The sequence below is a fragment of the Equus asinus genome, chromosome 21, assembly GCF_041296235.1.
Source record: "Equus asinus isolate D_3611 breed Donkey chromosome 21, EquAss-T2T_v2, whole genome shotgun sequence".
NCBI lineage: Eukaryota > Metazoa > Chordata > Mammalia > Perissodactyla > Equidae > Equus > Equus asinus.
In genome coordinates, this window is record NC_091810.1 from 21,838,735 (window position 1) to 21,910,823 (window position 72,089).

The following is a 72,089-nucleotide window of genomic DNA, read 5'->3' on the forward strand; positions in this document are numbered from 1 at the left end:
AGACAATTTCAAAAATCACGAAGAGTGAGTCATCCATATTTGTTCTTCTTTTTCTAAATTGTTTAGGCTATTCTGGGTCCCTTGCATTTTCATACTATTTTAGAACCAATCTGTTAATTTCTACATAAAGCAGTTGAGATTTTGGTAGAAATTTCATTGAATCTGTAAATAAATTTGGAAAGGATTTCCATCTTAACAATATAAAATTTTTCAACCTATAAACATGAGATGTCTTTCTATTTATTTAGGTCTTCTTTAATTTATTTCAATGATGTATTTTTTTAGTGTGTGAATCTTGCAGTTCCTTCGTTAAATTTATTCTTGAGCATTTTATTCTTTTTAATGTAAATTATTTTACTATAATGTAAATGTAATTATTTTTTTAATTTCATTTTTAGATTGCTTATTGCTAGTAGCTAAAAATATAATTGATTTTAGTGTATTCATCTTGTATCTTGCAACCTTGTTGAAATTATTTATTGGCTCTAATAGTTTTTAGGTGATTACTTATGATTTTGTTTTTCTTTCCTTTTTTTTTTGAGGAAGATTAGCCCTGAGCTAACTACTGCCAGTCCTCCTCTTTTTGCTGAGGAAGCCTAGCCCAGAACTAACATCCATGCCCATCTTCTTCAACTTTATATGTGGGATGCCTACCACAGCATGGTGTGCCAAGCGGTGCCATGTCCGCACCCAGGATCCAAACCAGCGAACCCCAGGCTGCCGAGAAGCAGAACATGAGAACTTAACCACTGTGCCGCCAGGCTGGCCCCAATTACTTATGATTTTCTATGTGATATTATTTAGAAGTGTGTGTTTAATTTCCATGTATTTGTGAATTTTCCAAATTTCCTCCTGTTCAATTCAAATTTTATTCCACTGTGGTCAGAGAACACACTTTGTGTGATTTTAATTCTTTAAATTTATTTAGGCATTTTCCTGGCTAGCATATCATCTACCCTGGAGAATGTTCTGTATGCTCTTGAAAAAATGTATATGGTTTTGAGATGCATGTCCTATAGATGTTTATTTGGTCCACTAATCTTGTAGTGTTGTTCAAGTCTGCTATCTCCTTGTTGATCTTCTGTCTTCTTGCTCTATCCATTACTAAAAGGGAAATATTGAAGTTTCAAATTATTATTGCTGAGTTGCAAATTTACTCCTTCAATTCTGTCATTTTTGGCTCCAAGTATTTTGGGCCTCTCTTGTTAGGTGCATTTATGTTGATAGTTGTTACACCTTTCTGATGGTTTGATTCTTTTCTAACTAAAATGCCCTTTTTTGTCTCTAGCAATAATTTTTGACCTTTATTTTATTTTGTCTGATAATAATATAAATTATTAGAAATAATATTAGTTGTCAATTAATAATATAATTATCAATGATAATATTTTATGTTAACTCATTTAATATATTTAATATTAATTAAAGTATTAATATTTAATATAACAGTTCATTATTGTCACTTACTATTTTAACATAGTTTAATATCAGACAAAATAAATTAAAGGGCAAAACAGTTGCTAAAGACAAAGAAGGGTACTTTAGTGATAAAAGAGTTGTTGCTAGAACTCCAATTATCCTTTGGTTACCATTTGTTTGGTATATATTTTCCCAGTCTTTTACTTTCAACTTGCCTGTGTCTCTGAATCTAAAGTATGGCTCTTATAATCACTGTATATTTGGATCATTTTTAAAAAACCATTCTGTCTATCTTTGCCTTTTAATTAGTGTGTTTAATCAACTTCCATTTAATATAATCACTGATAATTAAAATTTGCACCTGCCATTTTGCTATTTGTTTTCTGTATAACTTGCGTCTTTTTTATTCTTCTCTTCCTCCATTACTGTTTTCTTTTGTGTTAAATAGATATTTCCTTGTGTACCTTTTTAACTTCATTATTGTTTCTTTTACTATTTTTTGTGTTATTTTCACAGTGGTTGCCTGGAGATTATAAATAACAATTTATAACAATCTAGTTTGGATTGATTTCAATAGTATACAAAAACTCTGCCCCTATATATCTCCATTACCTTCTTCTCATTTATGTTGTTATGTCATACAGGCTACATCTCTGTACATTGATGCCCATCAATACACACTTACAGTTATTGCTTTCTACAGCTGTCTTTTAAATCAGATAAGATAAAAAAAAGAGTAACAAACAAAAAGTACATTTATACTGTATGTTTATATTTAAATACATAGTTAGCTTCACTGATGGTCTTTATTTCTTGATACAGATTGAAGTTATTATTAGTGTCCTTTCATTTCAACCTGAGGGACTCCCTTTAATATTTCTTGTAGTACAGGTCTGTTAGTGACAAATTCTGCCATTTTTTGTTTATCTGGAAATGTCTTTCTTTCTACTTCATTTATGATGAATATAGAATTTTTGGCTGAATGTTTTTTCTTTTTCTTTCTCACGGGGAATACGTCATCCAACTGCATCCTAGCCTCCATGATTTCTAATGAGAAAATAAGTGTTGATCATTTTGAGGTATTTTGTCCATAATGAGTCACTTCCTCTTACTGCTTTCAAGTTCTTTTCTTTGGCTTTCAATAGTTTAATTGTGATGCGTCTTTGTGTGGATCTGTTTGAGCTTATCCTATTGAAATTAATTGGGCTTCTTGGATGATATACTAATGTCATTCATCATATTGGGGAGTTTTTAGACATTATTTCTTCAAAAATTATTTCTCTCCCTTTCTCCTTTCCTCTGGGTCACATACTATGCATATGTTGATATACTTGGTGGTGTCTCACAAGTCTCTGATACTCTTCATTTTCCTTCATTTTTGTTTTTCTTCTGTTCTCAAGCTGGATAATCTCAATTGACCTACATTCAAGTTCACCGATTCTTCTGCTTCTTCAAATATGAAGTTAAATCTTTTTCATGGACTTTTCACTTCAGTTTTTCTACTTTTCAATTCTAGAATTTCTATTTGGTTCTCTTTTTTTATAACTTGAATCTATTTATATTCTCTAGTGAGACATAATGCTCATATTTTGTTTGCTTCTTTACAAGTGGTTTCCTTTATTTCTTAAAAAATTTTGAAATTTGATTTAACATTTTGGTCCAGTAAGTAAAAGATCTAGGCTTCCTCTGGGACAGTTTCCTTGGACTCCTCTTTTCCTGTGCATGGTCATCTTTTCCTATTTATGTGCATGTCTCATAACTTTTTTTGGAAAAGGATCTTTTTAAATAACATAATCTTGTAGCTCTGGACTTAAGATTTTCTTCCTTCCTCAGGGTTTATTGGTGTTGCTATTTGTTGTTGTTGTTAGTGACTTTTTTGAACAAGTGCTGTAAAGTATGTATTCTTTTTTGTGTATATCCACTGAAGTTTCTGTTTGTTTAGCTTAGTGATCAGCTAATCATTGTGCAGATATTTTCTCAAACGTCTACAACCAGTAAGTCTCCCCATATTTGCCAATAACTCTGTGCATTTTGGGGTATGCCTTCAACTCTGAGTCAAAATTTTTACAACTCTGCCTTAGCCTGTACTTCCCACTTGAGCTGAGCTTCAACATTAGCCAGAGGTGAGAACTTAGGGCCATGTTATGTCTTCAGGATATGCACAGCCATAAGAATGTGTACAAGTCTATGTATGCACATAGCCTTCTATATTCACAGGGATGTCAGAAGTTTTCAAAGTCTCTTATGCATATCTCATTTCTCAACTTTTGTTTTTAAGCTTTTTGGTTAGCCTATTGCTTGGCTCAATTATTACCAACCATCTCAGCCACCCATGATGTTAAACAATTGCATCTTATTTTTCTTGATAAATGTCTCTGGCGAAAGGGCTTTTTGCACTGGTCAAACATTGAGTCAGGTCAAATAAAGATGACTTTGTGAATAGTGTCTTCCAGAGAACCATCAGAAAGAAAAGCGGTTGTGAAATAGCTCCAACCCAGTTCTACTCCCTCCAGTTGCTTCCAGGATGCTGTTTTCCACATGACTCTGGGTTGTTTTCCAAGGTTACTGCAGATCTGAGGAAGGAGAATGAGAATAGGGAACGTTAAAATGCCACAAAGCCTTCTGTTCTGACTGACATTATTCAAGAAAGCTGTTTTCTTGACTTAACACCACTTGGGTTGCTGAAAGCCTTTGGTTAATTTCCAGAATTCTGAAAACGTTGATTTTGATAATTTTCCCAGTGTCCTCATTGCCCTTATGCAGAGAATTTCAGAAGTGACTTCTCTGCCATTTTTGTTGCCATCAACCAACCATTTTTTTTTTTTGAAGAAACTTTTTTTTTTTAAAGATTTTATTTTTTCCTTTTTCTCCCCAAAGTCCCCCTGGTACATAGTTGTATATTCTTCGTTGTGGGTCCTTCTAGTTGTGGTATGTGGGACGCTGCCTCAGCATGGTTTGATGAGCAGTGCCATGTCCGCGCCCAGGATTCGAACCAACGAAACACTGGGCCTCCTGCAACAGAGAGTGCGAACTTAACCACTCGGCCACGGGGCCAGGCCCCCAACCATTTTTTAAAATGTCTCTGGTCCGTCAATTCAGTGACAATTATAAAAACTGACTTCTATATGGTAACATAGCCATATTTACCAGCTCTTAGGATGTTTCATTGCCTTCTCTGTACTCTGAGTGTTAACACTGGGCCTATACAAGTCCTGACTTCCAAGGTTACTTTTCAAAGAAAATAGACTTGTTTTGATTGGAAATACAGAAAAGAATCTTAGCCCAGGAGAATTTGTGTTTGTTTACCATGTATTTTATAGTCAGAAGAAGGCAAGAGAAAAAGAAGCTCAGAGTTGTATTTTACATATTAAGACTAACCTTTAAAAAAGTAAAAGTACAATGCAGAGAGTCTGACAAACAATCTGGATCACAAATCTGGATGATATCATTTGGAGGTAAAGCATATATTGTATTCTGAGGAATACTTAAACACTGCATTGTTGAGTTTTTGCATGTGTGTGGCCATGCATGTGCCTATTTTCCTAACGTGCAAAGTTTGAGAATCACTGTGTCTAAGATTTAACAGGATAACCCATGGTACCATACTAGACACTTTCCTGGCTTTACTCATTTAATCTTTGCCAGAACCGATAAAAAGTAATATTATTATGGATGAGTAAATTGAGGCTCCATATATTGAAGTAACTTGATCAAAGATATACAGCAAGTAATTGATGGAACTAATATTTGAATCTAAGTCTAAGCCAGTGCTCCTCATAGAGCTCTCAGTGTTTAAGAAGGAGTTGTAAATAGCAATCACAACTCTGTCTTTTGGATATGCTAGACTTCATTGATTTGAAAATAGTAAAGACTCTACTATTTTGCATTGTTCATCTTAGAACAATGAAGAATATTATTTACAGTACAGTTGGAGAGACAGATATTAAACAAGTAATTATGCAAATAATGTTAATAAGTGCTATCTAGGAAAAATGAGACATAAATGAAAAGCCATAACAGAAAGACTTGATTTAGATTGTGGGGTTAGTGAATGATGAGTTGATTATGTGACATTTATACTGAGATTTGAAGGGTGAGTAGGAGGACACAGAATTTGGGGAGGACATTAGGCTCAAAGGAGTTTCTGATAGGCAAGAAACATAGAGAAAATCAGAATAAAGGAAACTCCATGAGTGAGAGGGAGAGTAGATCAAAAGAAGTTGAAGAAACAGATGTAAGAGCAGAGATCGTGCTGGGATTTACAAGCTACAACAGCAATGTTTACTTTCCTAAAAAAAATTAGAAAAACTCAAAAGGACTTTACGGAAGATAGTGACATAGTGACGTAAAAAGATACGCACATTTAAAATATCACTTTGAATGAGATCTTTCTGGAATTGTTTTGCAATTTCTTGTGGTTCTGTAGTTATTTCAAAATAAAAGTTTTCTTCTTATTTTGTATTTTTAAATGACGCACAAAGGAACAGAAAGTACTCCTTTTACTGAACTTTGAAAAATGAATTGAAGGCAGCTGGGGCAGGCAGTGCACAATAAAGTGGAATCAGAGGAAGCAATTAAGAGGCTATTACAGTGGCCCAGGCCATAGATAATGTTGGCCTACTGAAGGTGTTAGAAGTAGAGGTGGAGAGAAGGGAGTGTATTGAGATATGTGCTGGAAGTAGACCCTTTGTGAGGAGGATAAATGAGAAGGATCTATTGAAAGGGACTCCCATGTCTCCCACATGAATATTTGAATAGTGTTTCCTGAGATGGAGAAAAGAGAAGATAAAAAATACTACTGGAGAACAACTAGAAATCATATTTAGGAGATACAATATTTGAAATGCTTCTAAAACAGCCAAATGATGATGTCAAGTAGACAGTTGAGTATATGAGTTTCAACCTCAGAAGATGTAAACATATTAGTCTTCAAAGTGTAGGGGTGGGGCTTGGGTGGTATAAAATCATCAAGGCTAAAACGGTAGAGCGGAAAAAGAGGCATGCAGCCAAGTTGTCAGGAAACGACAATATGTAAAGATCAGATAGATCAGGAAAGGTCATCAAAGGAAGCTGAAAAAGTTTGACTAGTGAAGGGTTTGTATTCTTGGACAAAAGATTCACTAGCCAAGGCCAAACAGCTATGTCTTAGAGTTAGTTACTATATTTTCCATAGGAACTGAAACACCTAAAATAGCTGTAAGCTTTACCACTGGACATGCAAGATCCATAACAAAGTGTTCTCAAAGTGGGCAAAGTGGAGAAGACTTCCATCAGCTTCTGGCTTTGGCACGTGTTCCTCAGAAGTCCTGAAGCATTGAAGAGCCAACTTCCCTTTAACAGCTAGAATCCCCTCCACTTGAACAGATCCAGAGATTGGAGATTGATAATTTACTATATCCTGAGGCGTATTTGGACAGCTGAAATCGTTAGAAAACTTTTCCATATACTCAACTAAAATCTGTCATTCTGTGGTTTCCATCTACCGTCCTAATTTTACTCCTTGGGGCCACATGAAACTGCATTATCTTTGTAACATGACAGTGATTCAAGAATCTGTACAAAACTCTTGTGTCCCCCAAGGCTTCTTTTTTCTAGGCAAAACGTCACTGGTACCTTGTAACATTCCTCGTAGGACTCAGTTATGAATCAAGTGCAGTATATTGTGTTCCAATTTTTAAAACAAATACTTGTTATGAGAGAGAGCTAACTCTATTAATAGGCTGAGTCATAGTGATTCAAACTATTTATGTTACAAGGACCAGACTTGTTTAGTAGTTACCAAAATCAGATAAAAACAACTTTTAAACTAATGAGATTCCACTTGACTTAAAATATGAAACTGGCTTGATATACTAGTATTTTGCTATGAGAGGGGCATAAATAGATGAGCATAAACAGAAAAGCATTTGAAAGATATATTATTCCACCCCTGAAATATACACAGATGCACACTCACATCCTTATTTAAAGCACAGCTAAAAATATTATTATGTATATGTATATATCATTAAGTCACTTCACATTTTTTATGAAGCAATCCTTCTCAAACATCCATTGCATTTGGTGGGGTGGATTATCCTTGGTTCCTCTTCACATTCTTGATTTTTTGTTTCACTACATTCACTTCAGATTTGGCATAGATGTAAAAGCTCAAGTTGAGATCACCATGTCTGTAATTTTATTTCAACATCCCCTTGAAACTTGACAAAAAATGGTGTGAAATTGTTCCTCTATATCACGTTTGATTTAATAAATATTTGTAAGACATATGTTATTTTTTCAGGTCATATCAATGATACTGGTAAAAATGTATTTGTTCTTCCATTTACATTATTCCATTTTTATTCTCAAAACAGGCATTATTATCCACATTTTGCAGATGAGGAAACTTGGACTTAGGAGCACAGTGTTCAAAATCCAATCAGTCTTACTGATATAGAAGATGTTATCCTCAGCTCTGGAAATACACATTTCAGGGTACAATGCTGGCTAGTAGTTAAACACAATGGCTTAGAAATCTAAGTGCTCTGTTTTTGAATTAAAGATCTATTGTTTGGAGATTGTGTCAAGTCACTTAACCTCTCTGTGCCTCAGTTCCCTCGTGTTAAACAGAAATACTGATCTAAGTCTTCATTTACTTTTAGGATACAATGAGATGTATATAATGCACTTTCAGACATTAAATTCTGGGACATGGTAAGTACACAATAAACGGTAACTAAAAAGAATACATATGGAAATGAAAATTTTCCCTCTTCTATTGAGAAGCCAGTTGTGAGTGTCAATACACAGTAAAAGAACTTATTTTCTATTTCCTCTTTCAGAAACAATTATTTTGAACAAAACCTTATTTCCTCTCTAATCCCAAGTCAAATTTTCCACCTTTTCATGTTTCTTATTTTAAAATATTTACGGGCCCCACTAGGTTGAGAGACTTCATATAAATTCACACAAACTGCTAAGTTTTCCTTCAAATACTACATAACTCAATGAATGTAACTTGCTCTGAGACATAAAGCAGGTAGATTGTGTTGAGGTTATTTTAGACTCACTCCCTGATTCTTACAATAAAATGCTGAGACACCCAAGTGGTAAGTGAAAAATGCAATTTACCCATTTGTTTGCTGTTTCATCATGTTCCTTGTTTTATCTCAATTAAGTGACCAAATCTGTGGCTTCTTGATGCCCCATGCATTCATCCAAATTAAGTGAAGGGAAAAAAATATTTAAACTGAGTACCTGCAGTCTTTTACACAAAACAAGCTGGATTTTTCAAGTTTCAACCAATGTCTTTGACCTTATTTAAATATATCCCATCTAAACCTGTTGAGTTGTGGTCCTGTAAATGTAACAGGGCATTTTTGGCACAACTAGAGGCTGCTACTGCCAATCATGTCCATCATCTCTCCTTGCACTCCTCAGGAGATTTTTGTCTCTATTCATATCCATAAGAGATTTTCTTTGGTAACTAGAGAAAAAGAGTGAAGTTTTAGTCAGACTTATGGCAAAGAGGAGAAGACAGGAAAATAGACGAGTACGTTTAACATCTAATGAAATCAGGGTCTTGTCTCTTTCTCTCTGTCTCTTTTTTTAAATTGAATATATTTGACATTGTGTTCATTTATCTCCAGAACCTTGGACAGTGCCTGCTTGCCTCAGAGATGCTCAATTTGTTGAATGAAAGGTCCTGGGACAGTTAAGCCATAAGATAGGGGAGTTAGAGAGATAGAGGAGTTAAAGGAACTGCTTAGAAGAGACTCTGCTTTCCACAAGCAGAGCTACTCTGAAGCCCATATAGCAAAGTATGTCACATCGTTGGCAAAGAGGCCAATCTCTCTGCCTCTAAATAGAACCCATCACTTTTCTGATATCTGTGAACTTGGGAGTTTGGGGCCCTCTGGAGATGGTATTCCTGGTAGAAATGTTGGAATTCTCATAGTGGCCACTGCATGTGATGTGTTCTCTCCAAAATACTTGCCAACATAGAACATCGAGTAGAACATGAATCAAAACACAAAGAAGACTGGTGTTTGGGCACACACATAAACATTCTTTGAGGTCATCATCTCCCAAATTACAAGATACTCTTAAGGAGCTATTTTGGCAATCAAACTCGTAATAGTCAAGGTGATCCGTGGCTCATGCTATGAAATTGGAGAATGTGAAAAAATAATGACCAAGTTTGTAATCACATCTAGTAGTTTCTGTGATTTTCACTGTCTCATGATGTTCATTCTTGGATTTTCAATAATCTGGGAAAGTAAACTTGTGATTATTTTCAATTTTAATTTTGAAACTCTGTGAATTTCTCAAAATTTCTGGGAGATAACGTTCACTGAACTGTTCAACTCTCCCTTTGAAAATCTCATGTCAATTTATTGAAGAATCCATGCCTCAGCTCTATAATTCAAAGAATGTTGTTACAGAAATACTAACATTTCCTCAATGTCAAACACTTAAAGAAGAACTTGGTTAAAGTGTGAAGCCATCTTTGAATTTTCAACTATAACGTGGCTGATTTTAGAAATTTAATGTAACAAGCATGTTTCCTTTTCTAGAAAGTTTTCATGGCTCCTCACAACAAATATTGCTTTCTGAGATTCTTTAGTTATTGGAAGTGATGACTGTTACAGATTAGCTAGGCATTCAAGAAAACAGTTGCCATTGGGAATCACTGATAATAGACCAGGAACCTTCACTTCTCCATCCAAAAGTGTTGTATATTGCCAACAGCTAGTGATTCTTTGCAGTTCCTCCCATCAATAAGTGGATATTATTTCCCCACCACACATTCAATATGGGCTGGCCTTGTGACTTTCTTTGACTAACAGAATGAAACAGAAGTGGCTTTGTGTGAATTCTGAGACTAAGCCTCGAGATGCCTTGAAGTTTCTGCATTCGTTCTCTTAGAACACGGCCAAAATGTGAATAAGCCTAGGTTAGCTTCTTTGAAAATAAAAGACCATCTACAGAGAGGCACAGTTATGCCAGTTGAGGCCCCAAATACATGAATGTGCACATCCCAAATCACCTGTTTTCAGCTAAGCCATTCCAGATCAAAAGAACTACTCAGATAACACAAATAATTGTGAGACATAATGAATATTGCTTTAGCCCACCAAATTTTGGGTTAGTTTCTTGTGCAGCAAAAACTAACTCATACCAAAGGCAAAAAGAAACAAGGGCAAATAGATAAGTTAAAAACTTAAGACCCTATGTTTGGTGGCTGGATTCTATTTCCTTTCCTTCATTTCCTTTCCTTTCTGAGAGTCTTTAGTCAAAAAAAGAAGAAAGGAAGGAAGGAAGGGAGGGAGGGAGAGAGGGAGAGAGAGAGAGAGAAAAAAGAGAGACAGAGAGGGAGAGAGAGAAATAAAGAAAGAAAGAAAGAATTCTGTTAATAGACTTTCTCTTTTGTTTTTGGCACCTATTTGGCCCTTCCATCATCCTAGATGATCTTACGCCAATATCATGATTTGCAGTGCCTCTACCCACTGACCCCAACTGGGCTTCTCAAGAAACACTTCAATTCCAGCCCTCTTCATTTTTTTTTTTTTGAGGAAGTTTAGCCCTGAGCTAACTACTGCCAATCCTCCTCTTTTCGCCAAGGAAGACTGGCCTTGAGCTAACATCCATGCTCATCTTCCCCTACTTTATACATGGGATGCCTACCACAGCATGACTTTTTGCCAAGTGGTGCCATGTCTGCACCCGGGATCAAAACTGGCGAACCCCAGGCCGCGGAGAAGCAGAACGTGGGAACTTAACCGCTTCGCCACTGGGCCAGCCCCTTAATTTTATTTTTTATTGTTTGTCTAATTCCTAATGGGATCAGCGCTTCTGGAAGGATCTGATAAACTCATCTAGGACAAGATGTTAATTGTTGATAAATCTTTACTCTTTATCTTATCAGCTCTGTTTCAGCTGATTAGGTTGAGAAAATCCATGGCATGTATCATCAAATGGATTTTGATTCAAATCTTGTCTCCCCACCCCTACCCCTACTCCACTCCTGGCGGAATGGCTTTGGGCAAGATGTTTAAACTCCACTAATCTTAATGTTCTTATTCCTTAAAATGAGGTTATTATCTGAAGTTCAAGGTGTTTGTGAAAATTAAACATGTTGAAGTATCTCAAGGTTTCTATTTTCCTTAGTTAGACTGTGGGATCCTCCAGACACCAATCTTGTTCTCCGTCCTTGGTGCTGAATACAGTGTTGCACGGCTACAAAGTTCCCAATAAATGTTTGTTGACTGAAATAAAAAAAATAATGATAGAATTTTTCAGGTATATTCTGAAGATGCTTTAAGCCTGAATAGGTAGTTCTGTTTCCTCTTGAAATGGGTGACCAATATCACTGTCAACAAAAGTCATTGTCATCAGATCATAACTGACATTGTCCTAGCTAAAAGACAAAGATCATCTATGTCTGTGTTTACACATTCTGTTTACTATTCCATGTTTTTAGGGACCATAATAGTCTTTAATTTGATTAACATGGTCAGGACCAATTAATCATACTGCCTGGGTTTCAACCCCAGCTTTGCTGTAAATTGGTTGTGTGGCAGTGAACATATTTCTTACAAAATCGTTTTCTGCTTCTCTAAAATGAGAACAATAATGAAACCTGTTTTTATATGGTTAGAGATATTAATGGAGATAAATTAAATAAGCAACATTTACACATGGTCTGGCACACAGTAGGTTATCAGTAAAAACTATTTTTTCCAGAATAAGAATGTGGTTTTAGGAAAGACTTGGCTAATTCCTCAAATAAAAATCTCTCCAAATGTGCCGAAACTGGGGTTTGGTGAGAAGGATTGGAGAAACTAAAAATAAAAGCATTCTTTCCAGGTCATTGAAGTTAGAAGCAATATCAAACTCATAAAAAATGGTCGGCTATAGTGAGAAAAGACAGACAAGAAAAGGTTTTCCACGTGTGGAATTGGACAGACCTTTCTGTAAGATTTATGCAAATTCTTGTCATAAAGAAATGATGCTGAAGGAACTCTTAGTCCTGATTATTTTCAAATTTTAGGCAATTCATTCTATAATAAATGAAGTTTGTGATATAGCACATAGATGGAAGCCTAGTGTCAACTCAGGATCACACTCAAGCTTAAATGGGAGCATAACAGTTTCTAAATTCACGCTCAACAAATTGGGAGAATGTGTTAGTACAGACATCTGTTTTTAATCTAAAATGTTGTTCATAAGGGCCTTCTAGGTTCTATTAATTCATTAAAATTTTGGGTCCATAAAATGAATAATCTTAAAGGAATAAATACAAATACTAACAATTACTAACCTAAACAAATGCCATTTTAATGAGTTGGAAGCCCTAAATGAAGAAAGAATTACTATAGAAAGAATATATAGCCTTGCTCACAAGTGAGGGACATATCAGCCAGTGCTTGACCTTTGCAAAACAAAGCCACATACAGAAGTGCCAGCAGAAGCACAGTTTGAATTCTGGTCACTTTAGAAGTTTCTTGGCCCCCCTCTATCTTGCTGATTAGTAATGAGGCCCCTACTTATAATTATGTCTTCAGAGAGTGGATTCATTTTAACAAAGAGTTATATAAGAATAAAAGTAATTTGTGACTACTTACAGATATATTGACAATGAGATTCATTTAAATAGTGAAATGTTTGTGCAATTAAAGTATGATTTGATTTAACAAAATTGATGTATACACAACTTTTTCAGAAATACATTACCAAAGCATGTAGTATTTATAAAAGAAAGAAACATCAGACAAGGCCTTGGATACCCTCCCATCTGTTAGGGATCAATTTAGGGATGTCTGTCATACCTGTAGGAGCAGGAAGTGGTGATGTGCATGCTGTGTATTTGCTGATCTCTTAAATGTCCTTGAAAGATTGCTGTATGGTAAATCTCTGTCCTAATGGTTGACCTTTGATCTCTAGGTCCAATAGTGTTTTTAGAAGAACATCCAAACCTAATGATAAAGGAGAACATTATCATGTGACTGAGTGCTAGGGATGATGCTTCAGCTCCCATCTTTGATGTGGTTGGCAGTCATGGGCAGGTAGAGGCTTTGTTTCTCTGTTGCAGTGTATCTAAGTAGAGAGATCAACCATCCCAGTTTACCTAGAACTTATTGTCCTGGCATTTGTCCAGAATTATTAATTTTACAACAAAGTAGTGTGATTTTGAGTTGCATTTAAATAAGACTAGGTGGTTTGCTAGACCTCCACTTTGTATTCCAGCTTCTGCCAGGACTTGTCTAATAGTGTGTGAATAGAGTAGAGCAGAGTTCTCACTGTAACATGTGGCTAAATGTGAAAGATCAACAGCATAACCCATCTTATCCCTCCTGAACCTTTTCTGATGCAACATAGTTAATGTTTCCTTTTCAAGTGCAGCTTGCAGGGCGCTTGATAATAAGATATCAACCCAAGTAGCTACCTTTTTCTGGTTTGGGTGGTGCTGGAATAAGATTTGGCAGTGCTGCTCTGCTGACCACTAATCACCAGTCAGATATGCTGCGGTCCACGCCATGGCCTCAGAGATACAAGAAAACACAAAGTCACCAGTTGGTGGGAAAAGTGGGAAGCGTGGAAAATTACAGCTACACGATATATGTATAGGCAATAGCAAATCAGAAGTCCTGTTCCTGAGGATAAGAAAAGTAGTCTAACAACTGCCATTGTCAGATGAGCCTCAAAAACAGAAATGTTAATATCAGTGTAAACTTCCAAGACTCCTGTCTGCTGCTGTTCTCTCCTAATAAATCAAAATATAACAAAGTGTTTGCCAAAACACTTTGGCAAAGTGTTCATGAAGACAAAAGACACTAGACCATGGATGCAACAACGAGTTCTATGCCAAAGACACAGAGTACTCCTGCTATGAAAGATATTATTTTATTTAAATGAAGTCATAGCTTATAATTTGAATACATGAGGGGACAGAATCCAGAAATCCAAACACACTAAAATAATTGAAAAGTAGTCCATATAAAAAGTACAACAAAGCACAAGGCTAGACCCAACCGTCTGTTTCCAGAGTTTAAGTGTTCATAGGAATAAAAGCAGAAAGTTCCACATCCTAATCCACAGCTAATCTAATACAGAAGGACTGGTTTGGGGGAACCTGCTTTACATAGTTGTTGTCAAGGAAGGTCTTGCTGAAGAGGTGACATTTGGGTTGATACTTGAATGAGAAGACACAGCCTGATATGCAAGGATATGGATGTAAAGAATTTCAATCAGGCAACTCCAGCTAGTCCAAGAGTGCTGAGAAGGGTATGAGGTGGATAATTCAGAAAAAAATCTATCTGTGTAGGTAAAGTTTGGGTTCTTGGATATTAGTAAAGATGAACATAGACAGTAGAATTTTTTTTTTCTTCCATAGTGGAGTTTATGAGCTCCCAAAGATATCTAAGGAGACAGTGTGAAGCCTGTGCCTTCTGACTTTCACGGAAAACACAGTGAGTTGATATGCAAGAGGCTAGAGCTTCATAAAGTTCAGCATCTTTATTGATGCTTTTTTCCCTGTGTGCTCTTTTCTCTTACTAAACTGTCTTCTCTGAAAACTTCCTATTAACGCTTGAGGAAGTGGAGTTAACTATGGTAATTCTAAGGGAGAAGTTGCTGAAGCAATTGATGCTGGAGTTCAAGAACATTGTCCCCTTGCCTTTGGATTGTGGTGTCAACTCAGATTCATATTGTAGAGCCATCACTCCCCATCATCACCATAGTGCTCGTGCCTCCACGAATTCCCTTGGCTGCAGCGTTGACTTTATTCCATTGCTAGGTGAGCATTCTTTCCAAACACACAAAGGGTTATTACGTAGGGGAGTAAAAATAATTGATTCTGTATTACTGATGAGAATCAAACTTGGACAAGAGGGTAGAATTTTAAGCAGAGAAAATTTAGCTTGACCTTTCTAAAATGGGGCATTCAACATTGAAAACAAATTGTCTTGTATGACAGTAAGTTTCCCATTCCTGGAGTCATTAAAGCAACAGCTTTTGGACTTGTAGGTGATGTTGCACAAGAGAGACCTCTCCTGTGGGAAAGGTTGTTTTAGATATGTCTGTGGCCTTTCCCACCTCTAAGAAGCTTAGAAAGAGTCTACTTTTGTTTTTTGTGAGGAAGATTGTCTATGAGTCAACATCTATGCCAATCTTCTCCTATTTTATGTGGGATGCCACCACAGCATGGCTTGATGAGATGTCTGTTCCCAGGACCTGAACCTGTGAACCTGCAAACCCTGTGCTGCTGAAGTGGAGCAAGTGAACCTAACCACTATGCCACCAAGATGGCCCCCAAAGAGTCTATTATTAAATAATTTATTGCAAAAGAGCTATAGGTTACCCAAGAGAAAAAATATAGTTTCTCTGGGATGCCTGGGCTGCTACTACACCATAAACCTAGTATTTACCAATAGTAAAGAAAATGATATTGGTTGGTTCGGAAGTTTGTAAGATGCCTGGATCACTGGATTTGAGTCTTGGTTACATCTCTTGCGTCCCTTCAGTTCTCCCCCAAAATGTGAGCATTATAGTCATGACTATGAATCCCACTAGTTCTCAATCTTTTGGATTCAATGCTCCTCTTTGAGAATAAATTTCTTGGAATACTCTTTCACTATCCTCAAATCAGATTCATAGATAATATATCCTACCTGCATACATAATCTCAAAACAAATAAATAATATCTAACAGTACTCAAAGGAGAAAAATATCAGCAATTCATAACAAAACAATATGCATTTCAATGTGTAAATAAATGGGCACAACTACACTAAAGAAACACAGAAGTAATCAGATATACGTCCTACATGTAGAATCACCAGGAATGTGACAGTAACAAATGCAGACTGATTCCAGAGTGTTGTAGTAGGATTCAAAATCTAAGAGCAGCATTGCTGTTGGTAATATGATTTTCTGTAACAATGAGCAGCTCGTGGTAAAGTTCTCAAGCAAAACAGGATACAATCTTACCTCAGTTGACAGAGCTGTTCATTCTCAGAAAATCTAGTGTATTTTGAAACAAGAGAAAAAATGTTTTCTGGTTATATATGCATGATGGAATTAGGTTCTGAGTTCAGGTAATTATAAAGAGATATTCAGGTGATATTAAAAAGTCACTCAAGATAGAGGAGAATTCTGTTTTGTTCCTGGTTGCTTTATCCATTGCAGAACATCTGGCATCCCTGGCCTCCGTCCATTAATGCTCCTCCGTCTGTTTTTTGTGAAATCTAAGGGAAAAAAGCACCCACAAATTTCCAAAATATCACCTGGGAGAAGTATTAAGTTCTTTGAGACTACTGACATTGGACTAGGACAGGCACAATATCTTCTTCTCTGTTCCCTTAGCTGCAGGAACCTGTTAGAACCAAATGATATCTTAAAAACAGTGACTGATTTTCTGATTCATTAATAATCCACTGTAGCTGAGGCACCATAGGAGCACCCAGATCCCAAAGTGATCCGAACAGCCCCATTCTTCAATGTAATGACCTAGTGTGAGAGCTGTGATCTCAGCCTGGAGACTAGGCTTTTCAGATAAAGGACTCCTGTTTGAAATCAGCAAATGAGGGCTCATGTCCCTTCATGCAACGCTACCATCGGGGCCACCTTGCACATTACTTCTTTGCTTGGACCAGTTAGGTGTTTGCTATTTTGGAGCTAAAAACAGGCCATGACCAAGCTTCCACTGGGTTTAATCTGGTGAGCTTTCTTCACATTAAACTTAACCGTGGGAACTTGTTTATCCTCAATAAGAAAGTACAGTTTACTTAATTTATTAATTTCAATATTACCAAATGCCATTTCCTCAGTGAACGTCTGAATAGGAGAGACATTAAAGTTAGCGTTGGAGGAATTGTGGGGAAGATGAGAATGAAGGGAAAATATGGGAAAAGAGTCATTTTGTCAACATTTAATTCTCAAAAAGAGCTCCAGAATTGATGGCCTTTCTACTCCTTATTGCACCTCTCAACATGGATATATTGTTTCAAACTGAAAACTCCTGAAACTATTGGAGAAGCTAATTTTTTTTTTTTTGCTCTAAATTTTGCCTGTTAGCAAACCAAATTCTCCTGATTTGCACAGAAGGGATAAAACCTCAATAAATACACGCTAACGTTCAGTTAGCTGTTCTCATTTTTCAACATCCCCATCCAGATCTCTTCCCACTCCACCCACAGAGAAAGGGAAAATATGGTCAGAAGTTGCTTTCACAGAAATGGGCAAAATGTTTCTCCAAAGCAGCATCACGATGTGTGTGTGTATGTGTGTGTGTATGAGATAGATATAGAGATAGAGCTAGAACGAGAGAGAGATAGTTACTGGAAAAGAAAACATCCATTGTTACAGGACACGATTAAGTGAAACCTCATAAACTGGTAAAGTCTTTACAGCAAAAGAGCTGCTCATACCAGTATGATGACTTGCAGTTTACGAAGCATTTTCACAGACAATTTCATTTCATCATCTCCACAAACTTGTGATGTAAGAATTATTGTCTCCAAATCATAGATAAGGAAACAGAAGCTCAAAGACATTCATAACTTTCCTCAAATCACACACTGAGTAACTAGGGGACCAAAAGACCCCTAGTTTTAGTGCTCTTTCTCATGTTACTTATTCAAACAGAATTTTAAAAATCATACTGGTAAGTTGAGCAGAAAGGCCCAGATAGATGTAACATGTAAAGGTGCCCAACCAATTTTCAGATTATTGTTTTATAAATATATTTTGAAGGTAACTAATTTCTGTATCTCAGTAAGTAAATAACAAAGCTCTAAGAATGAGATTGGAATTTGCTGAGGTACCTAGTTGGGTTGGTTTGGGAAAACATTGAAAACTTTAAACTCTGCCCATAAGAAAAGGCAGCATAAGGTATGAAATACCCTGTGATTTTAAATAATCTTTGATGATAACAGAATATGATGATTGTGAGAATATATATGAAGCAAATAATTACAAAACATTCAACATATTTTTCACGTATAAATCCTTGTTAAATATGATATTATAACAAGTCATAGCTTGTATTCAAAAATGCAACTGATTTCATTTGGTTTTCTGCTCTATACATAGAACAGATGTTTTCTAAAGTGTAGAATTCTCCTTAGTCACATCTTGAATGTACACTTAGCTAGAAAGATGGATCAGTGTGTTAGGTATCATAGGGAGGGCTTGGTCTGTTGGTTACAACATATCTTAGAATTATAGGATTATGAGGTTACCCTTGATGAAAGTTTATTGTAAACCAGATTGACTCCAAGACATTTAAATAGACTCCAGGACATTTCTAAGTCAAGATTGGGGTAACTTCTAACAGATATCTACCACTACCCTGGCATGAATTTCTCAAACTTGGCAAGGCATCTCAGAGTCGGTAGGTTTAGTGCCTTCATATGGATTCAGCCTGCATTATATGTCCAAGAACACTGTGTTAAACAATCCTTACTACGTGCTAGCACTGTGCTAAGTGTTTTCATGCATTTTTCCATTTTATCCTCCCATATTCCATTTTGGGTAATACTAGCAGCTCTCACAAAAGAAATCCATAATTTAGAGCTTCGTATAATAGAGATTTACTTCTCGCAGAAAAGCCAGGAAGATGTTTCTAGTTTGTACGCAGTTTTCCTCCATGTGTTGACTCAGACGTTCACCACAAGAGTCTAAAATCCCCTAGCACAGAGATCAGTGAGCTCTGCCCTGTGGGCTAAATCTGGCTGCCAACTGTTTTTAACGACCCATGAGCTTGGAGTACTTTTTACATTTTTAAAGAGTAGAAACAAAACAGAAATACGATACTTTGTGAAACACAAGAAATATGTGAAATTCATATTTTAGTGTCCCTACCCAAAGCCTTATTGTGTTCCTACACAGACCCTACAGAAAACACAGCTATGCTCATCTGTTTACATATTGTCTGCAGCTGCTTTTGCACTTCAAAGGCAGAATTGAAAAGGTGCCTCAGAAATTGTATGACTCACAAAGCCAAAAAACATTTGCTATCTTGCTGTTGTAGACAACTTGAAGCCCCAAAATTCATATGTTCAAGCCCTAACTCCAATGTAATGGTATTCACAGGGGGGACCTTTGCTAGTAATTATATTTAGATGAGGTTATGAGGCTGGGGCCCCCATGATGAAATTAGTGTCTTTATAAGTAGAGTAAGGGAACCAGAGCGCTCTCTCTCTCTCTTCTCTGTGTATGGCAGCCCAAGATGACTAAGATACTGGCCCTTAACAGAAAAAGTTTGCTGACCCTGGCTCTAGAGCTTTCTTATAGACTGAATTTTACCCACAGAAGGAGAATGGGGAACACATTCTAACCTAAAGCTTAGAGAGGTTAGTGGCTTGCTCAAGGGTTTGCGATTCCATGTTGTGTACCCAGGATTCAGAGAGATCTCTCAGACCTCAAAAGCCAAAATCTTAACCTTTGTCTTTACTATTAGGCTCTTGGATCTCTCCACCAGTGTGTTCATTCATAAATTCCCATAATGTATGAATTTTTGGGAAACCAAGGATTTCAGGCCAACATGCCTCATCACATTATTTTAATTTAAGATGCACTGAGTTCTAGCTATGCTCTAATAATAACTTTGAGAAAACAATGAGAAGTACTTAGTATGAAATATAAAAACCCAGTGTGGCTCTGAGTGCAATGACTATGTGCCAACCAGTCAATAATTTTTTAGAAGAATAACGCTGCTTCGGATAATGTTTTATATTTCAAAATTATTCTTTTTTAATTGTACTTCATATCCCTTGTGTATGATGTCTCAAATCCCACGGGATAAGCAAACCAATCTCCGTATTACTACAAAACAGAAACAAAATATTATAGGATTTTCTGATGACTCTGAGGAGCTGAATGGCTCCTATGGGACTGCAAAGTTAGTTAAAATGAGCATAGGATTGCTATACTCTATTATGGCACAATTATGCTCTCCCTTTCTTTTTTTCTTCCCTCCTTAAAGACGTTACAATAAGAGTCAAAGTGAGAAAAACGTAATTTTTTTCCAGGTTTGCTTTTGAATGGGGTGAGACAGAAATCGTCATGAAATACTTGTAATCACAATTGTTATAGGCATTTTCTGCCTTATATTTAGAACTGCCGAACAAGCTTAGATAAATCAATCACTGTGATAAAATAGCACATAAAAAAGCAGTAGAACAACATCCTGATTTTGACATACAAGACTGGGCACATAAATAGAATTTTTTTCTTTAAAATACTGCATTTAAACTATACTTCAGTTGTTTCTCCAGCATTTGTAATTGTCTCTACATACACACATCACATCCCGAATAAATGAAAGAAGGCTTTCATTTAGGTTGGGCAACTTGTTCTGAGATGCAAAGAGATAAGGGTGTCGCCCTCTCTCTGACTTATAATGTGAAGTGCAAGTTATAAAGTCTCCTCGTTCTGTTGACATAGGAAAGGCAGAATGCGCTAGCTTCAGAGAAGAACCAAAGCTCTTTAGAGATTAACAGGAAGTACAGGAACTGGAAGAATCCAAACATTAATGAGTGAAAATAGCTTACCCTGAATACTTAGAACTTTGGGTATCTCATTTTTCACTTACAGCAATTAGCGCCATTTTACAGATGGGAGAGCTTGAGGTTCTGAGAGGCCAAGTTACTTTTCCAGGGACATAAGCTTGCTTTGTAGCAAACACATGATTTAAACATACATCTTTCTGGCAGCTCATGTTGCCTCTGGTGTGATGGCCGCTCATTCCCCAGCCGTGTCTCATCTCACCTATCAGTTCTTCCTAACGGCAAAATAAAGCATAACTTAGTTTTTGCAGGTCAGTGGTGATAATTATACACGTTTCAAACCTATCACATTGGAGAGCTCAAACTCAAACAGCATGTCAGTTGAAGTGTTTTTAGTACCAGGTAGAAGAAAAATGGGCTAAAAATAGGTCAAATAATAAAGAAAATTTATTGGCACACAAAACTATTGTAAGGATTGACTTCCAATAAGTCTTTACTCACTAGCTCAATGATGTCTCCAAGGACCTGGTTTTCTCTTTCTTTTTTCTTCACCGTCTACAAAGTCCATTTCATTCCAAAGCTAGCCCCTTCAGTATTCCAAAAAGGAAAAAGAGAAACATCTAGAAAAACATAATTCTCCTTTCACATTGAATAGTAAAGGAAGCAGCTTCATCCCAACAATCTTTAAAAATTTCCTGAGGTGGATTTTCATCATACAATCTTATTTCACATGCCCAACTGAATTTATTATTGTTTCCAGGAGGTGGAATGTGTCAATAGTTTTAGCCTCAATCAGATACTCCAGCCTTGAAGTGTGGGAGAGAAAACTCAATTTCCTGGAAACTACATAGACCCACAAATAAAAATCAGGGACTACTAAGAAGAAAAAAGGTGGATGGATGCTGGGGAAGTGTATCAATCAGAATAGGGTAGATTATGTTGTAGTACCAAATGATCCCTAAATCTCAGTAACCTAAAACAACAAATGTTCATTTCTTGCTAATCTTCCATCATTGCCAGCTGGGAGTTCTGCTCTATGTCATCATTGTTCTCACTCCAGGACCCAGGTTCACAGAACAACCACTTTCTGGAGCACTGCCAAACAGACTAGGAGCAGGAGAAGAGAATAAGAGGAAGCAGGCACTCGATTTTGAGAATTCTTCACATCCCTCAAAAGTAAGTGACATGGCCACATGTAACTTTAAAAGAGGAAGGAACTACAATGCTACCATGCGTGTGGAAGGGGAGAGCTAGAATATTTTTGAGGATCCTTTATAAATATTCCAAGAAATAACCGACAAACAGTCATCATAGCTCTTCGGAGTGAGAGAGAGATGTTCTGAGTTCAAACACCACCAAAGGGCTTAAGGAGGATGATGTTATAAACCGGAAGAATTACCATCTTCTCTGGTGGGGGAAAAGGATGAATTGCTCTCAGGTGCTCACTGAATTCTTCCTCCTTTCATTGACATTTCTATTGTGTAATAATAGTTATATCACAAAGATTATACCAGGAGAATCAACTAGAATGAAAAAATATATGGAGCTAGGATTAGATCATAAAAATGCCCTATCTTCAGTTGTGTGGCTTGGCAATAAATTCAAGTATCTGACTGACAGTCCTTTAGAAGTCACAATCATTTCACTCACCCAAGAGCTAATGGGAGAGATATGCTCAGTATAAAGCAGGGGGTGATTTTAAATTTAACTAAAATCCAGTAGTGATACTAAGATTTAAGAAAGTTATTTGGATGTTATCTGAGTTCATTGTCATAGATATTTTATTTTTTTCTATTCTGGGGGAGAAAAAATAAAAACTTTTGTGAAGCCCTGGCAAAAAAAATTTAAGCTTTATGATTATATATGGAGAGTAGCCTCTGATGAGATCAACGAGAGAGGAAAAAATCAAGACTCAGTTCATTCTTCCTTTAGAAAATAAACAATAATGCCTACACAAGAAAATGTTATTTTCAACGTTAGTGTTTCTTCTAGTAAAGGGAAATGAGAATCTTAATGACTTTGGGAAAACCTATCACTTGAGTGATGTCATACAATTTTATGAAGTAGGAAATGAAATGATCAGAGGGTCTTCTTATGTGCACCCATCACATTTTGGATTTTAAGGAGTTTGATGATCTACTCTAAGATTTTTCCTTAATGATACCTACCCAATTAACTGTAGTAGCTTCTCCTAGTCTAGGAAAAATACCACTTCAGTTTTAAGTGCTTAAAAATATTTATTTCTTACTTCATTCAGTAAATATGTGTTACATCCCAACTGTGCACAATCTACGATCTGGGAACACAGTGGTGAACAGTATAGACAGGAGTTCACTTTGCTACACTCCTTTCTTATGTAAGGAAGGGTCCTAGGAGTTTGACCTGGGCTTATGTCCCATGAGCTAGGACCTGGTATAAAAGTGGGCTAAGGTTGGCTCATGGTGTTGAGACTCAAGAAATTCCAAAGTCAGCATTTAAAGTCAAAGGGAATGTCATGACCACAGAAAACCTTGAAACAGAGGAAAGAAATAAACTTCCAAAGGTCTTAGCTGGTATGATGTTCAGACAGAAGCAAGGAGGCAAAAGAAAAATAACAGCTAATGACTACATCAGGCTGATTAGGAGCCTTACACAGTTCTAACTTTAACACAGCAACTCGATTATACTCACAAGAAGGCTATGAGGGAGGTGCTTTCATCATCCCTACTATACACACGAGAAAACAGGAATAGAGGTGTAGAAACTAAGTGTCTTACCCAAGATCACATCCGTCAGCCTAGCTCCAGAGTTTGTGCTCTGAACCATGTGATGCCATCATCAAAAGCAAAATGGAGCAAACAGGTTCATTTCCCATTTCTAAGGGCTGGACAATATTAAACATAGAGAGATTACCAAAGGCATTAAGATATAAGCCAGATTTTCACTTATGGAGCATTAGTACCAACTTGCCTACATTGGAAGTAATCATTTACAGTCATGTGTTGCTTAACAAAGGAGATACATTCTGAGAAATACATTATTAGGTGATTTCATTGTTGTGCGAACATCGTAGAGTGTACTTACACAGACCTAGATGGTATAGCCTACCATCCAGGCTCTCTGGCACTAACTTTATGAGACCACCATCACACATGAGGTCCATCATTGATTGAAATGTCGTTATGAAGCATACGACTGTATTTCTGGAAGGATATTTGATTAATCTAGAAGAACTGGAGAGATAAACAAAAGCCACAGACACGTTAGACTAGTTCTGGCAGCTTTGAGGATGCAAGTTTTCCTACAGTAAAGGTCAAGTATCATATTTATATTGATAAAGCATGGAGTTGAAAAGGAATAATGATTATATATTAACGAATACATAAACAAATGAACTATAAATAACTATGGTTTAACTAATCTTTCCTTTTCAAACTTCTATTTTCTTAAGCTATTATTGATGTTCTTTATAGAAAAATTAAAATTTTTCAGCAAAGGCAAATAAACAGTAATTATACAGTTCCTAAAAGAATTCAGAATGTCTTAAGAATGCATATCAGGATACACCATACTTCTTGCTCCCTCCTACCCTGCATGAGACTGGGGAATGATGCATTCATTGCAATGGGGATAAATCCGTAAGATTACTCAGATGAATCCAATGCTTCTAACTGAAAACACATCCCTGTGCACCCCCAATTATTGTTACAACTTTTTCTCTATTTCTGGAGCTCAAGCCATGGAACCAAAACAAAAGAAAACAAAACAAAAACAAAAGAACCCACATAGCTATCAAGAGAAAATTTTGTTTTGGGGGCATAGTCAATGGTGTATATTTATTCAAATGTTCCAATTAACTAAGAGCACAAGGCTCCCACAGTCTCAGGTTGTTTTGCTAGATAAAATACAGGATGCTCAGTTAAATCTTGACTTCAGATAAACAATGAATAATTTTTTAGGATGAGTATCTCCCAAGTATGTCTGTTTGTTTGTTTTACCGTATCTGGCAAACCTGTCACCAAGGTTTAAGAAGCAGGGGCCACTCTGGGAGAATGTTGCAATACCAAACATGTGTGTCTGCCCGTAATTGGCTCTGCTACCCTGAGTAAGCTGCCTGGCCCCACTGAACCTCAGTTTCCTAATATGCAAAGGGAGAAAGGTGAGCTAGCTGAATTCTGAGGACCCTTTCTTGTGTACATTTCTAGATTCTACTAGTCTCTAACAGTCTGGACTCCACGCAAAGAAAAGAAGTATGATTTTGTTGTTTGTAAACTGTCCTGTGAGGCACAGAAGTAAATTATGAGCCATTCACTTATTATCATTCTGTCCAAGAAGAAGAGAAAAAGAACAACGACAGCAAATTAGACAGACGATGAGAGCAGGACACGGCTGTCTTCCGGAGAGTTTCAAGCAGATAAGAGAATGTGCCCTGGGATGGGCTCCTCGCAAAATCTCCTGCTGTTCTCCTGGGAGGTTACCATTTGTTCCGCCCACAGGGTTCCAAAATTAAGAACTGGCCTCTTTTGTGGGGAAAAGTGCTTTTAATGCATTTATAAGAAGCTGAAATACACAGAGATACAAGAAAAATGCTTTTAAATGTATATTTGCATTCACTTTGGAGATGGAATGCTGAATGTAACTGTTTTAGCTCAAAAAGTTTTGTGGGCTTTTAAAAAAATTAGTTTTTTGTAGTATAGTAGACAGTAGCAGGATACAGCTCTGCCATTGCCATTTATCTAACTCAGCAAGACTAATTCGCACCCCTCACACCACTTTCCCTAAGAGTTCTGTATGAAAGATTACCCCGGTGCCTTCATTGTTCCTTTGTTCATAATTGCTCAGCATCTCTCCATTCTGGCTTGAGTTAAATCAGAAATACAATGAACTACATGGAATATATGTGTGAACAGAATACCAGCAATCCTTCCTTTCCTGTGCATTAAAAATACAATTCTTCAATTTCTATATACTGTGAGCACCATTTCTTTTCAGAGAAGGATAAAAACACAAAGCAACTTCTCATTGTGGCAAGGAAATCCAGGAAAATCTTTTCATAACAAGACAATGACCACAAGGGTACAGGGCTAATTTGGGAAATTTACCGTTTAACATAGGAGAGACCCTGCGAATGTTTTGGTTAGGGAAGTACCTCACAAGCAAATGTGGGTTTTCACTGGGTTAGATAGAGTCTTCTTCCAGAAACTGTATTAAGGAGCTCAGTCGAATCATGAATTGCTTCTCTGCAGCAAAGGCCCCACCCCTGCTATGCCTAATCATAGTGGAATAAAAGGTTAGACGCAATAAGTGAACATGGTTCACTTCTTTCGGCCACTGGGGACTGAAGAGTTAAACCACAAACTCTACACTGGGCTTGTACATTTAGAGGATTCCTATTCCATCTAATCTTGTAGGTCGCTCTGGGTATCTTCTGTAAGCCTTCAGCTCTGTTCATCTTTCCTGGGTTAAATACACAGGAGAGTGAGCAAGATGAAATCAGAAAATATAATTCTCAATCAGGGTTTCTCAACCTTGACACAATTGACATTTTGGGTAGAATAATTCTTTGTTGTGAGTGACTATCCTGTACGTTGTAGGATGCTAAGAAGCATGCCTGTCTTGTACTTAGTAGATGACAGCAGCACATCCTTCCCAGTTGTGACAATCAAAAATGTCTCCAGACAGTTCTAAATATCCTCAGGGAGAAAGCAAGGCAAAATCGATCAAGTTAATCCATGAAAGGAGGAACTTAGATTCTCAAGGAAAGATTTAGACTCTGGTAAAATAAAGCCCACAAATAAATACATAAGAGGCATCCATATATCTTCTCTGTGTTGATAGTGATAAAGATAACTTTATATAAATTGTACAATTACTGAGGTACCATAAACATTTAGGGCAAACAAAATGTGTTGACCACACATGTTAATTTTCTGTCTCTAGTCAAATACTTTATTTGAATGTTGCCTTCCTGACTATTCACTCTCAATATGATCTATAACACTCAAAACCCCACAGTTTTCTACATATAACAGATTTCTATACTTTGTGTATTCTTTCAAGATCCAGCTCCGCCTACTCTTCCCAGCCTTCTCTCCTCTTTCTATTCCACGTGCATTCTTGAAATGCATCTGTGTCATCACATTGGTCAGTTTCCCCGCCTGGAATGCACGTCTCTCCATGAGACTGTGAGCTCACTGAGCACAGAACCAATACGTTTCTCCTTTTATTTTCAATGTTAAGCACAGACCCCAGCATAGTAATGTTCACTATTTTTTTTTTGAAAGAATGAAATAAATTAATAGTAACCCTGAAGAACTCTTAGATGACATCTCTACTTTCTCCCGGGATACAAATCACTCCTACTTCTTCAATCAGTTCCCCCTTATAGTCAAAGTTAGAGATAGAGCTGATTCAAAGAGTAAGTGTTCTGAACTTTTTCCCTGAAACTCTAGAACTCTAGTTATTGATTAGAAAATGAAAATGGTGTTTTGAGTATTTACTACCCTGATAGATTTTAGGTTTTCAGTAGAAGAATTTGTTGTGTAATAAGTCAGAGATAGAAAGTAAACAGGAAGCTGTGTCTAGGAACTCAGGCGTTTTAAAACTTTTCTGGAATTAAATAGTTTGCAAGTGGTGGTGAGGCAAAGAAAGCCGAGTGATTTAAAATCAAAATAACGAAAGTTTACCTTAAAGAGAGCAGGTCAATCAAATAAAAATAAAATTCCTTTAGAAACAGCAGGAAATCATTATGAAAAAATAAATAAGACATTTCACTAATTCATTATGATAGAATTCTATATTTTGTTTTATTTTTTGCCATTGAGGGCTTCCCTCTCAGCCACAGTCCTCTATTTCAAAATTGGAAAAATATACAGTGACCTTAGGGCCCGGCTGGGTCAGCGCTCTTCTTCACCCAGAGAGGAGAGTGGCCACACAAAGACTCTAGTTTTAGGAGTGACTTAAAATTTATTTTCCTCTTGTCACGCCACATTAACAATACTTTTGGTATAAAAGAGAATGGACAATGCAGTTTTCCTATCAATTCCCTATAGCTGTTACGAGCCAGAAAATAATCTAAGTAAAGTCCAGTGACAAAGACAGCATGGATTGTAAAGCACAGCAATGCCAGATTAAGCCATGTTTCATCAGCCACCAAAATTAATCCTGAATTTCATCAACTCATGCAAACTGTGTCCACAAAAATGTGCTGGGAGTCATAGAGACTAAAATGAAGGACTGAAATAAAACACCAAAGTTGCATTTTATTTTCTAAACATGTGTATTTTCCATTGGTAATCAATGAGAATATGAAAACAGATCTCTAGCCAAAGCGATGTTTGGCCTCAGAACTACTATCGAGTACTGCATGTATTGAATACTGCAGGTATATTTTAACGCAGGAGTTTGAAAACTCTTTCCTTGAAGAGCCAGATAGTAAACAGTTTAGGCTTTGTGGGTATATGGTGTCTGTTGCAACTACTCAACTCTGCCTTTGTAACGGGAAAGCAGCCTCAGACAACACTAATGAATGGGCATGGCTATGTTCCAATAAAACTTTATTTACAAGAACAGGCCCTGGGCCAGATCTGATGTGAGGGCCTGGATCTGTCGCTGTCCACTGCTTCTTTAATGTTTCAGGTAACGAAGAACTGAAAGCACTGACAGGAAAAAAAGTGAAGTTTGTTATTCTTTCCTAATTTCTCAGTAGATTGATGTTTGCATTTAATACCTCATAGTCATTCATTTAAAATGGAACCTCCAGTGACTCTGAACTGGCAATTAGTTAAAACAAGGTAAACGTGTAAAGCGCTTGTCAGTTAGCTTTCTGATCCGCATCAATCCACACATGTTAAATCAGTGAAAGAGCAGAAATGTAATTTTCCAGAACACACAACCCTACTGCTCTGCATGCCTCTAATGAGGAAAAGCTAATTATTTGATTATCTTAACATAAACCTCCCCAAATTAAATATTTCCAGGGTTATAAACTGTTTGCCTCCAAGCTTCATTAATAGCTTACAAGCAGCCATTTCACTTTTGCAGACAACACTCTTGGTCTCCTCAGGGTTTAAACAAAGCCTTGAAATATTTCAGAGCTTTCTTCTCCTCATATTAAAAATAAGGCCCTACTTATGTTGTTCAGCTTATTGAGAAGGAGATTCGATACCAGTACATCCTATTGCTAGAAGAGTCTAGAAATTTTGAGAGAAGCTAAAATAGCCTTTATGGTTCTCCTTTAAATCCTGCTCTAATCTCGTTAGTGTTAACTGATTTTTATGTGTACCTTTTATGCAAGTTCATTTTGCCTCTAGCATAAATAAATAAATAAATATAAATATAGATATGTTTATAGGGATATATACATATAAACACACACATTTGTGTATGATGCATGGGTATATTCCCTTTACAAAAGAGGATTACTACAGCTATTTAACTCTTTCTTAGTTCTTTTCTCCTCCACACTAAATAATCCAAATGTTTCTATTCTTCTTTCCACATTCTGTGTTTTAGGATCTGCCAAACTTTGTCATGACAACCCTGTTTGAGTGAGACTTTTCTCTCAACTTATTTAATTCCATGGAATTAAATTTCAAGACATACAGGCAGAGAGAAACCCAGTAACCAAATTTGGCTTCTACATTTTCTGATCTGTTATTTCACCTTAAAGCCCAGTGCTATCATATTTCTTTTTCTCTTTGTTCCATGATCAGCAAAAAGTCATACTTCTTTTAAGCCACCAAGTACAACGAAGTCACAACCGTCTGTTTCCTGACCATTGGAGTTCATTCCTTTCCTATGTTTCTGTAGGGGCAGATATCAAGACAGTTTTTAATTTTTACTAACTGTTTCTGATAAGATGCACTCATATTCAAATACTTTCATTTCCCCAAGATTTAAAATACCTCTCACTCACCCTCGCTTTCTTCAATCTCTCTCTCATGCTGATTTTTAAAAAAAATTTCCTGTTGTTCCTCATGATATCCAGGGCCAAGCCATGACCAATTACTACCCATGCCCCCATTCTTAGTTGAAGTTTGAAGTCTTTAATTACCTAAAATAAATGAGTTCTCTTGGAACTTTGGTGGCAGAGGACAGAACAGTGATCGTTACCTGCAACAGAGCACCTGCCATAACAATTGGGCTACCAGTCAAAGAAGGGATGTATTTCCACCCATATGATTGCTTCCTCAGGAGGAAATTGTCACAAATGGGAATCCAGTACTAATTCCTTCACCCTGTTTTAAAGAGATACTTGTGGCAAATCAGAGAACCCAGAACTCTCCCATATAGGCTTTAAAGGTTAAAATGCATAAGAAGCCATCTGGAATGTCTTTTGGTTACATTAGAGAGGAGGGCTATGATAATCCAAGTGTCACAATAACCTGATGAATAAGAGTATTAGATTTAATGAAAGATATAAGCAGATGTCATTTTCGTTTTTTTTTTTTAAGAATGGCACCTGAGCTAACATCTGTCGCCAATCTTTTCTTTTTCTTCTTCTCCCCAAGGCCCCCCAGTATGCAGTTGTGTCTTCTATTTGTAGGTCCTTCTTCTTGTGCTATGTAGGATGCCACCTCAGCACGGCTTGATGAGCAGTGCTAGATCCATGCCCAGGATCCGAACTGGCAAAACAGTGGGCCACTGAAGTGGAGTGTGTGAGCTTAATCACTTGGCCATGGGGCCGTCCCCAGAATATCATTATCTTTTAAGATTTTCTTAATATACTGCATTTTTATTTCCAAGTCTTTGAATTAAGTAAGTTTTCCAAGCACCCAAATGCCATATCTGAGTTTTTTGTTTTTTTATGTTTGTTTGTTCGTTTGTTTTATTGTCAGAAAAGTCTGAGAACCCATAAAAGGGTGGGCACTAAGGAAATGCTTGGTAACAACTGTAATTTGTTTATGGGTTTAAGTAGACTTGAAGTCAAGTGTTCATGTGTTTTCCGAATGGGAGAAAATAGATTTCTGAGAATCCAGTCTCAGCTCTTCTCAAAATGTCTCCCTCTTTGTGCTATCTACATAAGCAGGCTACAGATAAAAACTACATAAATCTGTGTAGTGTAGAGTGTTAAAAACTAACAGGAATAAAAAGTTTTTAAAAAGCTTAAAAAGAGAAAAACTAAGAGTAACTTGATTTCCCAAATTCAAAGGCCTTATCAGAATTCATAAGACAATGTTAAGTTCCTAGTCAGCAAGGCTCACGTTTCTGAAGGCCCAGGGGGCCTCAGCTTTGAAGCTGCTGCCTACTCCTCCTGACAAACTCAGTCTGCACTTTAACTGAAATAAAGAAAAACACAGGAGAGAGAGAATTATTCTTTAAATGCTCAGGAAAGTAGAGAGACATTTGCTTTATCTTTACGAATCCATCCTACCAGCTGCAGGTAGTAAAATTTAGCATGTGGACAGACAACCTCTAAAGGAGATCCACCAAGGGTCAGGAAGACATTCTGGAACTAAACTGAAAGTTGTCAAACTCATAGAAGCATAAAATGATGGTTGCTAGGGGCTGGAGGGAGGGAGAAACGGGAAGGTGATGCTCAAAGGGCACTATAAGACATGGTTCCTGTTCATAAGGGGTTTGCATTAAACACTTCAGAGGAAAACAACACATCTGTATGGAAAAATAATGACCACAGAGAAGAGGAAAACTTTGATTGACAATCATGTGTTAGGCACTGCATTCGGTAGTTGATAAATATCATCACCTTTGAACCATCCTTTGAGTTTAAAGGATTTTACCCACTTTGAGTGGGCAAAATGTTCTATTTTACTAATAAATAAAATGCCACTCAGAGTTGCTTACATTTTGCAAATATGTTTTGCAAGATGTACTAAGTGTCAATTGAGTATTACAGAACCTTTAAAAGACAAGAGATTAAATCTTGGCAATCCGTGTGTGTGTATGTGTGTTGTATATACATGTACATATGTATGCATATGTTTATGTGTGTGTATATGTATGTGTGTATATGTATGTATACACATTAGGAGTTAATTATTTCTGTTTTCTCTGCTGCTCTGTCACCAACACTTCGAACAGTAACCAGCATGGAGTACACATCAATAAATATTTGCTGATTGATTACGTTAATTTATTATTCTCTCTTGCAATATTTTCTTGGGTAAGGGTAAAGATTTAACCTGCTAAATCTCCTCTGTGCCAAACATGTATGAAAGGCACGGAAGGGTTAACCTGCATCCACATTGACCTGCTTGTGAGAGGAGACACTGGGCCTCCGCTCTGGGGTGAGAAAATGAGAATAAAAAGCACGTGCAGAAAGGCAGAAAGCTTCTGCTGAAGGAACACAGCAGGCTTCTCCAGCAATGTGCTCTCTTTCAAAGAACCCAGATTCCATTAACTTGAGGTCAGCTTTCCCATTGTGCCTCTTGTCTGTCTCCCCTCCCCAGATGTTTATTTCCCTGACATCGCAGGGATGAGCAAGACAAACAAAGGGGAAATAGAGTTGTAACTGCCCCCACTGAGCCAAAAGGACTGCAGTGGGAGATGAGAGAGCTCAACATTGTTAGGTTACTCACTTAAAGGAAACCCATGCACCTGGCTGAAAGAAGAGATCAGCAAAAGAACAGGCCCTGAGTGTAAGACCGTGAAATACGCCCAGGCCCAGTCAATAATCCTTATTGTTTATACAGAGATAATAGATGTCCTCATTTGTTCTATTTCAAGATTTACTTGCCACTGCAAAGAATCCTATTAAAATGTCAAACTCTTGTACTGGAGGCAAAGCTAACATTGACTGAGAAACTTCATGGGCCAGTGTTTGTGCCTATCACTTTTACAGACATTGCAACATTTAATTCTCACATCTCTTGGAAGTCTTATGACCCCAGTTTTCAGATGACATTGAGGCTCCAATACGTGAAATAAACAGCCCAATCACTCACCTGGCAAACTATGCTATTGTTGTGCCAAGTCAGTCTGTCTCCAGAATGCGTATGTCTTAATCTTATAAGTAGTAGCCATACAGGAATTTTGTGGTAAGAATTACTTCTTGAAATGAGCAAACCTCCAGAGGATTTGACCATCTTTCTTATTGCATGGAATTTTGATTCATGGTAATATTTGTGATGAAGGAATGTTCCTTTGTACTTAATCTCAATCAACCTACATTGTATTCATCAACAAATGCTTTCTTGAATGCCTCTTAGGCGCGTGTTTAATCCTATGTGACTTTTTAAATAAATTTGTCATTAAATGGATAAACAAAAAGTTTACTATAAACAAAAAGTTTACTATAGACATTCCATTCATTTAAAGCAACAGGTTACACTTCACAAATCTGTTTTCACACGCATTAATTCATTTAATTCTCCAAACAAATCCCTAGGGTAAATTGGCTTTCTCCTACCATTCTCTGGTTGAGGCTAAGGGAAACACATAGTCTATTAACAGCATAGCCAGTACCCCAATCCTGTGCTTTTCCAACTCCAAGCCCATGCTGTCCCCCTGAATCACAGTTACCTACTACTGATGACATTGCACTAGGAATCCATCCATCAGATACTCCCTATCAGCAGATAAGCGTAAGTATAGCTGTTGGGTTGGTGTTCAACGTCAGTAAATATTCATCAAAAGTGTGCACATTAACAGCAACATACAATAATTAAACCCAAATTAATTTCTGCAGTTAATGCAGGCTGTACAATTAAATTAAACCTCAACAGAAAACAAGGCAGACTGTAACTATTAATCCTCTCATAAGCAACAATAATTATTTTTGCCAACATTTATTTCATTTGCATATATAATGCAACATCACAAATTTTCACATACCTAACGGTTCTCTGTCCTTTGCCAAATCAAGAATAAAGAGGTATTAGTTCAGGTAGTCTGTCAACAGAAATTTCCATGGATCCGGTTCAGGAGCAAACCATTAACATTTGGGGCAGCAGGGTTCATTAACATTAGTGCTATAATTCACAATGGGATCAATGATGATAAATGTGTGTGTGGAATTAACATACCCCATGAGTGACTGAAGACTAATTTCATGACATATGGAATATGCCTACAAGTTGCATATGAAATATTTAAAAAATTAATGTGTCTATCATTTTATATAATTAATACAGGGATCAATCATGGTTTTCCCTGATTGGAAAATTATGTCTGTAAATTCATTGATTTATTTTTTTCAATATGTTCTTACAGGAGATGTCTTACATGCCCAGAACTATGCTAAGTCCTGGGAACACAATGGTACAAAAATAGTTATAGTTCATTTCCTCATCAATCTTGGCTTCAGTGGGAGACAGACAAAGCTACAACCAGCAACTAAATAGTTCATGCCAAAAGTGTATAATGCCCACTTTAGGAAACAAAAAGTATTTGGGAAACTAATATGAATCTGTCACTATGAATTAGATTGTGAAGCTTTGAACAGGTCATTTAACTTCTTTAAACTTCAGTTTCCTCATCTGTAAAAAATGATATGAGGTCAGACGAAAAAATAATAGTGTTAATAATATTGCTACATTTGGTGCATGCTTTCTATATATCAAGCATTGTACTAAATACTGTATTTTCTTATTTTTTTTCTTCCAGCAATCCTATAAGGTAAAATTAAAATTACCAGTATTGTCATTTTACAGGGCTAGGGAGGTTAACTGTGGTCACACAGCTGGTATTGGAAAATAGCAAGCTTTAAATTTGCTAAAGAGGACTTTAGAGATACTCATTAACTACTAAGTTATTTTGCTAAGTATGGAATTCAGAGACAGACATGAGCACACTTCTCCTTCCACGTAATCAGCAACCATGACATTCATTGAAAAGAGTAACTAATCTTTTCACTTCTCAACTACCAACTGAAATTTTATATTTTAACTGGTAGTTCAGCTATGAAAAAAAAATTGCATGATGACCTTCTTAATAACAAAAATGTTGTCTCTAGTGGGTACAGTTCTGCAGTTTTCAGTTGAGCATATGTTATTTCTGAGAAGAAACATATGTGAACTCCAGCAAAGAACTGTTTACTGGCAACTGATTAATATTTCCTTGGCTATGAGTATAATGGGGAGTTGAGAGTTCTTATAAATAGAATCTAGAAGATTGTCACCCTCTCACTGTTCAATTAACAAGATTTTTTAAGGCAAGAGAAAAAAAATCTGTGACTTTTGGATAGGAATAATAGCTACTAAGTAAATAAAGAGATTGGCTGTCTATATGGAGTCCTGCCAAATAAGGTTTTTCAAGAAATGCTTTAATACTCTATTAAATAGACAGGAAAAAAAAGGGCACAGAAAGAGAATATTATAAACAAATCTTAGAGTCCTTTCATTGAGCATTTCACTAGTTGTGGCATGTTGCAAGATCAAGATCCCCTAAAATGCTGATATCCATTGTTTCCATGGACCCTTACACATAAAGGGAGAACGCGGCTACCACATGGTTAAATTGCTCTGATGCAGACTATTTGTAAATGCAATGGATTTCAGTTTTTATCTTCCCAGATGAAAAGGAATTGACCTTCTAGTCTGAAGTATCACTTTTGCTTCTTTCGCACAACTTTCTTCCCTTTGGGTGTTTATTTGGCTGTCTCTCCATCGTAAGAGAATGAGTCCTCCTTCTGATAGCTCCTGATTTCTGTGAGGGAATCAATGTAGTTTCAGAGAAGTTCATTTTTTTCCCAGAATCGAGTCTAACCTAGGCAAGATGTGCTTCTTGTTCCCCTGGACAGCAGTGGGCATGTGATCTAAACTATTTCAATCACTGAGAATTTCTTTTTCTTTTTAAATTTTGTCTTTTGTTCTTTTTGTTTCTGTTCTTTTTCTTTTTTTCTGAGAGTGCCCGTACAAAGGCATTCTCTCTTTCCTGCTTTTTGTGTAAAGGGAATATATGGCCCCAGAAGATGCAGACAACCATCTAGGGACCTAGTATTTAAATGTAATCCAGACAAGGAAAGGCAGAGAAGAAAGAAAGGGAAAGAAAGGAAGGAAGGAAGGAAGAAAGAAAGAAAGAGAGAGAGAAAGAAAGAGAGAAAGAAGGAGAGAAAGAAGGAGAGAAAGAAGGAGAGAAAGAAAGAGAGAAAGAAAGAAAGAAAGAAAAGGAAGGAAGGAAGGAAGGAAGCAAGGAAGGAAGGGAGGAAGGAAGAAAGAAAGAAAGAAAGAAAAGAAAGAAAGAAAGGAAGGAAGAAAGAAAAGGAAGGAAGCATGGAAGGAGGAAGAAGCAAGGAGGGAAGGAGGGAGGGAAGGAGGGAGGGAAAGAAGGAAGGAAAAAGGAAGGATCCCTGACCTTACTGCAATGCCAGATCAAGTCTAAATTGAAATTAGAAACAGAAGCAGACTTTTTTTAATCATGTTTGCCCACAACTTCCCTTTATTATTAAACCAGTTTGAGTTGGCTTTTCTGTTATGTGCATCATAAACATTCTTATGGAAACCACCTTACAACAAAGTGTATTAGAAAGACCCATAAGTCCATAAATCCTTTTGTATATGTAATGACCTTCCCTTTCCAGTTCTCAGAATTTTGGAGCCTGATTTTCCTTCTCCCATTCACTGGTGAGTTAAAATATCTAAACCAGGGGCTGGCCCCATGGCCTAGTGGTTGAAAGTTCCATGCACTCCACTTTGGGAGCCCGGGTTTGTGGGTTTGGATCCCAGGTACAGACCTACACCACTTGTCAGCCATGCTGTGATAGTGACCCACACATAAAATAGAGGAAGACTGGCACAGATGTTAGCTCAGGGCTGATCTTCCTAAGCAAAAACCAAAACAACATAAAAGTTACACCATGTAATGACCCAACTTGCCTTCTATTCTTGGATCATTGGAGTTAACAATCGAGAGTATTGGTTTTGGAGTCAGATAGATCTGGCTTCCAAAGCAGCCTTATTAAGTTATTAGTTTGAGATTTGTTCCTTATGTCACCTCTGCACCAGTTCCTTTTGCATAACTGTATTAATTTATTTTGCCTTCCATAAAAAATTACCACAAATTTAGCAGCTTAAACAACACAAATGTATTATCTTACATGGGTCTCATGTAACTTTGGCATGATTCTCACTGCCCCAAAATGAAGGAAGGTGTCTGCAGGACTGCATTCCTTTCTGTTCTCTCTGAGTAGGACCCATTTCTTTTTCCAGCTCCTGGTCCCCTTCCTCCATCTTCAAGGATCAAGAAGAGATCAAGTCCTTCTCACATCACTTCACTCTGACCCTCTCTTTTACTGTTCTCTTCTACTTTTAAGGACCTTTGTGATTACACCGGGCCTACACAGATAATTCAGCAAAATCTCCCTATCTGGAGCTCAGGTATTTGACAAACTTAATTACATCTGTAGCCTTAATTCCCCTCTGCAATGTAAAGTAACAGATTTACAGGTTCCAGAGATATGGATGTGGACATCTTTGGGGTCCATATTTTGCCTACCACAGTAACATATACTTCCCTTGCAGGCTTGTTGTAAGAATTAAAAGGTATAAACCACACAAAGTGCTTTGCTCATAAGGAGTGCATTATAAGTTGCAAGTACTATTAGTAAGTCATGAGGGAAGAAGGAGGAAGTGAGAGTCAAGTCAGTTATTTGACCTTCCCAATACAATCTGTAGATCAGGGTCTCAAGATCCAGAAAGAAGCATGTAAAGAATTAGCATTGCTTCTCCCACCCATTCGTCAGTCAACTCCATTCCCCCGAGTGGTCATTGTCCTTGCTTTGCTCTTTCTTCCCAGTGCCAAGATCTCTTGCTGTGCATCTTACCTGGGGTTATTCAAACTGTTGGCATGCTGATTCCAGATATTCCCTGGAACTTGACAAAGCAAGCCTGTATTAATCCTACACACTCTGATAAATTATTAAACCAACTGGTTGAGGATGTTGATTGCTAAAACCTCAGACATGTAAATTATTACCTTCTAACAAAAAACACCAAGGCTCTAAACCCATTTATCCTAAACTCAGCTATTTGAATTGCACCTCCATGAGAGTTTTCATAATATTATGCCTCTGTTATTATTAAAAGATTTTTAAAACCAATTTATTTCAATCAAAATTATTTTAAAAGAAAACCTTAAATTACCATTTAAAATAATTTTTAAAAAACAGTATAACTTGCCATAAATAGAAAATAACCAAAAAAGTAAAGATGAGAAAATGAAAACAATGCCATTCAAATCCAGGTGGTTATTGTTGCTTGCCAAGGTTCTGAGCTGAAAGGGAGGTTGAAATAGTATTGAAAGCCCATGAACCCAAATATTCTTCAACACAGAATAGGCAAATAGTTGTATAGTAATACAATGGAATATAAGATAAAAACCTACAAATCAAAAAGAATGTATAAATTACAAATGCACCCTGCACCATGGGTGAATCTTACAAACATGAAGTTAGCTCAGAAAAGACAGACACAGAAGAGGACCAGCTGTATGATGACACTGCACTTACGTAAAGTTCAACCAGGCAAAACTAGTCTGTGGTGGTGGAAGTCAGGATAGTGTTCATCCTAGAGGCAGTAACGCCTAGGCGGGGACACAAAGGGAACGCCTGGGAGCTGGCAAGGTGCTGTTTCTTAATCCAGGTCCTGGACACCAGCATGCTTATTGTATATGATGCATCAATGTACAATTATGATCATGCTTTTCTTGTATGTATGTTGGATTTCAAAGAAATGTTTGCTTAAAAATCATCCTCTCTGGAAACACAGACACTAGCAACTAATTGAGCCTTTCTCCCATATGGAATCTAAAAGATTCGCCACCACACTTTAAGAACACTGCCTCAAGCCAGAGAAATGATGACAGTAGCAAACAACATAGACCAAGGGAGGGTCTCCCTCTGTCAGATGACTGTTTCCCCGAGGCTGAGTCGGTGACCCTCTTCTATATGTTCAGAGGACCACAGGTCCTCTGATAGATCATAGCATCTATCTCTCTGTACTCGACAGGATTATTTCTTAGCCTGCCTGAACCCAGACTCCGTTGCTTGAGGGTAGGAACTGAGCCTTTAACTGCAAGGCTTAACACCTAACAGGGTACCTGTCAGGTAGATGATGCTCCATAAATATCTGTGGAATGAGTGGATGAGAGCATGAATTCACCCTAGGACATAAACTGTATTGAGGTGACAGAAAAGAGAGAATAAGGGCATGCATCTGGCTAAGGGGAGCAATGGTACATAAATCCTGATGCTAGCATTTTTACAAGTTTGAGGGGAAAGGAGGACTGGAGTACTAATAATCAGCTTGAAACCTATTGGAGGATAGCTGCTATTACTTTGCCTTAAAAAAGCCTCGAGTGGAACTATACAGAGTCCGATACTTTTAACTATTTAAAGTGCCCAAGGTGGTGCTAGAGCTGTAATGTCAGTAATGAAAGCAAATGTGTGAGCTGCTTGGCCCTATTAAAGATAAGTTATTTCAGGCGCATTCAGAATGAGTCCACATGGAGAGGTAGAGCCATTCCTTTTTTATCCTTGCTGGGGATGAGTCAGAAAAATTAGGATGTCTGAATTCTTCAGATAAGGCCCCAAATGCCTTTCAGCCACTAGTTAACAATTTTTTGAACTACAGGCAGAATCAACATTTTATGTGCATAAACATGTCATATTTAGTCTGATACGAATGTTACAAAGGCCTTAACACCCTTAGCAAAGTGCCTAGTATCGTGTAGACATTCAATAAATGAAAGACTCTATCAAGCCCAATCCCTATCTGTGTGCCATTAAAAAATAAAGGAGAAAAGTAGAGAGAGAGAGAGAAAGGGAGAAAAGAACACAGAGGGGAAGGGAGACAGAGTGAGGAAGGGAAGAAGGGAAGGAGGACATGCAAGAAAGAGAGAAGACAGAAGAGACAGAAAGAAAGGTAGAAAGGTAGAGACAGGAAGGCAGAAGGGAGAGAGAAAAAGAGAAGGGAGAGAAAGAATAAAAAAAGGAAGCCAAGTGGACATGAGAAAGTCAGTAGATTCAAACAGAACAATTCGGAGGCTTTACAAAAGGCAAAATAAGAAATTAAACCAGCAAAGTGAATTCTAAATACCTTCAATAATAAGAGATGGTGTTGTTAAATTAAAGCTAATGATGCTAACACAGATCGAAGAGGGAAAAACAAATGGTGATGGGACTTAATTGCTTTATGGTCTCTCACTATGGAAATTTTTGCTCACATGTTCTGATATCTGAAATGGTCTGAGCTACAGCAGCATCGAAGGAGGGAGTAGACTGCGGAGAAATGCACCAGACTGGAAAGTCATCACCAATGACAGCAGTTCATTCACACCATATTCTTCAGATTTGGGAAAATATGGAAATCAGAAACAAGCTTCTTTATGCCAAAAGCAAGAATGCCCCTGTGTCTGTGTCTAGATTTCATCAGAGGGATGATGTAAAAACTACAGTCCAGGCTATCAGAAATGATGTCATCTACCCTAACTTGTAATTCTTTAAGTTCATGTTATTTGTTCATTATAGATAGCTTGCTGCTCACTTTTGAAAGGAAGTTTCGTACTCTTGTAGATGATTTTACGCTACAGTTGGATGTGTAGTATAAACACAACCAAAGAGATTACATAAATGTGCTAGAGAATATATGGTTATCTCCCAGTGGTAGATTGTATTACTATGTGCCAAAAATTCCCTCTTTAGCATGTTCCTCCCTGAGGGTAGATTTTACATTCCTACTCTGCTGAACTCAAGATGTTTCATTTTGAAACTACATTTCATTTTGACGCTACAATCAAAATCTTCCCGATGGAGGCTGCCTCATCAACCTAAGTCCTAACATGAACACAACGTGAAGCAGAGCCACAGCTGAGCCACAAAGAACATGCAGTGTCCTTTGGTTGTATAAACCACTGTGACTGTTTGGTATTGCAGAATAATTTACCCCATCCTGAATGATACAGTACCCAAATAAGTGAAACAAAAATAAGGGCTAAATAGGTAAATGCACTAATTTGTCCAACTAACAGCTATTGAACACATTCTATGTGAAGTCCTGTGTGCAATTCTGGGAATAAAATTATGAATAAGACAATGACTTTATCTTCAAGGACAGATTAGAATTCTAGAAACTCAAAAGTAAGGAAGCAACAGGCACTTGAGAATTCAGGAGGAAGACCACATACAGAGCTGAATCTTGAGCAGGACATTATCAGATAGGCATTTTTGGAGAGGACATTCCTAGCAGAGTAGGTAGACTCATTCAAACAGTGGCATTACTACAGGGGAATAATGGGAGAGAAGTTTAGAAACAATCAGGGCTGGGTCAGGAGAAAGAAAATCTCTATCAACAAACTGAGGAATATAGAGGCAATGCGAAATTAATAGATTTTTCAGCATAATGAAGTAAGAATTATTAGGTGCTTGTGAAGAGAGAACAGGAGAAATAGCTGGACTGAGGACTGAAGTCAAACCTACGTTTTTGTCTTAATATGATTTTATCAGTATTTTTGGTGTCATTAACTTAAAGTCATAATGTCATCTTGTCAAAATTATGCATTGAAGTCAATAGTTTTTTATCTCACATTTTATAACAATTAACAATTTGTGCTTCCTGAAATGAACGTCAGAGCACTCAGCCTACCACGAATACATAATGTATGTTCAAGGATTAAAAAAAATGACCATATAGAAATTTTAAAAGATACCAACTAATGTCTACACAATACCTAAAAAGATACAAATTGTTAAAAACCTAACCTTTTAATTGATCATTTGCTGTAAGCGTAAAACATAAGATTGCGACCAGAATGACAACTGAGGACGCAGCATAGTTTTTTTAAATGATAAGTGGAGCAGACAATGCTAAGTGTTCGTTAAATCCCATTTCATTTTCCTTTTTCTGGGCACAAAGGAACACTTCTCAGTTTCCCTTGCAATTAAGTCAATGTCATGTGATTAAGGCACATTTACTGGGAGCATGTCAGTATGTCTTTTTTAGTTTATTTGCTTGCTTTTGTTTAATCTCACATCCACAAAGGAATCTATTCTCTTGACTAGCAATTCCCTAAACCTACTACTCAACAGCATTAACTTTCAAAAACTTCAGAGAAGGTCTAGATTAGGATGGCAAAGGACACAAAGATGCCAGGAACCCTCAGCATGTTTAGAAGAACCAGATAAAGAAAGACATGCAAGGCAAACCAAAAGAAAATGCCTTTAGAGGAGCAAGAATCAGACACCAATCAAAATAATAAGGTTATTTTAATTCTGAATATCTGAGAGTATGGTCTGATTCAAAATTTATGTAACTTTATGCTCCGGAAATAGAAGAGAAGCAGCTTAATTTCGAGTGGATATATTTCTAAGTTATATGTAGTCTCTTGATGAAAAAAATGAGTTTGAGGATTCCTTACCTCCAGAATTAGAGCAAGTATTTATTGAATTTTAAGGGCATCACATGGTCCATCTCTTTATCTTCACAACAGCCCTAGCTGATGCGCACGTATTCCTGGCATTCCCTACTTACCTAAAAGGAAATGGAGTCTTAGAAAAAGTGACTTACTAAGGCCCACACTGGGAAGAAGTAGAGATGGGATTCCAACCCAGGTCATCTGACTCTAGAGACTACACTCTATGGTCTATATAACCACCTTGTATTCCTCCCATCAGGGTTAGCTAAGCTTGAAAAGCCATTTCATTTAAACAGATGAGCCATTATCTCTCAAATTAGTTTTTTCAGCATAAGCCAAATAAGTGCCCAGAATATGATTCAGCCAGCATTTATGGCCTCTAATGCCCCAGGTACCTTCTTTGAACATTTAGCACTTTCTCAATCATTACTTTGATACAAAAAGTACACCGCGGAGTCACTCAGAGGCACTAAAAATTGTTGGCAAAATATTTTGATGTCCAGAAACCAGGCAAACACAGAAGTAAAAACCACTTGAGTGCTTAACTCCAAATGAGTCTGCAAGCTCCCTGGGGAGGGAACAAAACATAAATAAAAAAGAGAACTTAGAGTTCTTGTGACCTATAAGTCCCAACATTCTTATTTAGGACCAAAGAGGAAAACAGAGGGATCATAAATTAGCCACATAATACGAATCTTCAAGAAGCTGAAAGTACAATTTAAATACATTTTTGCAAATGCTAAGTGGTTTATGCAAATTTTTCCTGACCCCATTTTCTCCAGTAGGGTTCAGAATGTTACTCCCAAGTTCATGGTAGACACAGTCTCAGTTCTCATTTCCTGGAAAGTTGGAAGAAAGAGAACCCTCTGTTTGGAATTATCTTCCCCTATAGAAGCCTTGCAGATAACTAAGGCTCAGCCAGCTGATGAAGATATGGCTCCTTAATAAAGAGCTAAATCTGGTCCAAGTGTTGAAAGGTTATTTGGAACTACTTCACCAACACCAGCATTAGGATGACATGCACTGTGCCTTCTTTGTCCCCTTGAGTATAAAAACTCTGTGTTAAACTTTATGGAAAACCTTTTTTAAAAGCACAGTCATTGATGGCATCACCATTAGAACTTTACTACAATGTAAAATATAAAATGTGGAGTATAAATTGTGGTTGGTTTCTCTGAATTTGAGGTCATTTTTTTCTGGATAAAATCATGCAAATACTTAAGGAATATTTTCACTGAATCCCATAGGATTTAATGAGCATTTATGCTGTAATGAAATTTCTTCTAATATAATTCGCTTTCTCTCTCTCTCTCTCTTTTTTTTTTTTTGCAGAGGAAGATTTTCCCTGAACTAACACCTGTGCCAATCTTACTCTTTTTTTTTTTTTTTAAGATTTTATTTTTTCCTTTTTCTCCCCAAAGCCCCCCGGTACATAGTTGTATATTCTTCGCTGTGGGTGCTTCTAGTTGTGGCATGTGGGATGCCTCAGCATGGTCTGACGAGCAGTGCCATGTCCGTGCCCAGGATTCGAACCAACGAAACACTGTGCCACCTGCAGCGGAGCGCGTGAACTTAACCACTTGGTCACGGGGCCAGCCCCCCAATCTTACTCTTTTTTTTTTTGTATGTGGGTTGCTGCCACAGCATGGCCACCAATGAGTGGTGTAGGTCCACACTCAGGAACCAAACCCAGGCTGCCAAAGCTGGACTGCTAAAGCATAGTGAACTGAATTTAACCACCAGGCCATGGGGCTGGCCCTATCTTATTCACTCTCAAGCAAAGAAAGAACAAACCAACAAAAAAAATCCTGTTTCCTTTTACAGATTCAGCTTTGCAAAGGGCATAGTTAAAAGGTCTTCACTGTTTATCAATTTCTATTTTGAAATTAAAGAAAAAAGGATATTGGCACCTTTTGTTAATGCCTGCCCAGGGGAAACATAGGTTCTTTGAAAACGCACAATGGACATTCCGTGAAGGGATATACCAAATAATGAAAATGCGTATTTTTTCTTCCATTAGAAGAAATTACTATAATTTCTAAAATATAATTTATAAAATAATTGATATAATTGTTTGTAGGTTTGATAAGGGAGAATCCTTAAAATCCATAAAAACCACTTTCTGTGACAAATGTGAAAACATTGATTGACCTGATGGTGGAAAAAGTAGGTTTGAGAATCGGTGTGTTTACACCTGACACTAAAGAAGGCCATAGCAGCTCTTCATATCATGATTCTCTGGAGTGTCCATAAGTCACAGTCAGTTGGGAAATGTATTTCAAGTGATTTTTTTGTGTGACAAATTTCTGAAGTTTGTGAATGCTTTCCTTCATTTAATAAATCAGAATAAATTCAAAGTTATTTCTGTAGTACTTCATCCTCACTCTCTTGTACTCAAATAATCTTTTTTTGAGTAGGAGATAAAAGAATACATTGCAACCTTATGTACCAACAGGGTTATATCCTTTACATACACAGCTGTCAGAAAATAATATCTATTACATTAAGAAAAATGTTTAAGAATAATCAGTGGGAGGAGCCAAGTGAAAAAAGAAAGGAATTTGAAGTCTGAAAGGCATCAGTATTTGTCATTACTGCCTTTATAGCCTGGGATAAGCCCATGCCTTGGTTCTAGCAACATCTTTTATGAAACTAGATATTTAAACCAGAGTTGGCAAACTATGGCCATCAGGCCAAATCTGGACTGCCACCTGTTTTTGCAAATGAAGTTTCATTGGAATGCAACTACATCCGTTCTTTTACATATTGTCTATCGCTATTTTCAAGCTATAATATTTTCAAGCCATAAGAACAGGGTCGAGTAGTTGCAATAGAGACCACATGGCTTGCAAAGCCTAAAGTATTTATTAACTGGCCCTTTAGAGGAAAAGATTTCCAACCCCTGAGTTAAACTGCAAGGTCTGTAAGATTCTCAAATGCTCCTATCCTATGACATGTCACTCTAAAGTTATTCCCGATAGAACCTCCTTCTTAAACATGGGGTAGTACAAAAAAATATGTACAAAAAGCAGTAGAGTACTAGGGTTGTAATAACGTTTAACAGAAGTCTTTAGAGCCCAACAGACCTCCTTTTAGCTCCTTTCAGCTCTGCCACTGACCTCCATATCTTTTTGCTCTTTTGTAAAATGGGAAAATATCTATGTCATGGGATGTTACAGAACTTAAATGAAAGAATATATGTAAAGGATTTAACATGGTGTATGACACAGAGTAAGTGTTCATTAAATAGTAGCTTCTTTTGCTGCTGCTACTACTGAGAGGGCCTTCATTGTTTTCGCAGGGAGCTAGATGTCCAGCTCAGTGCAATGACTTGTTTATGCCTTCCTCTGTGTAGATGCTCTTGATGGGAAAGGGCAAGGGAGAGCCATTTATGCAGGAGAGCTTCAGTTTTTCTCTTACCTCTGTGTAAGATATTGCCTGTGTCTGATCCACACAGCTCCCTTTCTTGGTGTACCATTAAGCCGTAGCCAGGAAAATTCCTGCTCCTCTTTAGAGGTGAAACACTAAGCATTTTCCTGCTGCAGTGACACCTAGATTTGAGCACAAGATAAGGTAGTCAGTCTAGAAACAGCCTGGGACTTCTTTAGAGTCTATAGCAAAGCTGGCAAGAACAAACATATAGGTGAAGATATTCACTGAAATCAATAATCTCCAAATCACATTAATGCAATGTTACGGGTACTAATGTAAAACCTGCTGGCTAAGGTGCTCAAAGTTATTATGCTCAGAGCGGTCATAACTTGGTCCCGAGCATCAGAGTCTTATTTTATTTTATGGTGCTTGGTACATGAGCTACAGAAACTACTTCTGAGAAAATCCTAACTTCCAAATCTCTGACTTCTGAACGTATAAATCACATCAAACTACTGTTTCCCCCCAAAAGAGGTGAAAATGCAAAAAACAATGTCTACTGTGCTTTACTTTTAAGGCAGTTATTTCTGCCAAAATGATCTGGAACAATATTTCTCAAACTAGCAATGATAAAAGATCAGTTTGTTTCTTTTTTACTTTTTCCCTAATCTATTATGGACTGAGGCTTTAAAGAATACAATAAACATAAGTTACCAGTAAAAAGTGAAATCTAAAAAGATGTGCAAAATAGTCTTTTTTTTATTAAATTCAAGAGACAAAAATGACTGCTAAATTGCTCTGAAATTTTCTGATTTATTTCTGTACTTATCTTGTTGCCGACCAGTAGCCAACAGTTGGCAGACCTCATTGCTTCGTGCTCTATGTTTGCATGGAGAGTAGGCAGATCTGAGACTTCCTGGACTGTGGTGGTAATTTGAGATGTGCAAAATAAGGCCCCAATGGAAAGATAACTTCCCCCACACTAGTCACACAGGCTGCCAGTGAAGCAGGGAGTGGAATTGGGGGATGGGCTGCTGAGGAAGGCAAAGAGGCCTATCTAATTTAACTGTAAAAATTGTATGATGTAGGTTTTGTGTAATGAGCATATAGTTGCTACTTACCTGCATTTAGAGTTTTCAAAAATGCCAATTAAAGACCAATTAAAGCACTTTAAAGTGGCATTTTCTGCTTAGGATTAATGTAGTGGAATGCAGAGGGTGAGGCCATAAGAACAGGCAAAGGGAATTCTCAAAAAGCATGTGCTGAATTAATGTCTGTTTTCATTTTCACTGAGTGCACAGATGGCAGGCTTGTTACTAGTTGCTAGAACCATGTGAGCACAACAGTGAACAAACCACAATCCCTACCCTCATGGGACTCTTAGTCTGGTTCAGAGAGAGACTTGCAAATTCACTACACCCTTACAAAATCTGTGCTATAAATTCCTTCAGTACAAAGTGAGAGCGAAAAAGAAGGAGGGGTCAATTCTTTCTAAGGGAGAAGACAGAGTATGTCATCTTTTCCAGAGTATGACTCCTTTCCTAGGGCATTGAGACATGACTAGAGTTAGAAAGCTTGGCATGTCAACTGGCATTCACTTTTCACAAGTTTGTGCCTAAAGCTTATAACCCCTAAAATCATTGTGCTCAGCCCCATAAAATCACCACCCCCAAGTCTTAATTCCTGCTAACTTCTGCTCTTCACATCACTGGAAACATACAGGAATGGGGGATCATGGATGATTTCCATGGAAATGATTGGGAAGCACCTTTTGATGTCCAGGTTCCTGACATCTGTCTTGACAGGAGGAAGAGGGAAAGTCACCAACAAGAACTGAAATCTTGATCCATCCAACCTATTTAAGTGTCCTGGGGCAAGAACGAGTCAAGTAGCACCTTGTAACCTTGCCATTGCAGTAGATTTTGTGACATTCTAATAAAAGTGGTAATTTTTTTCATCCAGTTAGAAATGTCACTTTACCCATGGCCTGCCTATGGCAGGGGCAAGAATAGAGACATGTTGAAGCCATGGCTTCAGTGAGATCAATTCAGGCTCTCCAAAATTGCCAGGGAGGACACCTGCCTGAGCTCATTCACCTGGTGTCAAGGAAGAATTCTAGAGGGTAGCCAAAGAAAAGGAGTTCTTGTGCATGTGATTCCAAGCAGAAAATCTGAGCAATGTTTTCTTCCATTGGGATAGGTGATTGTCCCACCTTATTTAAATTCACAAGTTCAGACACATTGCCATTCAAAGATTGGCTGAACCACCTTTTCTTTTTCCCCATGGATCACTCATCTGCCTGAATGAAGCATGCTTATAGGTCACCTCTGCAGCCACAAATCTTGCTCATGTGATTGGAAGTTGAGAGATTCAAGAATTCACTTCATACTACATATAGATACGACACAGATGCTTTTCTAAGTAAGTGGTACCATTTCTTGCTCTCATATTTATGCATGCAACTGCACCCCTAGGAGAGATGGAATTTTGAGGTTTTTAGTTATTCATCAGATAATTCATAAAAGCAATCTATACTACAACGTGGCAAAATCACACACAAAATGCCTGGTGATTTCCTTCCACCACTATCACTATCTGACTATTTATACACTACTGCCAGGCAGATCTTCCTAAAGCCCATGTCTAATTGCATCAATATCTACCTGGGACATGGATAGCTGCTCAGTATCTGCTAATTAAATAGTACTACAAAATACTAGGATGAGGTATAGTATGATGGTTAGCGTGTGGCCCCTAGAGTCAAGATTGCTTGCTTTGAAATCCTGACCCTGACCTTCATTGTCTGTGTACACTTAAGCAGCTTCTTTCATTTCTCTGTTTTCAGTTTATTTGTCTATGCAGCGTAGGAAAGTGTAACAATCTTTATATTATATTACATGTATTACATATATATTAAAAGCAAGATGTATATTACATATGTATATGTATATATCATGTTATATATAAATGTATTATATATGTAATATATGTATGTTAAATATAATAAATATATTAAATAACTATATTTCAGCAATGATTATACATTATAAAGGTGTATCTTGCTTATTATATACAATGTCTGATATACTTATTTACGTATATACACATATGTATATTTGGCTTAGAACATCACATTGTTTGGAACATTGTAAGCACACAGAGAATGTTAGCTACTTTGATTTTATAACTTTGCATCCAGCATTCAGTTGGCCCAACCATTCATTTCTGGCTTTATCTGTCATCCCTTCCTTACACATAGCCTAAATTCCAGCTAGACTGCATAATTACTGTTCATTCAGTTCTCCTAACTTTCGAGCCTCCATGCATTTGTTCCTGCTGCCTGGGCTATTGAAACTACTCCACCCACAACTCCCACTCAGGATACCTCTGAAAACTTCTCCATCCTTCTTAGGCAAACTTTAAACACTATTCTTCTGGGAAGGTTTTTCTGGTTCTCAATCCTCCACCTTAGAACATCTACGGAAGAACAGCAAGTGTGTTAACTTGGATTTGCTGGCAGTGGCTTCATAGAGATTCTGTTGTGAAGAAAACAGAGATCAGACCTGACTGAGAAATAAAGAGCATCAAGATCAGTTAGTGATGTCTCCCATGGGTGCTAGAAGGGAAGACAGGACTGTTTGCCATCTCTGCCAATTTCCCTTTGTTTGTAACATCACCAAGACACTTGAATTATTCAATTGCTATTTTACGTTCACCTCTGACCTGTCTCAAATCTCTTTTAAGATATTTCATATTCCGTAAAGGAATAGGCTCCATCTTTTTCAAATCTGCCTAGCACAGTTTCCAGAATATCATGTGTACCTAGATTTGGTTGAATTAGTTTGCATTGACCAATCTCATATTCTCCTTATTTAAATAAATTCACTTTTCATTTCACCTTGAGACTGATTCATGTCTAAGTCAGTAAGTTTTTACTCAGGACCTTGGCTGGGTCCATGTTACTAACATTTGCAATGCTGCTCTGCCTGCACCTGTGCCTTCAGAGGCTGAAGGTCTAATTAATTCTTACAGCCTCCTAAAACTTACCTTCGCCTATCTTGCCATTCTGTCCCACATCGACATCTTTGTCATCATTCTGGCTTGCTTGTGTATTAACTATATTTTTTTTATTTTCTGTACTCAACACTCTGGCATCTGGGGCTTCACTGCCTGGGGAGAGGCTGTCCCTCCCAGGCTAATCAGTTCTTAGAAATAGCAAACAGCTCACCCCAGGAGCGTGCTTTTCACATGCGAACTAACTAATCCAGAGCCCATACTCCATACCATCTCCTCCATCTGGCTCTTACACTCCAGAAGGAAATATTCTTCTGCCCTGATCATCCAAGGCTAGGTATCAGACAACTAGAGATATATCCTGTATGCCAGAGCCTGCTGAAATTATTCAAACTAGCCAATCCTAAGCCTACTTACCCTGCCTTGTCTTGCTTTTCCCATGGAAACCACAGTAAAGGCTCCTGCTCATGCTTTCCCCTTGTTCCTTCTGTCTCCTGACTGACCCTGGTGCTTCCCTGTGTGGCTCTGCATAGTATGGCATTTCCCCCTGCTTGTGGGAACCGTGAGTGACAAACTATCTTTCCCATGGCAGTCTGTCATCTCCTGACCTGTCAGCCTCCCCATACCTAAATAATAATAAAAGCTACATTTTAAAACAACTTGCCATTCTGTATCCATTGATTCCCATTTCCTCACTTGGTTTTCAATCTTGCCTTTCAGAACATGAGACAATTGTTACGTGCCTTGAATGACCGGTTTTTAAACCCTTTTTTTCCATTAGTTTAGAGATAACCATATGCATCTTTCTCTCTAAATCACCTTAAAGGACTCTCTCAGCAGGAGCCCTGCTCCAGTTTATTACCTCCTAGGATAATGCCATTAGAGATAATCACATTTTCTAGATACCATCTCCAAAGAACAATTGCCTTAAGAGTCCCTATTGAAGTATTTTTCATTTATAACAAGATCTTATGATAGTTAAAAATAAATACAGCACAGAAACCTAATTCTCTGATTCTCTAATGATATGAACTGTCATGCAGATTGACACACCAGCATGTTTTGGAAAAACCTTCCAGCAGAAGTGAAATTTTAAGATTATCTCTCTTTTTTCCTTATTTTTCTGTTTTCTAGGAGGAAAAAAAAGAATATGTGGTGCCACTAATTAGTGGACTTGAACTTAAAATAATTTCTGTTTCTAATCCTACAGTTTTTAATAGTCAGTAAGAAATAATAATAAAAGATATATCAGAAATAAGGATTTCCAATCAACCACCCTCTATCACCCTCCTCATCCACCTACTTAATCATGTTTAACTCTTCTCTTATTTATTGCCTTAGATCATCATAATATGTCCATGTTGCTCTTTCTAAATTCATTAATGGTAAACATTATATGCTGACTTTATATTACAGTACATAGAGTTTACCTCCCTCAGGTCATGTTCCAGCATCTCCATGAACGTCTACTTGCCATAGACCCATTCTTTTAATTTATTCGTATCATAATTACCATTTGAATAAATCATCAGAATTTGATTATCTTCTATATTAATACCTTCATGTTTTTCAATGTAGCCAACTTCATTCTTCCCATAATGCACAAAATCCTCTCCAGATGGTTTTCCATGATGTCAAAGATATCACTTCTCTTTTTGGAACTCCCCCTGGAGCCTTCAGCTTTCCTGTTCCAAATGGGACTGGTTTTCCCATAGGCCTGCTATGAAGCTTCTATCCTGGGTCTTCATCACTATCAACCGGAACTTCCCCTTGAGAATTCTCTGTTTCCTGAATTCCATGTTTTCTTCTTTCTTGGCTTATTTTCTTGTTTTTATTTGTTTTCTTATTTCTTATTTTGTTGTAATGTCTGAGATTTTCCTTGTCTTAAAATGTCTTTATTAAACACACTCTCTTAAGTCATAGTTCGATATTCTCTCTCAGTGTAGTAAGAACATTTCTCTGTATTTTTTTATCTTTCAGTGTTTGCTGAATGCAATTCTGATACCCAATCTTTTGTACATAATGTGTTGCATTGTCTTTCCTTTCTGTTAAAAAAAAATGTAGGATTTTCTTTATCCCTGTTATTCTCAGGTCTGATAGATTTTCTTGTATTATTTCTTTGACATTTCCCCATTATGTTTTCTCAATTCTCTTTTTCTGTAACACTATCAAGTGGATGTTGGAGCTCCTAGATTAACTCTCTAATTGTCTTACCTTTTCTCTGTGGTAGTCATTTTGTATGTTTTTTGACATTATCTTCCGACCCTTTTACTATCTTAAAATTCAGATATTAAAATTATCGTTATCAAGAGTTATTTTTTGTTCTTACAAGGTCCTTTTCTTATTTCATGGATGGATGATCTCTTCTTATTTCTTCTAGAATATCAGTTCAAAATGCAATTTCTTTTGTTACCTTTATTCTTCTAACTTTGTCTTTTCCTGTTTATTTCTTTGTGTGCTTTGATCTCATTTTTTTGTATTGAAGGCTTGCCACAAATATTTGGTGGTTTTTTGCAGTCTACCGAATTTTAATAGGAAGGCACTAAAGCTACTTGGACCCCCATTGTGAGTGGGCCAAGCTACGGACTAGTATATTTCCCTGTAGAGTGATCTGGTCATGTGAGTGCTTCTATTGAGGGGGACAGAGGTATCTCTAGCAAGTATGAGTCTGGTCACGGCATTTAGGGAAAGAAAGCTAGAGCAGTTCAGAACTCTGGATATGCGTTTAATTAGTCTTTTATCAGACTGGTGCCTCAGCCACGCTGTTTGCTGTGTCTGGTGTTCCAGAGCTTCTCTAGCAGAGGAGAAGAGAAAGGCAATCGGTTAGCATCAAGAAGTGGGGCTAGAGTCATGGTATTTAGTTTTTCCTTATACTGATTTTCTTTATACAGATTACTGCTTCCAGTTACTGAGCTTTTCTGAGTTTCTTCTTTGTCTCCCAAGTTTCACTCTCATCAGGGACCATTCCTTTGTCCTTGCTCCATCTTCTAATATATGTTGATGGTTCTCATCTGCTATTGTCTCTTCTCTCTCTCACCTCCTGGTAGGTCTATATTTATTTAAAGCTTTTACTCTCATTTTATTTGGGTGTCAGCAGTAACCAGAGGAGATAAATACATGTGTTATTCTACCATGCTTAATCCAAAGACAGCCTTGCATATTCTAATGATTAGATTGTTAAAGAGATGAGCTATGACTGTGTTCACAGATGGGAAATCAATGAGGTAAATTTAGAAATATCCATTCCAATACATAGATCTGGGAGTCTCCAAAGCAAGATATGGACCATTACATAATATCATTTAGGCAAACTGTTAAAAATAGAGGCCCAATTTCTGGAGTTTTGGATTCAGAACATCTGGGTGATGTCCAAGGATTGGTGTATTTAGCAAATTCCTGAGTTATTTTTATATTGAGCCACTGATTTAGACAGGCTATCTTGTCATTTAAAACAAGAGAAAATTCCCCACTGAATTTAGTCATGCAATTTAGAAAGTAAGAATGTATCTCACTGAGCTTAAAAAAATTTTTTTTCACTGAGCTTTAGACACAAAAGTAAAAGAATGAACATTTATCAAGCACCTAGGCCTTCTGCTAAGTAGCTTTTTATAGAACAGTAGAGTGATGTAAGTGGGTTTCCCCACTCTATATATGACTAAGTAATCATCAGAGATGTTGGTCATTTACCTAATGTAATATGACCAATAGTTGGTAAAGCTTTATTTAAATTCCAAAGTTAGGGTGATTCCTTAAGATACCTGTATTCAATCAATAAGATTCTTCCTCATGCTTTCAATAATCATCAGCTGATTACATGCTGCATTTAACCAGTGAACTAACCACTGTTAAAGACCAGAAGAGAAATGTGATATGTCCTTCACCCTTACTAAGCTTGGGAATTGAACTGAGAAACAAAACAAATATCCATGACATAATCAGAGAATCTCTGTGTAATCTAACATTCTCCAACTTGGATTCCAAGGATGTTACTATGTCTACTGAGTGAAGAAAAAGGGAAGCTATCATGATCCATATAGTATGTGTAATTGAGTTAAACAACTTTAAAGAGGTATGCATTTGCTTTTTTGTAAAGCATCTCAAAACTTTCCATGCCAGGGTACACCAGGAGTTTCCAAGTGGAAGATGGAGCATTCCCTATACGTATTTGGCTTGTTAACCCTCACTGACACCTAAGATAAAATCTCATGGAAAATAATTTGGAAAATGCTAATAGAGTACAGCAATATGTTGATTGTTCAAAGAGAGTAAAGAGTTAATCAGGACAAAGAAGTCCAAGGTGACTCCAAGATGAGTAGGTACCCAATCTAGCCTTTGAAGAAGTTTGACAGCCTGAAGGTTGTCTAATGTCACAGAGACGGGAGTGAGGAGGCTAGGATGAGACCTGCTCCAGATGGCAGGCTTGTACTACGAGAGTGAGAGCTAATGCTGGCACCAAATGGAAGCAGATGCAAAAATCCTGGTTGGGGTTGGCAGTGGGGGATGGTTTGGGTATGGAAACTAAAACAAAATGATGATGGAACAATGAGGTTGATAGTCTCCCAGACGATCCCTAACTTTGATATCCTGAAGTTAAAAGAAAAAGAGACACTAAGGAGTAGAAGATAGAAAGATGATTCTCTTCACTCACCAGGCAGTCACCCATGTGATCCTCTGTTCTGAATGGATTTATTCATATTACAGCTATATAATAAGTGAATCATAAAGTAAGTGCATATTAATTTTTTTTTGGTAATGACACTATCTTTTTACAATAAAGGACACAGTCATTCATTGTGGTGCAATTTCTTTTTCAACCTTTACCAAAACTTCTGGAGATATGTAGGGCAGCCATTATCTTCTTTGACATGTCATAATTGAAGAAAAATATGCATGTCAGAATTCTTCTGGTTGCAAATGACAGTATCCAACTTAAACTACCTTGAGGGAATTTATTACCTCTACTAAGTCAGAAGGGTGTTAGGTCAGCTTAAAGGATCAGAGGAAATAATATATTTGTTTGTTGTCTTCTTCTCCCCAGGAAGGTAGAGATCTCATCTGCCTTGTTCGTGTCATGTCCTTAGCACTTAGGACAGAGTCTGACACTTTTAAGGCACTAATTAAATATTCACTGAAGATAGAATAGAAGAAACGTATTCTGAGTGAAATAGCAATGACCATCTGTACAGGCATCTATACTGACCATAAATAATATGTTCTTGAGTATAAAGTATTTAAAAAAAGTCATAATAACTTTTTCAGATGAAAAATATGACAATGGAAATGAATATGGGTTTTTATAGTAATACTGAATTGGAATTTTCCATCAAAAAAGTAAAAGAGAATTGGTAAAGCTAATAGGGAAAGTCATTAAAAACCATAAAATGGAATAAATACCCATTTTATAAATTTGGCAATGATTGCTTACAGATTGTGAAATATCTTCAATATGAAAAGTTTCCTTTCAACAGAATTTGATTACATTACCAAGAAGATATTTTAGATTAAACTGTGCTCTTTCTTTGTATTCAGGGGAGATTTAAAGTGAGCATTAATGAGAGAAATTATATTTGAGGGAGAAAGAAGAGCAAACAGAGGAGAAACGAAGACAGAAAAGTTTATATTTAGGTCCCAATAGCTAGCTCAATCTCAAGGGAGGATGGAGTTGCTGGGCAGAATAAGTGTAGAAAGTTAAAGGAGAGTCCTACTCTCGAGGTCCTTGAATGCAAGGGTGACAAGATGTTTCTTAGCTTTATAGCCTCCAAAAGATTTCCGAGTAGGAAATTGCTATTTAGGAAGAACAACGTGGCAGCAGAGTTTACAAAGGATTACTGTGAGGAAAGCAGCATCTGCTGAACTAGAGACTAGACTGTGGGAAAAATAATTGAAGCCTGAGCTAGGGATGTGGATGTAGGGACGAGACAAGGAAATAGTGGTTTTGAGAGACTCTGAGGGGATGGCCAAGGATGAGGAGGAAATGCAGTAGGTGTGGGATCAGACAAGGATCTCTGTCTTGGCTTCACCACAGCTCATAAGCTGGTCACCCAGGACTGGATACTCAGGAGATTCCTCTGCCCAGCAATTTTTCACATCTTATTTCTAATGGTTCCGGATCTCTAATCCTGACTACACAGGAAGTACATGGCCCATGTCTGGTCAATCACAGACCATACCTCCTTGACATCAGTAATCATGTAACCCAAGCATGGCCAGTCAGCATCCTTCCCTGGAGTTTATATATTGTGCTGGAAGAAGTTCTCTCCACATGGAAAAGGCCTCTCTGCAGCAGAAAAGAATGACAGAAGCAGAAGGAGAGAGTCTGAAATGGAGTGAGTTCCCAGTTCCTGTCCTTAAGGCACCTACACCTACAGCTCTTCCCTGATCCTGGAGCTGCCCCAATGTCTTAGCCATATCAACCAATAGATCCCCTTATGACAGCTTGAGCTTCATTTTTATCACTTGAAACCAAGAGAGTTCCAATAATGCACAAACTCACTAATGCCAGTTTCCTCAGTTGTGACGTGGCAGCATCGACCCTGAGTGCCCCATACACCTTCCAGAGTTGTGTCAAAGCTCAACTAGGAACCACACTCCAGACTATTAATGCACAAACCAAAGCTCTCTACTCTAGGTAGATTTTTGTTTTTACCACAGTTACTTCAAGATATTGCAGATGCACAGTAATTTTGCTTTTTAAAAGACACTCATGTACCTGATCTAAAAACAGTGAGGATAATAATGATAATAATTTAAAATACCAGCTTTTATTTGCCTAGAGTTTTATAAGGCCACTCAGCTGAGAAATGATACAGCTGGGATAAAAATGCAGAACATTTGATGAGAGAACTCACCTGTAAACAAAGATACCTCCAACAATATATCCAAACCCTCCTCAGATGCAAGATTTTAAAGAGGCAAGGGCATAACTTTTTCCCCTTAATATACATCTTGACCACAGCAGACAGAATGAGGTGCTATGACTTCAGTTTAAAGATTAATACAACTATTGTATCTAGAATAAAGTTAAAAATTTAAAGTAAGTTGTGACAATGGTCTGCTACATTTTTTGCAACCTAATCTTCATATTGTTCAATTAGCAAGATCAGTTAAAATCATTACTCAGATATTTTAGATTCTATTCACCTTTTCTTTCTATATAATTCCACCCTAAGCCCCTTTAAACACAAGAGATCAAACTGTGGAAGACTGACTCAAAAATGGAAGTTAATTAATACCTAACATTATGTGAAAAATTAAATTTTGAAGTACAGGGAAATCATCCTTTAAACTTACATTACCTAAATTTAGAGAAGACAACTTTTTTCATTTGGTGTATCCACAAAAAGACAGTGGGAAAAACAAGTTTTACTGCTAGTTATGGAGTTTGCTTTGAGATGTAAAATAAAGTTTTTGGTTAAAAAGGTGCCGTTAAATAGTAAAAGTCCAACTCTATTAAAAGTATATTTTTTCAATCAAGTATTAAACGTCTGCTCTCTTATTAATTTCATATGCTTGCACAGGCAAAGAAATTATGAAATATTATTTGAATTGCTAATACAGGCCAATAATTGTGCTAAAAAGAACAAATCCAGCCTGATGGCAATTATCCATGTGAAAAATTAGTTTCCTTAGGAGGTGGCATTGTGCAATTTGGCTTCTAATTGGTGTATGGCACCAATTAATGTCTAACAATGCATCTAGCAAATGAAAGAAAATTTACTGAAGATAACTGAGTAAAATGCCATGCCTTAGTAGTACAGAGTAATGGCAGTGTTTGTCTCTCACTCTTCTATTATTTTATATTATTTTGGGTTTTTTGTCTGGCTATTTAGGACTCATTTACATTTTCTTCTGGCTCTGACTTATCCAGTATCTTTTGCTGGATTTTCAGCTTTGGTCATTTAACAATCAATAAGCGCTCACCCACATTTTGCTGTGTGCCATGCTCTGTGTTAGGCACTGGGGCAGCCACAGATGCAATCAACATTTATTCTTGCTTTGAAGTTTCAAGATCTCAGCTCTGTCTTTTTTTCCAAAAGCTTTCCCTGATGCTCTAAAATTGTCCAGCCTCAGTATTTCCATAGCAACTTGTAGTTATTTCTGCTTTGTGATTATGGTGATGACAATGACGACTAACATTTATGTGGAGTTTATCATGTGCCAAGTATCTTTTTTTAACAACTTTACATACAATAATTCATTTAATTCTTACAAACCTGTGAGTCAACTACAATTATTATTATATCCTTGTTATATAGAAAAGAAAATTGTGGCATAGAGCAGTTAAATAACTTTCCCAATGTCACACAACTAAAAGCGAGAGAGTCATGCTTCAAACAGACTGTCTACAGTGTCTCTGCTCTTGGCCACTGCTCATACTGTCTTCCTCTAACACTTCCTCTTAGCCAATCTCCACCTAACTGAATCAATAGATAAACTGAAAAAAAAAGTATGAATATGAAAAGAAAATGTGTCAAATCCATGAGAATATATATTAACATGAATGCTTTGGTAAAAAAAGAAGCAAGTTAGCAAAATATGCTATAAAATTAGTTAAGAGTAAGACAACTAGAAATGATGTGGACTCCCAATCAGTGGATTCATACTCAAAAAATAGCAAATCCTTGCACATATGTTTATTTTAACTTGAAATAAAATGCTTTATATATATATATATATATGTATACATGAGGGTATATATATGATATATAAAAAATTTATGAATCCACTCTTTAATAAAAATTTACTTAAATAATTAACAACCCATCCTTATCACATTGGCTAACAATGTTTTTACCTTTCTCAAATTTATCTGCTTATCTATCTCCCATGAGACTCTAGGATGTTCATTCAATACCATGACTAGCAAGGGTTTTACACACATGTGATGCTGACAAAATATTCTTTGGATGGATGGGTAGATGGATGGATGAGGTGGGAGTGGTATAATGGAGAAAGAGAAATTTGGTAAAGTTAAAGCATAGATGGTGTAGAGAGTTGAGTACGATAAGGAAAGCTTAGGCCAGATTGTAGAGTTGCTATTTGTTGTGTTGGAAAGTGTGAGGATTATTCTGAAAGTGATTGGGAGACACTCAATAATGTGAGGAGAGGAATAACATGATCATACATGAGTATTAAAAGGAAATTTACGGCGATGATATAAGGTGAGTGAGATGTGAGATACAGCAGTATTGAGCATGTGGCAGCCATAGGATTGTGCCTGGCAGATCTCCAAGAGCAGAGGGCTGAACTGACTGCTTCTGAAATTCTTCCTAGCATTTGCCCTGAGTCCGTGCTTCCCGTGGGCTGCTCACAGGGAATGACTCAGCCCAGCAGGAATACTAGGCTAGTCCTGTTGTAGAAACATGAACAACTCTGATGGCTGACTTTGGCTCAAGGACTCCCTGATGGCCTCGCTGAACTACCCTTGGATGCAGGGCAGAGTAGGATGCTTCCAGGGAACCTCCAGTCTCTCTGTCTTTTACTCAGGGTCAAATCTGCATCATGGTCTGATGACTCTCTCAGCCTTGCCTGGCTCCCTCCCCATTTTCTTTTGTGGGTATATCTCCCAAAAAATTCCTTGCACATCTCATCTTATCTTGGCGTTTTCTTGGAGGACAGATCCATGGTGTGCTGGAGCCAGCTCATACAAGCTCATAAGAGCCAATAATTACATTTTCAGAAATTTTGCAAGTCGTTTTAAACATACTATTATCAACAGTTAAATTATATAAATTTACAATTAAATAAATTATATTAAAAACAAAAGTAACAAATACTCAAAACTCATCATTTCCTAATTATTTTACAACATTTCTCTATTACTTATGCTCTTGAAGTTATTCATTTCTAATGGTACAGATCCTATTCAATGATGTTCTAATGCACACCGCTCCGTGTGCAGTGGTCACATTGATATCTTAAAATTGACCACAGTAGGGGTATGTATGCTGTGGAAATCAACAAATACTACACATCAGTATTTCAGAGAGTCAGTTGTTAAACACTTGCTAGTACATCACTTACCTGCATTCATATAGAAGATAATTTTAACTTGAGAATATATAGAAAGTATATTCTGAAAGAACATAGCTGTAATATCAGGCCAGGTTGTAAATTCTCTGAGAGTAAGGACAATGTTTAAATTTTCTTTACAAAATATGGTCAGAGCAATAGGATTCTTGAGAGTTAACCTTAATCAAATAGTTTTAAAAGGAAATATGGAATGCTAATAATAAAGTAGAACTTAAAAATGAATCTAATTCAATTTCAACCTTGTACAATTAAAAACTGAACCCCAGATTTGCTCATGTTTATGCAGTTAAGTAATAATGAAGATAGAACTTATTAAAAAAATAAAACAAAACAAGAATACTCTAATCTACAGCAAAAGGCAGAGTGACGTATATTCATAGATCCAAAGTCATTGTATTTTCCTAGTCTTCCTCATTTGTTCTTTTATCTAAACTGATGTTGGAATAGAGCTTTTCAGAGGGAAGAAATCAATATTGCTTTTGGACACATAATTTATTTCAGTTCTGTCTTCATACATCTTAACTTAGATATCTTATATGTCAAGTTAAGGGATAAACCAAAACTGTGTAGTCTGGGCTGTCTGTCCAATACCTTGGAACGAAAGTAATCCAAATGTTTCTAAATAAAGACACTTGCTTTGGGATTTGAAAGAAGTCATCCAAATTTGGAGACTTGTGACAAATGTTTTGTATTTTATTTCCTTTAACAGGAAGCTGAGTCACTGTCAAAGTGAATCCCAGACTTTGGTTTGTAACACCTCTGTAATGTTCCATGAAATTTTCAAAATAAAATTCACTTCATTTCATCTCCATTTTTAAAATATAGCACCTTTAGAGAAATTTAGCGTGACTGGTAAAATAAATCTTATTATGTTTGAATGGAGAGTTTGAACTAGAATATGAATCACCTCTGTGTTGAATAACCTCCCTGAGTCTTAGGATCAAGGCTCACCGGAACCTTTGATGGATGCTCTCTGATTTTATCTACTTGTACCCTGACTTCTGCCTGGACCTCAAATTTTATCCTGGCTGATTACAAATGTAAAGGGCTTTCTGCGGCGATGATTCCAAGCGTGGTCCTCAGACCAGCAGCATTGCCTGAGAACTAGTTAAAAGTGTGAATACTTGGCCTTCATCCCAGACCAAGTAAATCAGAAGTTCTGGGGGTGGAGCCCAGCAACATGTGGTATCAAACTCCTCTAGGTGATACTGAGGCACACTAATGGGCAAGGACCACTGCTCCTGTGCTTAAGGATCTGATGGGATCTATGAAATGAACTAGGAACTTGGATCCTTCCAGGAATGTCCTATTATACAGGAAACAGATCTAAGGTAATATAGGTGTTTATGTATATAAATTATAAATCCAAGAAGAGAGTAAAACACCCTGATAGTCACCAGATGTTTCTAAATATCCAGGTGTTCTTAATTGGATAGTGCAAACATCTGGATGATGACATGGACTTTTCATCTATCAGAAATCACATAAGTGAGGAGTTACTTCCTGTTAACCTCACAGTAACAGACACCCACCACCATATACACCCCATGAGGATACCCTTCATTATTTGGCCTAAGAGTGTTTTGGGTTTTTTGTGTGTGTGTGAGGAAGATTGCCCCTAAGTAACATCTTTTGCTAACTTTCCTCTTTTTGCTTGAGGAAGATTCTCCCTGAGCTAACATCTGTGCCAATGTTCCTCTATTTTTTGTATGTGAGATGTTGCCACAGCACAGCTTGATGAACGGTAAGCAGGTCCTCATCCAGGATCTACACTCACGAACCCTAGCTACAGAAGCACAGTGCAAGAACTTAACCACTAGGCAACTAGGCTGGCTGCAGGACATTCTTTTCTAAAGAACTGTGTGATCAACCATTTGTAAAATCTTGAAATCCTTAGGCACTGGGGAATTGCTGAAGGCTACAGGTAGCTCTCATCCTTTTGCTTTCCACTATCTGACCTTCCTTTAAATACCTAAAAAACTCCAATCCTTAATATTTCCCTACTCCCTTCCTCAACTGGATTCCCACTATACATCAGTGGTTCCCAAAATTTATTCATCATTGAGTATCCCATTTAATTATGTTCTCCTATTCCCACAAATGATTCCACATATTGCAAGTTTTTGTCTAGCAAGGTTAAGCAATACTGATGTTTTCTTAGATCCATTAAAGGCATAATTAAGAGGTCAATCAAACTTCTGATCCATGCAAGATACCAATTATTCCCCCAGCCTTTTGTTTTATAGTTACAGTTGTTTGTGTGTGGCCATTTCATGTGTATGCTTATGGTTTCCTGCAGAATTTTTAAAATTTTGTAAATAACCTTTGATGCCCAATACAACCTACACAATCTCAAAGGGAGTAGATCTCTCTCCTTTTAATTCTGCTGATAGTGTCTTGCACAGGTATATGCTCTGGGTCTAGCTATTCAAAGAAGTCTGTTGCTTTGAGAACAGAGTGTAAAATCCCTTACAGAACTTAATCTCCTCTATTGTGTTCTTTATTTCCAGTATTTCTGTTTGGTTCTTCTTTATCGCATCAAACTCTTTTGTGACATAGCTCCTGAACTCGTTGAGTTGTCTATCTGAATTCTCTCTTAACTCATTGAGTATTTTAATGATGGTTGTTTTGAAGTCATCATCATTTAGGTTACATATTTCATTTTCTTTGGGATTGTTGTCTGTGTATTTGTTGTTTTCCTTCTGTTCTGGAGATTTAATGTATTTTTTCATATTGCTTGATGTTGTAGATTTGTGCCTCCGCATGGAGATAGAGATTAGTTGCTCCTTCCACTTGTTTCTGCTGGTGTGGTGGGGGAGCAGCTGTTTATACTGCACCAAGCAGGAACCCTATCTGCAGTTGCTAACTGGGCCTGGGCCCCCCCCTCGTAGTCACAGTGGTCCTTTGGATTCCCTCTTCTGCCATGGGGGCAGTCACGGGGGGGCTTCAGGCTGCTGGTGCCTACTGTTGCAGCCCACCTAGATGTGCTCCCTCGTTGGGGTCTGCAATGGTGTTATGGGCTTTTCCAGCGGCCAGGGGTAGGATCACTTATATTTGCTGCTCCATCACTGTCGGCACCCACAAAATCTCACTTGTTCACTATGGGTCACAGCAGAGCTATTGGCATCTTCTACAGTCTGTGGTTAGCTCACCTAGCTATGCTACTTTTGTCCCGGGGTCTTCCAGCCTTGTGGCTGCTGGATGGGTGCTCTCTACTAGTGCTGTGCAGAGGCTTTCACTGAGGCTGCTGTGAGTCTGTAGGGTTTCCCCCTAGGCTATGGAGCCGTGTCGCTGGAACTCCACCCAGCCCCAGTCCTGTTCCCCAGGAACTCGGGGAGCCCTTTGCCCTGACTGGGGGATAGCTGGAGATCCTGATTTCAGTGGTAGCTTGTCAGCTGCTGCCCTGCCTGATATTCTCCTCTCCAGGACCCTCCCAGTGTTGTGGATGCTGGGAATAGCCCCTCCGCTAATGGCAGACAGAGAGTTTTGTCTGCTGCCCAGGCTGAACTCTGGAGCTTCCCCCCCGGGGCACGGAGGTGGCCTCTGGAGCTTCACCCAGCCCCAGTCCTCTCTGAGATCTCCGGCAATCCCTTGCCCGGTCATGCAGGCAGTGGCAGCCGGGGAGGGGGGGGCCGCCACACCCTCTGTGATTCTCCCTGGGACACTCCGGGCGCCGTGGACACCAGGCGGGATCTCCCCACCAATGGCGGGGCGAGACTCTCCCCGCGGGCTCAAGCGTGTAACTTTAGAGTTTCCCTCTGTGTTTAGGAGTAATTGTGGGGGGTTTAGGTAGGGTTCTGGTCACCTGTTTCCACCGTCGCTCCTCTGGTGTGTGCTCGCTCCTGCCCTAGGTGTGTGTTGATCCTCTGGGGGCATCCGTTGGAAGAAAGCCGCTTGCAGGTACTAGGCTGTTCAGTCGGGGTCGGAGAGTTTTCACCTATCTCCACCTCCTCCTGGAGGGAAGTCCATCCGCCTTCCAATGTATAGTCGTGTGGGTCTCTCAGACTTCCTGAGATGCCATCTGGATATCCTTTGGTAAGCGATGAGTGTCCAAACAATTGTAGACTCGAAGGGGGAGAGACAAAGAGGACTACTCAAGGTGCCATCTTGGATCCACCCCCCCTTACAGAACTTAAAATGGCTCTTCCTTCTCATGCATCCCCTCACCCACCCCATTCCTGTCCTTGTTCTCTAAATTTCAACTACCCTAGCCTTCTTTCAGTTTTTCATACAGGTTTTCTCTTTCTCACCCCAGGACCCTTGCACATGTTCTTCCCTCTATGAAATCTTTTCCCAGTTCCCTTTGCTTAATAATACCTTTTCATTGTTCAACTCTCAATTCAGATATCTCTTCCTAGAGAGAATTCCCTAAAGTCTTCTTCCTTATCACCCACTCCCATTATGCCAGCTCTAAGGCTAGATAAGGTCCCTAAATGTTATCTCTTATTACTCTGTGCTTTTCCTTTACTGCAGACTATACCAATATATTTATGCAACTACCTGATGACTCACTCTCTCCAGAATGGAAGCTTCATGGAAGCAGAAATCATATTTAAATTGCTCTCTTTGGTATCCTCAGTAACTACCGTGGTACTCAGCACATAATAAGGGCTCAATAAACATTAGTTGAATGAATAAATGTACAAATGAATTCACTGAGCAAATGCTTTGGGCTTTTGCTAAGGCTGAGGAAGGAGTAACTCCTAAATGGGTCTTTACTGATGGAAATAGACAATCTCTGACCCTCACACTGATAGGATTTCAGAGTCTGATCTAAATATTTAAAATACCACTCTTGCTGGATTTTGTCACTTCATGTGGAGATTTTTTAATGACATGAGAAAATGTTCATGAAAAAATATCAATAAACATGCATGAAATAAATTTTCATATTCAGTGTGAACTGAAAAGTATAAAAATATAAATGCATGGCAGAATAGTTTCTACCCCCTTTACTACCTTACCTCCTCATTGTCTATCAAAGATGGAGAGGGAGCCTTTAGAACAATAATGCATTCAAACTGTTATAAAAGGAAATCAACAGAAAGAGCAATAATAATATAAGCAAAGTGCTTACAACGTGCCAGGCACTATTCTATATGCCTTACATGTAATTACTCAAAATAAACTTATAAGTCCTATTTTTATCTGGTTTAACTTATCCATGCTTTACTCTGACAACTGTGGGTATCTACTGTCACCCTCCTAGGTTAGAGGGAACATTTCAGGAAGAGGTTACATGGACACAAGAGATGTAGAAAGGATCAGAAGGATCTGGAACCCTGAGCATTCTTTGGAGTGAGAGGAGAAAAATGGAGAGGTAGAAAAGGAAGACCGATTGGGAAAGGACTCCTGAGTACCTAATAAAAGGGATTGAATATCAATTGAAAAACTTCCAGAAAGGAAGAGGAAATAAATATTTTTGTATCATACTTTGATCTCTAAGACAGTTAGTTGTCAGATCCTAGAGAGATCAGGATCATTGTGATAATAAATTGTGCCAGCATCAACTCCCAGATGTGGTGGAACTTAATAACAAGTAGATATACACACACAGATGATTGAGGACCACAAATAAATTCATATTTCTTACCTCTGGTAGTGAGTTTATGAATGACTGTTATTTTCCTCTTTGTCTTATTATTAGTGATAACAATTTTTATAAATTAAATCAGAAATTGCTAGAACATATATATTGGTCAATTGTTCTATATACCACGATTGGGTTTGCCAATATAAATTATTTTCTGCTGTAGTCATTTGCCATGTTTGTGTATCCATTCCTTAGTTTCAAGGACACCTGAGGATCTGAATATTCTATAGACATAGCCCTAACGTAAGTAGACTGCAGAGAGACTTGTGTTGACTCATTAAATCCATGCTCGGTTTAAAGTGCAGTTTAGGTTATGCTTGAACAGGGGCAAAGGGAGAGAGAGAGTTGAGAAAGTTCAAATTCATTTAAATAATGCTGCACTTGAGGAAAAGAGGTGAAAAAAAGGTTTGTGAGCTGATTTTCTGGTTTCCTTCTATACGTGCACTCATGCATTCCACAAATTTAATGAGTGCTGGCATCGCTAAGGGCTGCCAGGCAGAACAGAGCTGAGGCTTCAGTGGACTCAGAGAGTGGATAATCTGTGAGTTAGACACTTGCTGTTCAGCTACCCTGAATTGGTTTTTTCCTAATACAATCCACTAGTCTTCTGGAAAACTACCCCCCTCCTCCAAATCATTCCAGATGTTGGGAGAAGGACTGAGCCTTTTTCAGGGGTGAGCACATCACCTAAGCTTGGCTGATGAGACAAACACCAACAACATACACATACATATCAGAAATGATCATTGTTTTGGGAGAGGCGTGTGACCTAACTAGTCCTTTAAGGGTGATTCCAAAATGGATTAGGTGAGTTAATGCTAACTGCTATTACAAACCCAAAACGTAGAATGCTTCCAATAAACTGAAGTTTGTTTCTTGTACAAATAAAGTCCAAAATAGGTTTTCCTAATGGTGGGTAGTTCTTCCCAAAGTAGTGATTCAGGGGCTCAGGCTCTGTCCATGTTCTGTCTCCACCATCTTTAATGCTTGGTCTCCAAAACCATAATGTGGTCCTCAAGTTGGCGTTAAGAAGGGAAAGAACGTGGAGAACCACATCTGGAGGGATTTTATGGGCTGGCCTGGAAGTGACACGCATCGCTCTGCTCACACTCCATCAACTAGAATGCTACTTCATGACCTATTGAGGGAGAGGCTGGTAAAGATAGTCTTCTTATGGGCCCAGGAAGGAGAGGAATTGGATTTGGGGAACATCTGGCCAGTTTCTGACATAAACATTTTTCTAGATTTATTGGAAAAAGGATGCATCTCTTTGGAGGAGTTGCCAAGCTTGGAGACTGTATGTATAGAGTTACTAGTGACCACTGTGGCCACCTGTACAGAAGAGTGTTAACATGGCAGGCTTGAGAGTGCTTATCCCTAGAAAGGTCTGCTGGCAACATTGGCTCTCAGCATTTGGAATGCATCTGGCAGCTCGGATTTCAGAGGGTTCCCTCTGCCTTAATGGATAAGAGTGGCTCCTGGTTCCTCAACTGTTTGTAACAACAGTGTGGTTTATGCTGAACACCTGCCTTCCTTGTGGAGTCTAGAATTTTGGTAGATGTTTGGCAGAGGGTGCCTACATGACCAGCTCCTACTAGAACTTAGGCACTGAGTCTGTAACGGGCTTCTCTGGTAGACAACATTTCACGTGTGCTGTCACAAATTGCTGCTGAGGAATTAAGTGCATCCTGTGGGACTCCAGTAGGGGAGGACTCTCGGAAACATTGGGTCTAGGTTCCTCAGGACTTTGCCTCCTGCAGCTTTTCCCTTTGCTGATTTTGCTTTGCAGCTTTTCACTGTAATAAATCATAGCCATGAGGACAACCATGTGCTGAGACCCATGAGTCCTCTAGTGAATCACTGAACCTGGCAGTGATCTTGGGAAACCCTCAAGACACCTCCACATGAGGAGAGTCTTTTTGAGATCAAAGCTAAGCAGAGGAAAACATTCAAGAGATTCAGAGAGGCAGATTCCTGACTGCATTCTTTGGTCACCCAGACCAAGCTGTAATTGAAGCCGAACCTAATCTCTGAACTTCTTGGTTATCTGAACCAATAAATTCTCTTTTGTGCTTAAGTCAGTTTGGATTGGGTTTTCTTTCACCTGTAACCATAAACAGGATTGACTTATATAGCTTATTATCTAATATGTCTCTTAATATTTGAAAATATGATTAGTTTCTTTATTCGGGAGATACAGACTTCAAGAAACTAGAGCTCCCTGGAGCAGAAGCCTAGGAAAAGCCTCAGAAAGCAAATTCAGCCTGGGAAGATGAAGAGAGGGTCAATAGCACTCATGTAAAAAGGAAGTCATTGGAAAATAGGAAGAATAAAAATTAAGACAATCCAAAATCAAATCATGGTAAACACAAGTAAGCAGGATATGGTCCAAGGGTATTTGGTGGCAGGATAATTTGTAATTATTTGTAATTTGTGCCGAGCCTCTAATACAGAGGCTAAATTCAATAGAATAGAATATAGAATGCAATGCAGTGAAATATAGAATATAAGCTCAACAAAAGCAGGAATTTCTATTTTATTAACAGCCCAAGTGCCTAAGATGGTGGCTGGCACATAGGAAGCACCCAATAAACATTTTTAAATGAATGACAGGATGCAGAATTTGATAAAAAACATGTCACTAGCTACTTTGAAATCAGGAAATTATAGCTGGCATACTGCATGCATTCTTTAATTTCTTCAGTGATAAATAAAAAAGACTATGTTTAAACTACAGAAATGATATTGAATATTAAGAGACTAAGTTATCTAGGAAATGGTATTTATGCAGCAAAAAAACAAAAAGATAAGGAACAGAACTCAACATAATATGGAAATAGAAATAAACAAACCACACTCATTAAACCTGTTTAGCTCATTGAAATCAAATCATGACAATTTTTTTTATCAATAATGGAAAACATTGAAATCATCTAATCCAGGGATTCCCAAACCTTTTTGAAAATCAGAACACTCTGGGAACATTTAAAAATATAGATTTCTGGGTCCTACCTAGAACTAGCAAATCAGTATCTGGGGGTGAGGGTGTAGCAGTATGAGAGGTATGAGGCCAAGGGATCTGTTCTTTGACTCCCGCAGTTGATTCCATTGATGAACCAGCTTTGGGACCTCAGCATTTTATCTACTCTCTTAATTTCACAGATAAGTAAACCAACACCCAATGGCAAAGCCAGTTTGTATAAGAAAGGATTGCATTTTATTGTTACCATGATGAGAATGTAAGAGTTCAGATCCATCTAGCCTTCTCCTCAGGATACTACGCTATCAAACTCTGAGTCAGTACCCAAAACACTTAGAACCTACTTTTTGTGGAATAGGAAACTCACTAGGTGTTGTAAGATGTGATTCCTCCAGTTCGCTCAACCCATTCATTCTCCAGAGTTCAAACAGAAGGCAAGAAATACACATGTGAGTAGCACAGGAAGATCTCTCTGATCCTCTCCTGAATTCAAACTTCTAAGTTTCTAATACATATTAGTATTCAAACTGGGGCCATACCGTCTGAGTGGAAAGCTGGGGCCATGAGAATGAAGGAGGAGTCTCAGGCCACCATATTCAACCCCCAGAGACATACACACACACATTGTGAGCAAGGCTTAGGGACATAGGGATATGGCTTGGGGACAGAGAGTTATAGGATGTAGGAAGCTGAAACACGATGACATCATGAGATCCCTGTTCTAAAAACTCACTGCTCCTTTACAAACTGATGTCCTCACTCTCTTTCCTTGTTGCCTCAGCCCTAGTGTTTTTACAGCAGATAAACCTAGAATGTAGGCACAGGAAGTGCCCTAAGCATCTTGAAATGTTAAATTTCAGGACATAGAAGTCTGTGAGTCAAATCCTCTGGACCCATCAAATCCACAGGAGTAGTTAAGAATCCACTTCGTCTTACCGCCTGTGCCCCCATGACTCGTTTCTGCCTCCAAGATTATAAAAACAACAAAAAAGATTTGTTTTTTCTCAATTCAGAAAGTCAGTTAGAGGCCATACTGATCAGTGGCCTTTTGTTTTGAGATTCTAAATGGAAAACTGTAGTCTCAGTACCTCACTTAAACAAATGTACAAGTAGATTGGTGGGGGCCTCTTTCTCCAAAGACGGTGTTCTGTTTTCCTTGAATATTATCAATTGTGTCAAGTAGGGGATAGTCTTCAGAGAGCTAAAAAGCACCTGAATTTTCTGAGAAATATTATTTATTCTGAGAGGACAGAAGCTGACATCAAATCGCTAAATTAAGTGCTTATAAACAGCTCAATAGCAAAAACAAAAGGTGGCAGGATTGTGACTTTGTGATTACCTTATTCTTATGAAATTAGCATTTAACATGGAAAAAAGATGAGGTTTACTCCAGCTAATTCTACTGCAGATATTTAATTCACTATGCCGTTGTCAATTATCTTATCGGAGGCTGTTCAGGTATTTCTTGTCACATTTTAACTGCTGGAATGTTCAGTTGTATCTTTTGTTCCTTGATTTACAGCCTAATTCACTTGCCATAAAAACGCATGTGCTCATGCATTTATCCACTTCGCCAAGAGCCTTGGAGCCATTTGTCTGAGCATATTCCGTTTCTTCTTTGTAATTCAAAAAGCCCTTGGATAAACTAAGGGACACTTCACTCCTCAGGTTTGTATTTATGAACCATATCTAAGACACCACCCTAATCAGTCCAAAGCCACTCATATCTGATGCATTTTTCTATTCCTTTCAGGTTCCAGTATGATTTATGCGTCATCACTTACCATTTGCAACGTACAATCAGCTTATTATCAGGTGTGCTCTGTTCTAATATTCTCTGTTTCACATCTGCTACTTTTATGCCCTAAATAATTTTAAACACTTAAAGGGCAAGAATCATTTCTCTAACTCTTTTTCCAGACTTAGCCAAAGGTCAGTTACATCATACATAGTAAATGAACATCTATTGATTGAGTTTGGTTGCATATTGGTCTAGTTATTCACTCACTGAACAATTATTTATTGGAACCTCCTAAGACTCAGACTTTATTCCAGATCAAAGTTTCTCAAACTTCACATCAATCACTTGGGGATTTTTAAAAAATAAAATTATTGTTATGATAGGTCTGGGTTAGAGCATGAGATGCTACATTTCCAACAAGATCTGAGATGATGCTGATGCTGATGCTGATGCTGCTTGTCAAGGAACCACGCTTTGAATAGCAAGAACTTAGACCAGGAGTTGGGAAACATGTCCTATAAAGGGACCGACTGTAAATATTCTAGGTTTGTTGGGCCATATGGCCTCTGTCACAACTAGTCAATTCTGTCTTTGTAGTGCAAAAGCAGCCAAAGACAATACGTAAATGAAATACGTAAATACATAGCTGTGTTCCAATAAAAATTTATTTACAAAAATAGGCGTCCAGCCAGACGGTAGGCTGTAGTTTGCCTACTCCTGGTCTAGACAAAGAGGGCACATCAGACATGGACCCTTCCCTTATGAAGTTCAAGTAGGGAATATCTATAGGCATATAAATTCTAAAGTTTTAGTAAAATGAACTACAGCTTTTCTAGGTGGCAGACATCTTAATTTTGTCAGGTAATTAGTTGTTTTCTGCTGGTTAACAGGTCATCTGATGTAAATTGGCTTAGCTTGGTCTCTCTTAGGTTCTGCTGGACTAGCAAAATGGAAAATTGATGATCTTCTAGTGCATCTAATTCATGATGCAGCTAATCAGTCAATTTCAGGTAAGCATACGTACTTTTTCTTGGTGGTGGTTGTTTTTTCTTGATTTTATCTTTTTGTTTTTAAAGGTGACATTCACTTGACTCACCCATCCCTGGGAAGCACTTTCCCATAGTTGAGGAGATTTTGCCTTTTCTATTTGACCAAGAAATTAGCCCAGAATGTAATTGCCTTGTTTTTCTTTATTCTGTGCCTTACCTTTTGCATTATTTCCAGTTTGTTCTTTCTCCTTTCCTTCTTAGTTCTGAAAACCTGGTAAGTAAATGTCAATATCTAATCATACATCCCTATGTCCTTAATTATGATTGATTTCCTGAGAACAATCAATTATGTAGATAGCCAATTAATCAGGAGAAATAACTGCTCCCTACAATGTTTTAATCACTGGAAGATGGTCCTGGAAATTCAGTATTGATATTTTTTGCACTCATATGTTTCTCTCTTTCTCTTTTAATTTAACAGATGGTTATTAAGCATATACAGCAAAGAAGAAAGGAGATAAAATCCGCCACACAAAATGTCCCAGGATTTGGGATTCTACTTTCTCTTTAATTTCCAAGTAACCACAATTTACTTCCACCTGCCCAGTAACTGATTCGAGCCCAGTACCCTCCTCAAGTGCTTTGGACTATCCCTATAAAACAATTTGCATTGCCCTAGTTGTTTTTTGCCTCTTGTGACAAACTTCTACTTCCAACTTTTTCTTTCATCATTCTTGGCCATCTCATAATTGCCACAACAAAATTCTATTTTTCACCTAACTCATTTTCCACAAAGCTTTTAATTCTTCAAGCATCACTAACACTTGATTGCCAATAGGTCTTAGAGGAGGCCAAAATTTACTGAAGGGCAAAATTACAATGCAAGAAAGGAAGAATGAACATCTCTTATCAGATAGAAGCGTTCCTTCCCATGTTTAGCCCACCAGTCATAACTTTTTTCAGAAGTCCTTCATCTGTTCTCTCTCTTGCCACATCTCTTGAGACACACCTCTGTTCTCACTAGACCAAGTGGCACATATTTTTCTGTAGCTTACCTCCATGGAAATCAATTAATTTTCTCTCCCATCTTCTCAAAGTCTCCTTATTTTCACTCTTTTCAGTAGAAACCCAAAATCAATTAATATGACAATTTCCTTATCCAGGAAG